The 72,089-nt window shown below is 43.0% G+C and overlaps 1 protein-coding gene across 1 annotated transcript; it reads left to right on the top strand.

Moving 5' to 3' along the window:
- Positions 1-13,058: 13,058 nt before the first annotated feature.
- SDC1 (syndecan 1) lies at positions 13,059-58,982 on the top strand. The gene is made up of 5 exons (XM_056564262.1): positions 13,059-13,249; positions 55,554-55,635; positions 56,204-57,333; positions 58,148-58,268; positions 58,485-58,982. The coding sequence occupies exons 1-5, from the start codon at positions 13,193-13,195 to the stop codon at positions 58,649-58,651; spliced, it is 1,557 nt and encodes a 518-aa protein (XP_056420237.1). The 5' UTR covers positions 13,059-13,192; the 3' UTR covers positions 58,652-58,982.
- Positions 58,983-72,089: the final 13,107 nt, after the last annotated feature.

Raw genomic sequence — 72,089 nt, 5'->3', positions numbered from 1 at the left:
GCTCCATTAAAACCACTGTGACACTGTTGGCAGCATAGAAAGAACTTTATTTCCCCATCAGGAGAAGGGGCACATTTTATACCTGGTTAAAGGGCTGAGTTTCTCAAAAACTGGGGTGAGAGAAGATGCTGATGACTGTAGGTTATACGTGAACATGACTTTATTCTAAAGCAAAATAAAAAATAAGTAGGCCATGGAGGAAAGTCTTCAGAGGTCCATGAGAACATGGCCATTTGAGTGGAGATCTAAAATTTGTAATTTACCAAGATGGGTTCACACATACCACCTTACCATTTTATGTTGATACATAGTCTGGAAATACATGCCAATCTGTTCTATAGAAAAACGGGGAAGCCACATGACCCGTTGTGTAGCTATTTTTAATACATAAGTAAGAAAGTTGTAGGGCTGAAAGATCAGATCCATCCATATTACGCTGCAGCGTTGATCAAGAAGAAGGCAAGAAAAAATTAAAGTTGGTAGAAACCAATTTTACTAATTTTAGGTTAAAGAAAATAATCCCTTCCAACTCTAAATAATGGCCCTTTCCAAAAGTCCATCATGTCCATTTTCAGTGATATGTAATGGAAGAATATTGTAGCAGTACTGACATACATTTCTGTACCCCTGCTGATTCTCTGGTCCGTAGCATGTTTCTCATGTGTCATCATCCGGGCATCAGTGTGCGGATCTTGACAGCATTGTAATTGTTTTAGTAGAAGTGCATGTGGCTTATTCAGTATTCAAGTGCACACAGGAACTTTAAATGGGTTATCCAGGAATAGAAAAACAGAGCTAATTTCTTAAATAAAATGTTCCCTGTCTGTCTCATGTTGGGTGTGGTTCTGTACCTGAGTTCCATTGAATGGAGCAAAATTGTAATACCACAGACAACCTGAGGACAGACATGGAGCTGTTTTTGAAAGAAATTAGCTCTGTTTTGCTATTCCTGGATAACCCCTTTAAAAGTAAACAAGTTCACTATACAATTAATCTCAGGTATGTGGGAATTTAATAAAAAACAGAGGAAAATCTACTTTTCCCTCATGACAATCCACTTGTCCTGGTACACAAAATTATTTTAACCAAAATAGTCTGTAAAAAAGTATTAGTTTTTAGTTTTTTCCTCCTCGCCCTATAATAGCCATAACTCCTATTTTGCCATCTACATACCCATATGAAGGCTTGTTTTTTGCGGGACCAATTGTACAGGACACCTTTTATTTTTCTAAAATATACGCTACAAAAAGGAAAAAATGAACTGATATGAAATCCAAGTGGACAACATGCGATGGATACATGAAAAAACGAAAAAGCAAAAATATTAAATACCTTGAATTATACATAAAAAATTATGTGTATAAAGAATTAAAGAAAAGATGAAAAATGGTAAGGTAAAATAAAAATAGATATGAACACCGCACTAGTTCCATAATCATATGTACATATACGCACATATTATATATACCGGTAAGTGTACAGAAAAGATGTAATTATGGTACACATAGCTCAGGAAATATAGTAAAGGCGAGAAGAAATGTAAAAAGTATAAAAGACTAAGAAATTAAGTAAAAAATGAAGAAAAAATTAGGAAAACAAAGAATAATAAAAAAATAATAATAATAATATAAATATATATATAGATAGATAGATGTATATAAATGTTGGTGGAAACACAGAATGAAACTGAAAATGAAAAATGTAGAATAAATATCCAACCATGATTAATATATAATCATGAAATATAAACAAAATAAAATAAGAATGGAAATTTGAAGAAAGGCGAAAGCCCATCAACATAAAAAAACCGATGTATGCTTGAAAAATAAATATAAAAATAGAGAATATATCATTTAGATCCCCAATTGTGGGTTTGGCACATGTTCCAGGTATTTTTTGGCCAGTGTTATTTGTCACATTTTTGGGATTTCACTCCTCTTCACTCCCGCCCCTGTTTAATGCAGCAGTGTTTTGTTCTGTCTATATAGACCGAATACGTCCTATATATTCTCCTTGGCATTTTTTGGACTCCCCTCCTGTCTCCTATAGACTTAGTTTATAGATAATTTTATATTCATACACATATATTTTTTTTATAACAGTTTTTAACCATATTCATATATATTTTATTCTGTACTTGTGTGTATTATATCTTTGTAATGATAAATTGATTCAATAAAAAAGATATTTAATACAAATTTTACTTATTTATTTATAATGACCTCTTTGGCGGTTATATGTGTGCACATCTAGTGCGTCCATAGGTGTATATTGTTAGTTTTTTAGTTTAACTTAAAATTCAAAACTTAATATAAAATGTTTTTTTTTTTTACTTAAATTGCCATTTTCTGACCCCTATACCATTTTTATGTTTCCGAAAACTAGGTTGTATGAGGACAAAATTTTTGCGTCGTAATCTGCTGTTTTTATTAGTACAATTTGGGTATTTATCTGACTTTTTGATCGCTATTTACTTTTTTTTTCTTAATATGATGTTATAAAAAATGCAATTCTGTGTTTTGATATTTTTTTCAACCTAACTGGACCAGCAGGGACTGGATACAGGTCCCTTTAGACGCTGCCATCAACTTTGACAGTGGCGATCTAAAGGGTTTATGGCTACTAAAAAACAGCTGGGGTTACCGAGATGGCGCGGGCTCGAGTCAGGAGCTGGCTCCATATGCCCTAAGCGCCTGGCCGGCTCTACTAGCCCAAAGCAACATGTCTGCAATATTGTCAAAATGTCTGCAAAATTCACCTGCCCTGCGCCCAGAACTGCATATCCCGGGCATCGAGCGATAGGAATTCCACATCCCTGAATCTAAATATAATTACAAACTACACGAAAAAGAATACATAGTAAAAAAAAAAAAATGAAAGAAAGTTAAACAGATTTGTAAATTACTTCTATTAAAAAATCTCAATCCTTCCAGTACTTATTAGCTGATGAATACTAAAATGGAACTGGTTTTCTTTTTGGAACACAGTGCTCTCTGCCGACATCATGACCACAGTGCTCTCTGCTGCATTTTAGGAACTGTCCAGAGCAGCATATGTTTTCTATGGGGATTTTCTCCTACTCTGGACAGTTCTTAAAATGGACAGAGATGTCAGCAGAGAGCACTGTGGTCATGATGTCAGCAGAGAGCTCTGTGTTCCAAAAAGAAAAGAATTTCCTCTGTAGTATTCAGCAGCTAATAAGTAACGGAAGGATTAAGATTTTTTTTTATAGAAGTAATTTACAAATCTGTTTAACTTTCTTGCACCAGTTTATTTAAAAAAATAAAAAAAAAGGTTTCCACGGGAGTACCCCTTTAACTGTAATGCAACCACACCACAATCGCAACACAACTTTATTGTGTGGCTATACCAGAGATTGGGATAGGTAGTGTGCAAAATAAATACATAATTAGTGACAATTATCTGATGAAGCAAAGACGCTGAAGACGAGTTCCACGTCTCAGGATCATGTATAAGGGAAGTGATTGTGCGTAATTGTTTTGCATTTCCTGAAAATATTGAGGATGATGGGGAAGAATCCATATCAGGAAGTTGCAGAATGTGTTATTATATAAGTCAGTGGTTTCCAAACTGTGGTCCTCCAGATGTTGCAAAACTTCAACTCCCAGCATGCCCGGACAGCCGATGGCTGTCCGGGCATGCTGGGAGTTGAAGTTTTGCAACATCTGGAGGGCCACCGTGTGAGACCACTTATATAAAGTGTTATTTACATAAAACTGGAAAACTCCTTTATAACATAGATCAAGAACAGCTACAGTCAGCATTGGTGCCCATTGGCAGTGCCCTGTGCAGTAAAGCAGGAAATGTGAAAAATTCCCTAATAAATACTAACATTGTGAAACTCCATTTATAATGAGTGGATCTCATGAGAACATGCTGAAAGTTTGGATTTGCTTCCTTTAACCTTTCTAATGTGACTCATTTTGCTGACTTGTCTTGTATTGTCATGTATGAGCCTGTTGCCAGCGTGCATCACGTCCTCACTTATCATCCTTATGTTCTGGATCTACTGGTTCTTGTCATACTTTCACTTACTGAGAATGTTTTGTGTATATACTTTAATACCAACATTATATGGGGTAGTTGGCTCTCAGTGAGCTAGAACGGTGGACTTTATCCATACCTGTATTATATGGACGTCCATTTACATGAATGGTACCTGGTTACACTACATGGCTACCTGGCAAAGACTTCCCCTGGCATAAGATGCTTGGCATGCCTACAGCTGGACCCGTAATGATGAGCTGCTCCCCTCAGTCACTACTATCTGACATGGATTGTCTCTCTGGTGATGCTTTAAAGGGTACTCCATTGGAAACATCTTATCCCCTATCCAAAGAACCCGCTGGGGACCCCCGCGATCTCCGGACTGGCAGCAGCTTGCGTCCGGAACACGGAAGATTGCAGCTTCCGTGTTCGTGGCGTCGTGCCATGCCCCCTCCACTCATGTTATGCCATCACGCCTCCCCCCATAGAAGTGAATGGAGAAGGCGTGGTGGCTTGCATAACCAGTCATCGGGCATGGAGCAGAGTTTGCTTCCTGCACTGAATGAGAGGGTGCTGCAGCGGAGATCTAATATTTCATCCACTCCTTTGGATAGGGAATAAGATGTTTCCAACAGAATACCCCATAAACCTTGCTGACCTGTACTATATACATATATATATATATATATATATATATATATATATATATACGGATACTGGAAGCCTGTGCTAGCATTTCTCCTGCAGTGTTGTTATCAGTGTGTGAAGAGTGGGAGAAGAGGGTTGCATTGACAATCCAACACAATGGGCAGCACATTGAACACATTTTATAAGTGGTCAGAAACTTGTAAATAACTCATGAAAGAATAATGTTACGTTAAAACCAAGCACATCATTGTTTTTCTTGTGAAATTCCCAATAAGGTTTATGTGTCACATGACCCTCTTCTTATTGAAAAAACAAAAGTTGGATTCAAAATGGCCGACTTCAAAATGGCCGCCATGGTCACCATCCATCTTGAAAAGTTTCCCCCCTCACATATACTAATGTGCCACAAACAGGAAGTTAATATCACCAACCATTCCCATTGTCACGATGCCGGCTGGCAGGTAGTGGATCCTCTGTGCCAGAGAGGGATGGAGAGGACCGCGCTAGTGGACCGGTTCTAAGCCACTACAGGTTTTCACCAGAGCCCGCCGCAAAGCGGGATGGTCTTGCTGCGGCGGTAGTGACCAGGTCGTATCCACTAGCAACGGCTTACCTCTCTGGCTGCTGAAGATGCTGAATATAGGCGCGGTACAAGGGAGTAGGCAGAAGCAAGGTCGGACGTAGCAGAAGGTCGAGGCAGGCAGCAAGGATCGTAGTCAGGGGCAACGGCAGGAGGTCAGGAACACGGGCTAGGAACAGACAAGGGAACGCTTTCACTAGGCACTAAGGCAACAAGATCCGGCAAGGGAGTGCAGGGGAAGTGACTAGATATAGGGAAGTGCACAGGAGGGAGCCAATTAAGCTAATTGGGAAGATTGGGCCAGGCACCATCATTGGTGCACTGGCCCTTTAAATCGCAGAGACCCGGCGCGCGCGCGCCCTAGGGAGCGGGGCCGCGCGCGCCGGGACAGGACCGAGGGAGAGCGAGTCAGGTACGGGGACCGGGGTGCGCATCGCGAGCGGGCGCTACCCGCATCGCGAATCGCACCCCGGCTGAAGGCGGGACCGCAGCGCACCCGGTCAGTGGATCTGACCGGGGCGCTGCAACAACGAAGATGAGGCGAGCGCTCCGGGGAGGAACGGGGACCCGGAGCGCTCGGCGTAACAGTACCCCCCCCCTTGGGTCTCCCCCTCTTCTTGGGGCCAAAGAACCTGAGAAAGAAAAACTCAATTTTTTCGTGATGAGGTCCGATGCAAATTAGGAGGGGTTCTGTGTGGAAACGTACGAGACAGTCCAATCTTTTATTGTAAAAACAATAGATGTAGAGGGGTCTGACGAGACTGGTCACAGGAACGTAGAACCTGTTGATGAGAGAGGCCAAAAAAAATTTTCCTGCAGATCCGGAATCCAAGAAGAGCATAGTAGAGAAGGAGAAGGTAGAGGCAGATATCCGCACAGGCACAGTAAGGCGTGGAGAAGCAGAGTTGACATCAAGAACTGTGTCACCTTTGTGCGGAGTCAGCGTACGTCTTTCCAGGCGGGGAGGACGGATAGGACAATCCTTCAGGAAGAGTTCGGTACCGGCATAGTACAGGCAAAGATTCTCCATGCGGCGTAGTGTCCTCTCTTGAGGTGTCAAGCAAGACCGGTCAACTTGCATAGCCTCCGCGGCGGGAAGCACAGGAACAGATTGCAGAGGACCAGAGGGGAGAGGAGCCGGAGAGAAAAAACGCTTCGTGCGAACAAAGTCCATATCCAGGCGGAGCTCCAGACGCCATCCGGAAGAACGCATGTCAATGCGAGTGGCAAGGTGAATGAGTTCATGTAGGTCAGCAGGAGTCTCTCGTGCGGCCAGAACATCTTTAATGTTGCTGGATAGGCCTTTTTTAAAGGTCGCGCAGAGAACCTCACTATTCCAAGACAACTCGTAAGCAAGAGTACGGAACTGAATGGCGTACTCGCCAACGGAAGAAACACCCTGGGCCAGGTTCAGCAGGGCAATCTCGGCTGAAGAAGCTCGGGCAGGTTCCTCAAAGACACTTCGAATTTCCGAGAAGAAGGAGTGTACAGAGGCAGTGACGGGGTCATTGCGGTCCCAGAGCGGTGCGGCCCATGACAGGGCTTTTCCAGACAGAAGGCTGACTACGAAAGCCACCTTAGACCTTTCAGTAGGAAACTGGTCCGACATCATCTCCAAGTGCTGGGAACATTGCGAAAGAAAGCCACGGCAATACTTAGAGTCCCCATTAAATTTGTCCGGCAAGGACAGGCAGAGGCTAGGAGTGGCCACTCGCTGCGGAGGAGGTGCAGGAGCTGGCGGAGGAGAAGATTGCTGGAGAAGTTGCGACTGAAGTTGGTGCGAAATGGTGGACATTTCCGACAGCTGACGGGTTAGAAGGGCGATCAGTCGGGCTTGCTGGGCGGCCACCGTGGTGAGGTCAGCGACAACTGACAGAGGAACTTCAGCGGGATCCATGGCCGGATCTACTGTCACGATGCCGGCTGGCAGGTAGTGGATCCTCTGTGCCAGAGAGGGATGGAGAGGACCGCGCTAGTGGACCGGTTCTAAGCCACTACAGGTTTTCACCAGAGCCCGCCGCAAAGCGGGATGGTCTTGCTGCGGCGGTAGTGACCAGGTCGTATCCACTAGCAACGGCTTACCTCTCTGGCTGCTGAAGATGCTGAATATAGGCGCGGTACAAGGGAGTAGGCAGAAGCAAGGTCGGACGTAGCAGAAGGTCGAGGCAGGCAGCAAGGATCGTAGTCAGGGGCAACGGCAGGAGGTCAGGAACACGGGCTAGGAACAGACAAGGGAACGCTTTCACTAGGCACTAAGGCAACAAGATCCGGCAAGGGAGTGCAGGGGAAGTGACTAGATATAGGGAAGTGCACAGGAGGGAGCCAATTAAGCTAATTGGGAAGATTGGGCCAGGCACCATCATTGGTGCACTGGCCCTTTAAATCGCAGAGACCCGGCGCGCGCGCGCCCTAGGGAGCGGGGCCGCGTGCGCCGGGACAGGACCGAGGGAGAGCGAGTCAGGTACGGGGACCGGGGTGCGCATCGCGAGCGGGCGCTACCCGCATCGCGAATCGCACCCCGGCTGAAGGCGGGACCGCAGCGCACCCGGTCAGTGGATCTGACCGGGGCGCTGCAACAACGAAGATGAGGCGAGCGCTCCGGGGAGGAACGGGGACCCGGAGCGCTCGGCGTAACACCCATTTTATTAAGGTGTATCCATATAAATGCAATCCAAGTAGAGGAGGACGGCACCAGGATCAGGTGCGCTGTGCTCGAGGATCAGGTGAATCCAATGATAGAAAGAAAGAATCCCGGCACTGGCGTCTTATATGCAAGTAAAGATTTATTAACACGTATGCACGTTACAAGACGCGTTTCGGCAGTAATAGCCTTTCTCAATCGTATACAAACTGAAGTAAACTGTGTGCTTTTATACGTAATCTCCGGTGGTTATGGGCTGCAGCTGGTTTTATTGGTGATTGACAGGTCCTGCTGACGTCAGGTCAATGTGTCTTTAGTGAGTGGATGAGAGCGCCGCACGTCAACATCATATATTCATAGAACGTGGAGAAGGCAAGTAAACCAAAACATAAACAAATACACGTGGGGCAACATGAGGTAAGGAAGGGAGAGACAAGGGAAAAAGGTAAACAAAATAACGAGCATGATATATAGACTATGTTATGGGATCGCTAGATTCCGAAGACTCCCAAAAATAGGCTAAATTTCCAACAGGGTCACGTACATTTATCTAGGAAGAATAAAGGAGGAATTAGATGATATATACAAAATATGTACAAATATACAAAAAATGGAAATCATTCGAAAAACAGTTGAAGTGATTTCATTAGATTCGTAATCAATTCGGAATTTCTATTTAAACCTTTGGGTTTGATAGTGTTCAATTTATGGATCCAAAATGCTTCTCTCTGCCTAAGTAGCCTTTTGATATCACCCCCCCCCCTGCGGGGTAATGTGACTTCCTCTAAGACCTGAAATTTAAGTTGTGAAATGTTATGACCGTATTTCTTGAAATGGTAAGGGATTGGAAAAATGATATTTTTGCACCTGATGGAAGATTTGTGGCGATTTACGCGATCGCCAACACTTTGAATTGTCTCGCTGATATAAAGCAGACCACGAGGGGTTTTTATGCTATAAATGAAGTTCTTGCTTTTACTAGTAAAGAAACATTTGATTATGATCTGTTTGCCTGTATGAGGGTGATATGGGGTATCTCCCTTGATGATATGACTGCACTGTTCGCATTTTAGACATGGATATGTGCCTTGTTTTTTACTTTTAAGAAATTGCTGTTTCGGGATTTTCTTGATTGTACCTACATCAGCTCTTATCAATTTATCTTTTTAATTCGGGGGTCTCTTATTACAGATCAATGGTGGAGTTTGAAACTCTGAGATTTGTGGAAAGCTTCTATGTAATATCGGCCAGTGTTCTCTTATGATACAATCTATTTTTGACTGTAAAGGATGATATGTTCTAACAAAAGGTATTTTTGATTCGGTAAGTATTTGTGTGGGGTAACCCCTTTTTTTGAATTTGCGGTCAAGTTCATGTAGTCTTTCCTGTCGTACGACGGGGTCACTGACTATACGTTCTGTTCTTTTATTTTGAGAATGAGGAATAACACGTTTAACTGCCAGGGGGTGTGAGCTTGAGAACAGTAATAAGTTATTTCTATCTGTATCCTTTCTGTAGAGATCTGTAATGAGACCACCTATATTGTTTTTGATCACTAGGGTGTTCAAAAAGCTCACCTGTGTCTGGCTTTTCGTTATAGTAAATTTCAGCTCGGGACGAATCTCATTAAGGGCATCAAAAAAGGAATCAAGTGTAGATTCTGGGCCCTCCCATATGCAAAACACATCGTCTATAAATCGTTACCACATTTTAGAATGGTTTATTGACGATGTGTTTTGCATCTACACTTGATTCTTTTTTGATGCCCTTAATGAGATTTGCCCTGTCACGCCCCCTCCCATAGGCTTGCATTGAGGGGGCGGAGCGTGACTTCACACGGGGCAGAGCTTTGAATAAGTTTTGAATAGTGAAACTCTTTATATATTTTCCGTAAGCCCCCCCCCCCCTCTTTGCCATGGAGCATTAACCCCTTAAGGACTGAGCCCTTTTTCACCTTAAGGACCAGAGCATTTTTTGAACATCTGACCACTGTCACTTTAAACATTAATAACTCTGGAATGCTTTTACTTATCATTCTGATTTCGAGATTGTTTTTTCGTGACATATTCTACTTTAACATAGTGATATAATTTTATGGTAACTTGCATCCTTTCTTGGTGAAAAATCCCCAAATTTGATCAAAAAAATGAAAATTGTGCATTTTTCCATCTTCATTTTTTACACTCGCATGTTCTTGTAGACCCAATTTTTGAATTTTTGCAAGGGGTAAAAAGGAGAAAATTTTTACTTGTATTTGAAACCCAATTTCTCTCGAGTAAGCACATACCTTATATGTCTATGTTAATTGTTCGGCGGGCGCAGTAGAGGGCTCAGAAGGGAAGGAGCGACAAATGGTTTTGGGGGGCATGTCACCTTTAGGAAGCCCCTATGGTGCCAGAACAGCAAAAAAAAAAAAAAACACATGGCATACTATTTTGGAAACTAGACCCCTCGGGGAACATAACAAGGGGTAAAGTGAACCTTAATACCCCACAGATGATTCACGACTTTTGTATATGTAAAAAAAAATGTTTTTACCTAAAATGCTTGGTTTCCCAAAAATGTTACATTTTAAAAAATGGTAATAGCAGAAAATACCCCCCAAAATTTGAAGCCCAATTTCTCCCGATTCAGAAAACACTCCATAAGGAGGGGAAAAGTGCTTTGCTGGCGCACTACAGGTCTCAGAAGAGAAGGAGTCACATTTGGCTTTTTGAAAGCAAATTTTGCTCTGGGGGCATGCCGCATTTAGGAAGCCCCTATGGTGCCAGAACAGCAAAAAAAAAAAAAAAAACACATGGCATACCATTTTGGAAACTAGACCCCTCGGGGAACGTAACAAGGGGTAATGTGAACCTTAATACCCTACAGGTGATTCATGACTTTTGCATATGTAAAAATATATATATATGTAAAAATATATATTTTTTTACCTAAAATGCTTGGTTTCCCAAAAAATTTACATTTTTAAAAAGGGTAATAGCAGAAAATACCCCCCAAAATTTGTAACACAATTTCTCCCGAGTACGGCGATACCCCATATGTGACCCTAAACTGTTGCCTTGAAATACGACAGGGTTCCAAAGTGAGAGCGCCATGCGCATTTGAGGCCTAAATTAGGGATTTGCATAGGGGTGGACATAGGGGTATTCTCTGCTGACATCTCTGCTTGTCTCGGGAACTGCACAGAGTAGAAGAGGTTTGCTATGGGAATTTGCTTCTAAACTGGGCGGTTCCCGAGACAGGTGTCATCAGAGAGCACTTAAACAGAAAAGAACAACTCAACTTCAGCAGCTCATAAGCACTGAAAGGATTTAAAAAAATGTAATAGAAGTAATTTACGAATCTGTTTAACTTTCTGGAGCCAGTTGATATGTAAAAAAAAGTTTTTCCCTGGAATACCCCTTTAAGTACGGTAACTTTTTTTTTCTTTTAAAGTGTTAATTTCTATACTTTTAGGGTCTATTCACATGTACAGTGTTCTGCACAGATTTGATGCTCAGGATTAGAAGCTGCGCTCAGTCATTCAGTTTACATTGAAATCTGCAGCAGAAAATCCTGCGCATCAAATCTGCGCAGAATACTGTACGTGTGAATAGACCAGGAACAAAAACAGGAACAATACCATTCAGAATGCAAATTTCAGACTGGGAGACGCTAAGGTGCGAGACTGTCTGCAAGACAAAAAGAGTCATCATAGCAATAGGGAAAGATAATACATTGCAGAGTACCGAAAACAAAGTGGAAAGTCTACCGACCCAGACACAAACACAGACGTGGAGATGTTGTTGTAAGAAATTAGCTGTGTTTTTCTATTCCTGGATAATCCCTTTTAAGGGGGACTCCGGCGCTTAGACATCTTATCCCCTATCCCTATGGGAGGGGACATGACACCATTGACCCCATAGCCCTTGATAAAGCCACAGGATGTGGTGAAACGTCGGGGGGGGGGGGGGGGGGGGGGTAGTGTGTGACAGTTTTTAATATAGAGTGGAGTCCCAGCAATTTTGCTTGTGGACTGCAGCCACAGCAATGCAGACATACATACAATAGCATGTAGTATCATGCATTGATTATAATCTCTACCGGAGACAAATCCACTTTAAATTTTAATGTTTATGGCAAGGAATAAAAGTTATATTTTAGATATCATTTGATGGGTGGTAAATTTAGGGTCTTAGTGATCACTTAGTGATCAAATGTAAATAAATTGGGGCATGACAGCTGTCACGCTCCGCCCCCTCAATGCAAGACTATGGGAGGGGGCGTGACAGCTGTATGTACGCTATGGTGCTTTAAGTACCACAGCACCATGACGTACACTTACATCCATTGTTGTTAATGGGTTAAGCGGAGCTGTGCTCGCTTCATTGCAGTGTATGTCAGCTACTATCGGTAGCCAGACATTCACCACTAATAACTGGCAGTCATTGCCTGTCATTAACCCTTTAGACGTCGTGATCAACGCCGATCACGGTGCTGTGAAAGTAATAGATCTGCGGAAGCTCAGAGGAGCTTATGAGACCTTCGCTATGTGATGGCAGAAGTCTCATAAGCTAAGATGGCGGCGGAGGGGACTCACTGATGTAGCTTGGCTCAGCCATTTATACAGAAATCTAATGATTGCATAGAAAAGTCCCCTATGGGAGTTGTAAAATAAAAAAAATGTCTCTAAAATTGCATAAAACCCCCTCCCCTAATAAAAACAAAGAGTTTGTGGTAAAATGATTGGTGTCATTACAAAGTTAAATTGGTGGCGCAAAAAACAAGCCCTCATATGGGTCTGTAGGTGGAAAATTTAATGTTATGATTTTTAGAAGGGGAGGAGGAAAAAGGAAAGTGCAAAAATGGCCTGGTCCTCAGGGGGTTAAATATAAATGAAACATACAGCCCAAAATTTACAACCAAATAAAGTACAGTCAGTCAGATTCAATTGGATAAATAGGAGCAGCCACATAAGTCTCGTGAAATACCGGCCTGCGTCATTAAGGAGTTAAAACATTTTTAAAGTTTAACGCAAAAAAATAAAAAGTTTATTTTCCCTCAATGAAGCGCCAAAAAGTGTAACCGGAAAACGTAGATATTTGGTGATCACCTCAGAGGGGACTGTGTGACCGCCCGGGGACCCCCGCAGGTGAGATGTCACACTGTGAACCGTCTGTACTGGTGCAGGTGCGGCGCGGTCCGGCAGGGGGCGCTCCGGTCACGCGGTGTGTGGCGGGGGGAGGTGACTGGATGCTGTTCCCTCCTCCCGGTGAGTATAGGCAGGTCCCGGCGGCGGGAGGAGAAACAGTGTGGAGTGCGCACGGATAAGGATGGACGCGGTACCTGTGCTCTGCCTGCTCGGGATCCTCTGCTCTCTGGCGTTATCGGTAAGGAGCGCCCGGTGTGACCGGTATCTTATGGGGAGGAGGGGGAGCTGGTCCGGGGCAATGGAGGGAAACGGGACAATAGTTGAGGGGCCCTACAGGTGAGGGCGGCGTGTACACGAGCACATGGCTCCCCGTGTATAGGTGTGTACAGTACAGGTGGGACTACTACCCCCAATATACCTGTGCTACCTATACAGGTGGGACTACTATCCCCACTATACCTGTGCTAACTCAACATGTGGGACTACTATCCCCACTATACCTGTGCTAACTCTACAGGTGGGACTACTACCCCCAATATACCTGTGCTACCTATACAGGTGGGACTACTACACCCAATCAATCTACAGGTAGGACTATGACTCCACTATACCTGTTCTAACTCTACAGGTGGGACTACTACACCCACTATACCTGTGCTAACTCTACAGGTGGGACTACTACACCCACTCAATCTACAGGTGGGACTATGACTCCACTATACCTGTGCTTACTTTTGTGACTACCACTGAACCTCTGCTTACTCAACAATTGGGACTACTACCCCCATTATAGGTCTGCTTACTCTTGAGCTGTGACTACAACCCCCACTGTATTTCTGCTTATTCTATAGGTCTCACTGTTACCCCCCCCCCCTGCTATACCTGTGCTTAAACCTTCTGTACCTGTGATTGCATTATGGATGTGACTACTACCACCTACAGGTGTGACTACTGCCCCCTACTATACCTGTGCCTCACCTACAGATGTGACTACTGCCCCCCCACTATACCTGTGCCTCACCTACAGATGTGACTACTGCTCCTACTATACCTGTGCCTCACCTACAGATGTGACTACTGCTCCTACTATACCTGTGCCTCACCTACAGATGTGACTACTGCCCCCTACTATACCTGTGCCTCACCTACAGATGTGACTACTGCCCCCCACTATACCTGTGCCTCACTACAGATGTGACTACTGCCCCCCACTATACCCGTGCCTCACTACAGATGTGACTACTGCCCCCCACTATACCTGTGCCTCACTACAGATGTGACTACTGCCCCCCACTATACCTGTGCCTCACTACAGATGTGACTACTGCCCCCCACTATACCTGTGCCTCACCTACAGATGTGACTACTGCCCCCCACTATACCTGTGCCTCACCTACAGATGTGACTACTGCCCCCCCACTATACCTGTGCCTCACCTACAGATGTGACTACTGCCCCCCCACTATACCTGTGCCTCACCTACAGATGTGACTACTGCCCCCTACTATACCTGTGCCTCACCTACAGATGTGACTACTGCCCCCTACTATACCTGTGCCTCACCTACAGATGTGACTACTGCCCCCCACTATACCTGTGCCTCACTACAGATGTGACTACTGCTCCTACTATACCTGTGCCTCACCTACAGATGTGACTACTGCCCCCTACTATACCTGTGCCTCACCTACAGATGTGACTACTGCCCCCACTATACATGTGCCTCACAGATGTGACTACTGCCCCCCTCTATACCTGTGCCTCACTACAGATGTGACTACTGCCCCCCTCTATACCTGTGCCTCACTACAGATGTGACTACTGCCCCCTACTATACCTGTGCCTCACTACAGATGTGACTACTGCCCCCTACTATACCTGTGCCTCACTACAGATGTGACTACTGCCCCCTACTATACCTGTGCCTCACTACAGATGTGACTACTGCCCCCTACTATACCTGTGCCTCACTACAGATGTGAATACTGCCCCCTACTATACCTGTGCCTCACTACAGATGTGACTACTGCCCCCTACTATACCTGTGCCTCACCTACAGATGTGACTACTGCCCCCCCACTATATCTGTGCCTCACCTACAGATGTGACTACTGCCCCCCCACTATACCTGTGCCTCACTACAGATGTGACTACTGCTCCTACTATACCTGTGCCTCACCTACAGATGACTACTGCCCCCCCACTATACATGTGCCTCACAGATGTGACTACTGCCCCCCTCTATACCTGTGCCTCACTACAGATGTGACTACTGCCCCCCTCTATACCTGTGCCTCACTACAGATGTGACTACTGCCCCCCACTATACCTGTGCCTCACCTACAGATGTGACTACTGCCCCCCACTATACTTGTGCCTCACCTACAGATGTGACTACTGCCCCCTACTATACCTGTGCCTCACCTACAGATGTGACTACTGCCCCCTACTATACCTGTGCCTCACCTACAGATGTGACTACTGCCCCCCCCACTATACCTGTGCCTCACCTACAGATGTGACTACTGCTCCTACTATACCTGTGCCTCACCTACAGATGTGACTACTGCCCCCCCCACTATACCTGTGCCTCACCTACAGATGTGACTACTGCCCCCCCACTATACCTGTGCCTCACCTACAGATGTGACTACTGCCCCCCCACTATACCTGTGCCTCACCTACAGATGTGACTACTGCCCCCCCACTATACCTGTGCCTCACCTACAGATGTGACTACTGCCCCCCCACTATACCTGTGCCTCACCTACAGATGTGACTACTGCCCCCCCACTATACCTGTGCCTCACCTACAGATGTGACTACTGCCCCCCCACTATACCTGTGCCTCACTACAGATGTGACTACTGCCCCCCACTATACCTGTGCCTCACTACAGATGTGACTACTGCTCCTACTATACCTGTGCCTCACAGATGTGACTACTGCCCCCCACTATACCTGTGCCTCACTACAGATGTGACTACTGCCCCCCTCTATACCTGTGCCTCACTACAGATGTGACTACTGCCCCCCACTATACCTGTGCCTCACCTACAGATGTGACTACTGCCCCCCACTATACTTGTGCCTCACCTACAGATGTGACTACTGCCCCCTACTATACCTGTGCCTCACCTACAGATGTGACTACTGCCCCCTACTATACCTGTGCCTCACCTACAGATGTGACTACTGCCCCCTACTATACCTGTGCCTCACTACAGATGTGACTACTGCCCCCTACTATACCTGTGCCTCACTACAGATGTGAATACTGCCCCCTACTATACCTGTGCCTCACCTACAGATGTGACTACTGCCCCCCCACTATATCTGTGCCTCACCTACAGATGTGACTACTGCCCCCCCACTATATCTGTGCCTCACCTACAGATGTGACTACTGCCCCCCCACTATACCTGTGCCTCACCTACAGATGTGACTACTGCCCCCCCACTATACCTGTGCCTCACTACAGATGTGACTACTGCTCCTACTATACCTGTGCCTCACCTACAGATGACTACTGCCCCCCCACTATACATGTGCCTCACAGATGTGACTACTGCCCCCCTCTATACCTGTGCCTCACTACAGATGTGACTACTGCCCCCCTCTATACCTGTGCCTCACTACAGATGTGACTACTGCCCCCCACTATACCTGTGCCTCACCTACAGATGTGACTACTGCCCCCCACTATACTTGTGCCTCACCTACAGATGTGACTACTGCCCCCTACTATACCTGTGCCTCACCTACAGATGTGACTACTGCCCCCTACTATACCTGTGCCTCACCTACAGATGTGACTACTGCTCCTACTATACCTGTGCCTCACCTACAGATGTGACTACTGCTCCTACTATACCTGTGCCTCACCTACAGATGTGACTACTGCCCCCCCACTATACCTGTGCCTCACCTACAGATGTGACTACTGCCCCCCCACTATACCTGTGCCTCACCTACAGATGTGACTACTGCCCCCCCACTATACCTGTGCCTCACCTACAGATGTGACTACTGCCCCCCCACTATACCTGTGCCTCACCTACAGATGTGACTACTGCCCCCCCACTATACCTGTGCCTCACCTACAGATGTGACTACTGCCCCCCCACTATACCTGTGCCTCACCTACAGATGTGACTACTGCCCCCCCACTATACCTGTGCCTCACTACAGATGTGACTACTGCTCCTACTATACCTGTGCCTCACCTACAGATGACTACTGCCCCCCCACTATACATGTGCCTCACAGATGTGACTACTGCCCCCCTCTATACCTGTGCCTCACTACAGATGTGACTACTGCCCCCCTCTATACCTGTGCCTCACCTACAGATGTGACTACTGCCCCCCACTATACCTGTGCCTCACTACAGATGTGACTACTGCCCCCCTACTATACCTGTGCCTCACCTACAGATGTGACTACTGCCCCCCTACTATACCTGTGCCTCACTACAGATGTGACTACTGCCCCCCACTATACCTGTGCCTCACCTACAGATGTGACTACTGCCCCCCACTATACTTGTGCCTCACCTACAGATGTGACTACTGCCCCCTACTATACCTGTGCCTCACCTACAGATGTGACTACTGCCCCCTACTATACCTGTGCCTCACCTACAGATGTGACTACTGCTCCTACTATACCTGTGCCTCACCTACAGATGTGACTACTGCCCCCCCACTATACCTGTGCCTCACCTACAGATGTGACTACTGCCCCCCCACTATACCTGTGCCTCACCTACAGATGTGACTACTGCCCCCCCACTATACCTGTGCCTCACCTACAGATGTGACTACTGCCCCCCCACTATACCTGTGCCTCACTACAGATGTGACTACTGCCCCCCCACTATACCTGTGCCTCACTACAGATGTGACTACTGCCCCCCCACTATACCTGTGCCTCACCTACAGATGTGACTACTGCCCCCCCACTATACCTGTGCCTCACCTACAGATGTGACTACTGCCCCCCCACTATACCTGTGCCTCACCTACAGATGTGACTACTGCCCCCCCACTATACCTGTGCCTCACCTACAGATGTGACTACTGCCCCCCCACTATACCTGTGCCTCACCTACAGATGTGACTACTGCCCCCCCACTATACCTGTGCCTCACCTACAGATGTGACTACTGCCCCCCCCACTATACCTGTGCCTCACCTACAGATGTGACTACTGCCCCCCTACTATACCTGTGCCTCACCTACAGATGTGACTACTGCCCCCCACTATACCTGTGCCTCACCTACAGATGTGACTACTGCCCCCCCCACTATACCTGTGCCTCACCTACAGATGTGAATACTTTTGTTGGCATAGATTTGCTTGTACTATGTGCATATAGGACTATAGACTGGCTTGCACTATGGGGGTGCATATTATAGGACTGTAGACTTGCTTGCACTATGGGGGTGCATATTATAGGACTGTAGACTGGCTTGCACTATGGGGGTGCATATTATAGGACTGTAGACTGGCTTGCACTATGGGGGTGCATATTATAGGACTGTAGACTGGCTTGCACTATGGGGGTGCATATTATAGGACTGTAGACTGGCTTGCACTATAGATGGGCTCCGCATTACTTTCGGGTGAGCCTGATAACATGTTGAGCTATAGTGAAAATACTGTTATTACATCCTACACCTTTATATCAGATAAAATGTACAAAAACCAGTGGTGAGTGCAGTGTCCTGTCTAGTTTAACAAACACAACAATTTTGGAAAAATATGCATCCAGGGATTACACTATACCACTGTTTCCCAAGCAGGGTGCCTCCAGCTGTTGCAAAACTGCAACTCCCAGCATGACCGGACAGCCGAAGGCTGTCCGGGCATGCTGGGACTTGTAGTTTTGCAACAGCTGGAGGCATCCTGCTTGGGAAACACTGCGCTCTACCAGTTGACCCCACATGTAGGGATGAGAAGGGATCTGGATGTAGTTACTGAGGGTCTCCGGCCTTAGGTAGGGGGTCGGACCTCCCATCTTTTAACTTGTTCTCTGCCAGTTTGGTGTTTATGGACAGGTGCTTATTGTTACTGTCCCAACCCCCCGCCCTTCAGAGACGTGGGGGGCGGGCGGCAGCACACGATACCAGTACAATGGGGGCACATGAAACATTTTGTAAATCCTGGCCGGGACACTTTACTTTTTTTTTTTTTTTAATGGTAATGAAGTCGCCTGTGACTGTTTTCCCCCTTAGGGCAGCATTTCCCATCCAGAGTGCCTCCAGCTGTTGCAAAACTAAAACTCCCAGCATGCCTTTGGCTGTCCGGGCATGCTGGGAGTTGTAGTTTTGCGACAGCTGGAGGCACCCTGGCTGGGAAACACTGCCTTAGGGAAACTATTGAAGTTATGACTGGGATTTTACCCCAAGTCGCTCTGTAGCCTACAGCAAAAAAAGCTACTGACAAGAAGGCGTTGTCTCATTTTGGAAAGTTTTTTTTCCCCCCCACTACCTTCTGCTGATGTTAAGTCCTGAGGGGGCAAGAATAGTTGAAATGGGGTTGTATTAGAATGTCCTGTACTGATCCGATCCTGGGGGGGAGTTTATCACCATATTGTGCTCTCCATGTTGGTCACCACCCAGCTTTCTCTGGGTTCTGAATGCAGTATATAGAGATTGGCATGTCACTACAATAGTCTCCATCCAGGAGTTTAGAAAAGCTGGATGACAAGTCATTAGGAGTTTATTTGTGTGTGTGTGTATGTGTGTGTGTGTGTGTGTGTGTGTGTGTATATATATATATATATATATATAATTCCTTTAGGCTTCTCTATAGGACCTGGTTATTTAAATAAAATATATAATAGTCCTTTTATTTGTACAGCGAATGCAGATCTCACATATCAGAGCGTCTTTTTTAGGTGGCTTGTCTATACGTCATACATAGATCAAGCTGCTGCACTACTTGTGTGTGTGTGGGTGATGACCTAGCGCTATGGTTTCTGCCCAGTAACATCCCGTTATTGGGTTAATGTTGACCTTTGTCGCCAACCTTGTCATTACGTTGTCTCTTTGCGCTTGCCTGTTTGCACACCTCCAGCGCGTGACTGTATAGGAACGGCTGTGTTTCCTGTAATCTGATCATTTTAATGGCAGAAAGGCTGCAATACCAGTTGCTGCCCATGGATCATAGTGGCACTGTTTTCTTTTGAGGAAAGCAAAGCTTCTATCATGTTCTATAACCAATATGATCAGAGTGCCTTCACTCGGATAACCTGTGTTAGTGGCTGGCTGGGGTGTATTTCGACTACCATAGAAGCTTGCTCTGGAAGTGCAGTGATTTCCTCCCCCCCCCCCCCCCCCCCCCAAACCTATGGCAAAACTACAACTCCCAGCATGCTGAGGGTTGTAGTTTTGCAACAGCTTAAAGGGGTACTCTGGTGGAAATTTTTTATATTTTTTTTTTTTTTACTTTAAATTAACTGGTACCAGAGTTAAACAGATTTGTAAATTACTTCTATTAAAAAAAATTAAAGTCTTAATCCTTCCAGTACTTATTAGCTGCTGAATACTACAGAGGAAATTATTTTCTCTTTGGAACACAGAGCTCTCTGCTGACATCACAAGCATAGTGCGCTCTGCTGACATCTCTGTCCATTTTAAGAACTGTCCAGAGTAGGAGAAAATCCCCATAGCAAACATATGCTGCTCTGGACAGAGATGTCACCAGAGAGCACTGTGCTCGTGATGTCAGCAGAAAGCTCTGTGTCCCAAAAAGAAAATAAATTCCTCTGTAGTATTCAGCAGCTAATAAGTACTGGAAGGATTGAGACTTTTTAATATAAGTAATTTACAAATCTGTTTAACTTTCTGGCACCAGTTGATTGTGGGGGGGGGGGGGGGGGCGAGTTTTCCACCGGAGTACCCCTTTAACAAGGTCGCAGCTCCCTATGGCTATGAGACAGCACTTGGCATGTAGCAAGTTGTGCCATACATCTCTACCTGGATGGAGCGTGGAAGTTTTTTCCAACCAGTGTGTCTCCAGCTGTTGCAAAACTACAACTCCCAGCATGCCCGGACAGCCAAAGGCTGTCCGGGCATGCTGGGACTTGTAGTTTTGCAACAGCTGGAGGCGCACGTGTTGGAAAACACTACTCCTACATCAGTCTGCGCTCACCTCTCGCCCACTCCGCAGCAGGATGTTTGCTCTCTATTTCCTAACAAATCTGCAGTCTGTTTGCTTTTACATGAATCGGAGAAGGTCGATAAATACAGGAAAATTTCCTGTCTATCCAATGCTGGATTACTAGGCAGTGAAGAAAAATATTGGGTATATTGTGCTAAAAAAAAAGTGTCCGTACGTGTCCTGAAGTACTCTGTGCTGCTGCTGTGAGTGCAGACGAGCTTGACTCGCAGCGGAGTTGGTGCCGAAAGAAAAAATACGGGGGGCAAGGAGGCCTGGTAGTGTTTAGCCCATGCCTTTCTGTATCTCCAAATTCGGTGGTGGAAAATTAAAAACGAAAATTCTAAAAATGCTGGAATGGTCAATGGAGTTCTAGTAATCGGAGTAATAAAACTGGTCAAGCCTCCATGGATTATGTATAGCAGGGTTTCCCAACCAGGGTACTTCCAGCTGTTACAAAACAACTCCCAGCATGCCCAGACAGCTGTCCAGGCATGTTGGGAGTTGTAGTTTTGCAACAGCTGGAGGCACCCTGATTGGGAAACGCTGTTTTTATAGTGACCAGATTGTCTCAAAAAAGAGTCAAACCCTGCAATTTTGCATCTTATCTTGTATTATTAAACAGATTTAGACCTCATGCACACAGCAATGCCACACGCACTATGTGGGCTGCCATGTTATGCCATCGGTTTAGCAATATTTTTAATATATATATATATATATATATATATATATATATATATATATATATTACATTTACAAGATATAATATATTTTTTTTTTACATCAAATGGTGCCAGAAAGTTAAACCGATTTGTAAATTACTTTTAAACATATTTAAACATCTTAATCCTTCCATTACTTATGAGCTGCTGAATACCGCAGAGAAAGTTATTTTCATTTTGAATTTCCTTTCTTTCTGACCACAGTGCTCTCTGCTGACGCCTCTGTCCAGAGTTGGAGAAAATCCCCATAGTAAACCTCTCCGCCTGCTCTGGACAGTTCCTGACATGGACAGAGGTGTCGGCAGAGAGCACTGTTGTCAGGCAGAAAGGAAATTTAAAAAAAGAAAAACTTCCTGTGGAGTATACAGGAGCTGATAAGTACTGGAAGGATTAAGATTTTTAAATAGTAGTATTTTACAAATCTGTTTTAACTTTCTGGCACCAGTTGATTATTATTATTTTTTTTTTTTTTAATCATCCAGTGGAGTACCCCTTAAATGTTCTGAAAAGGCCTCTGATCTGAAAAATGAAAGAAGCTATGGACAACTTGGTAACGTTTCCTCTGGACAGGTTTTGATAAATCTTCCCCTATATTCTCTACTAGAAGCAATATTTAAAAGCCATATTTTGATCTGTGGCTCCTATATGCAGGATACCTATACACTCTCTTACATGGGCCCCAAACATAGCCAGCTAGTGACTACGGAGGAGATTTATCAAAACCGGTGCAGGTGTCCATAGCAACCAATCAGATTGCTTTCATTTTTCAGAGGCCTCTTTAAAAATGAAAGCGATCTGGTTCTGGGTAACTTTCTCACCTCTTCCCCTACACAGCTTGTGATAAATCTCTCCCCTCCGTTTTTCGATCATGTCTCATTTCAGCACCTTTTGAGTCGGTCAATGCACGTATATGTCTTGGAAATCACTTTAACGTACTCTCTTGCATTTTGAAAGGTTGCTGACCTCTATTTGCTGCAGAGGGCACGGTCGTAATATGAAATCATTAAACCCATAGAATTATGTTTGATGGAACAAGCTAGATTATGTATAGAATACTCGAGAAACGCTGGTGTATGGGCCCCATAGACTCTTAGCTGCGTTCCACACCTGTAAAACAGCATCAAAGTGCACATGCCCTTGAAGGGGGGGGAAAAAGTTATACAGGTCTGTAAATTACTTCTATTTAAAAATCTTAATCCTTCCCGTACTGACCAGCTACTGTATGCTCCACAGGAAGTTGTGAAGTTCTTTCCAATGTGACCACAGTGCTCTCTGCTGCCACCTCAGTCCATGTCAGGGACTGTCCAGAGGTTCGTTATGGGGATTTGCTCCTGCTTTGGACAGTTCCTATCATTTTCAGAGATGGCAGCAGTGAGCACCCTGGTAAGACTGGTAAGAACTACACAACTTCCTCTGACACCAGCAGCTTTTTTTTCTTTTTCCTTCGAAGTACCCCTTTAAGAAGCCTATACATATAAAGGCAAAATTCAGATAAAGCCAGTGCCTGTATAGAGGGTCGGTGAGGTGGAGGAGTTGATTTGCCATGAGGGTTGGGTGATGGCCTTAGTTGCCCAATAGGCAGTGTAAGTGGATTTTTTTTTTTTTTTTGCCATCGTTCTCCCAATGACCTTTCTTCTCCTTTCTGACTCTTGTTTTGGCTTTAGACTCCAGCAGGTGACGGATGTTGGGTAGAGACTCTGGCTGAATAATAATCTAGAGATTGGGGGTTGTCCTTCAGTGAAGGGAACATTGACTGCTCTATCTTCTCCCTGTGCCCAGACTACACTGAGCCTGATGAGCCAGAAGCCTTGTAGTTGGAAGTCCTCCAGTGCATGTACACGGCGGAGGCTCTGCAGGTGTGGAGCGCACGATATATGGGCACTGAGGCCTTGTGCGAATGCAAATCAGGGACAGTTCAGACATGTAATCTGCTTGTCCTTGAAAGAGGAAATATAAATACCTGTCGGGTATTATCGCTTGTCTGTTGAGGCCGGCACACAAAGATGTCACTAAATGTGACAGCTGCGTCTTTATCTGTCTGTCAATAGCAGCAGGTGGGTAGATAGATCAGGGACGGACAATAGGGGACATTTAGAAGTTGTTTGCTGATGACATCTGGCCCCATGGTGAACGGTTATGTTGGTTTCTAATTTTACTGAATTTGCTATTATATTCCCGCTCAGTTTCATGTTTAGACTTTGCGCAAATAATATCTGGTCTTGATCATGTACATGGCGTTCACAGGCTGCTCAGGGGCTCAGTTTCCGGCAATGTTGGAAAGCCTTATAGGGAATGAATGATGCATCGACCACACACAGTGCGCTTAATTCTGGGTGCTGTCACCCTTTGTTCTTGTGATCAAACTATGGGGGAGATTCATCAAAACCAATGTAGAGGAAGAGTGGTGCAGTTGCCCATAGCAACCAATCAGATTGCTTCTTTCATTTTTAACAAGGCCTTTGAAAAATGAAAGCAATCTGGTTGCTATGGGCAACCTTTTCTCTGCACAGGTATTGATAAATATCCCATTTTGTGTTCACCATGTGTAACATATACCAGTGGTTCTAAACCTCTTTTGCCTGAGTACCCCTTGACAGTCCATTCCCAAAAAATTGCACCCTCATGTTAGAGACATTTTGTAATGATGATAGTATAATTCATATGCTTTACTTTCCTCTATTACAGGCCCCTGTTCCTTTCCCCAGTCCCCCGATTTACAGGTGACGTCTTCTCTTACCGGAGTCGTTTACTTTTCTTCACTATCTGGCCTAGACCGCCATTAAGATTTCTCCCATACAAGACTTCTCCACAGAACCAGCCAAACAAACATTTTAGGCTTCTTTCTGCAGTACAATACCCTCCTATTTACAAACTCCACATGTTTGTCACACATAGTAATGGTACCCGATTTGCATCCCCATATAAGTTGTTGTTAGGCCCCCAAACTGCCCCCATATATAGTTGTAGGTCATCATACTGTCCCGCTTGGGTGTCTATCTCTTTTTTTTTTTTTTTTTCTTTTTCTTTTTTTCTTCTTTGGCAGCTTAAATAGTTAATTTTTTCTTTGTATGGTTAATTGTAACATTATTTGTTATGCCTCAACACACAATTTGGGCTCAACACCTAGTTCTGCCGTAGTCCAGGTCATGCTACAATTTGTATGGTAAGTGATCCGCTTGACTGCGAGGAATTGCTGAACTCTCCTATTCATCGCCCTCACCTGATCTGTATAAACACATCCCGTGGTGGGATCATTTACAGCATTGCCTGTACATGGGATAAAGTTTCGGCATTTCAGTCTTGGTTGGGGACCCAATACAGGCCTCCAGCATAGAGAAAAGGCAGCACCTGTAGAGACTCAATCACCCGTGAGCTCAATAGGAGGTACAGCCTTCTCCTACAGCTATCTACAGGCTTTCTATCATCTTAATAATGACAGCCCTGCTAGGAACCTTAAAATTAATAAATTATATAAATAGATATAAAATTTTAAAATTTTTTTTTTTGAGATATGGACTAACCTAGTTACCTGTTGCACCTATATTGGTTGGAAGGGCTCAATATCTAACCTGTTGGCGAGTATCATGAATGGGGACAGTGAAGATGTGTCCTGTGGTGGACCAATGGGTGTCTCTCTAGCACTGAAGCCCTATGTCGGGGTTTTCCAAACAGTGTGTCTCCAGCTGTTGCAAAATTACAACTCCCAGCATGCCCAGACAGCCAAAGGTAATTTTGCAACAGCTGGAGACACACTTCTTAGAAAACATATCTACATCTTCTTATACCTTGAAATTTTGCCAAAATTCACACTTGTGTGCCAGTTCAGGCTGTTAATAGGGGGAAAAAAGTGTGTGTGTGTAATATAATTTTTTTTTTTTTTTTAGAAAATATAGCTCTGAAAGATGTTTGTATAATGTTTTTTCATTTATTTTTTCTGAGCTCCCACATGTGGTTTTTGCGTCTCATGTATGTCTTCTCTGCTTTCACGCTCTACTGAAGTTTACATTTTCCAGTTTGCTTAGTGCACAGACCTAATAGAAGGTAAAAAAATAAAGGCCCCAACCATTCCTTTCAGGTTCGCAGATATGCACAATTGCTCAATTGCCTCTGAATAGAACAAGTTCTGCTGTAGTTACTGTGCTTTTCGCACCTTTTGTTAGTACCCTGAACCCCCCCCCCTCCCCACCTGAGTAGAGGTAACTCCTTGTCTATCACCTTTTAATCAGATTTGCATTGATCACTGTTTTTTTTGTAATTGGATCTGAAGGTTATAAACACTGTCCAATTTGGTAGAAGTCTAGACTCTGCCTAAAGCAATTTCACCAAAGATTTGCAAATCTAGACACTGGCAGACTACAGATATATTGTTGAAGGTGCCCATGCAACTTCAATAGCTGTTGGCCAACAGCTATTCTTCTTGCCCCTCCCTATGCACATGCACACTCAATTTGGCTGAGTGAGCTTGTATGCTCAGTGGGGAATGGGCAATAAGTCGCTGACAGACATCCCTGCCTGCTGCTTATTTCCTTTAAATGGGCACTATCATTAAAACTAATTTTTGCTATTGTGCTCCCTATGGTAAATAAAATAAAAAATCTTTTTAATGTACTGTTTAAAAAAAAAAGAGAAATAAGTTTTCTATGTTTTGTGTTTAAAAAAAAAAAAAAGCTGCCACTAGGTCTCCCTACTGGTCAAAGCACATTTACATTTCAGATCATGAGGCACTGAAATGTAAATGTATTAATATGGTCATCAGTCCGACCAATATTGTTGCGCTTTGGACTCAAGTGGAAGAAAGTCAAAAACTGTACTTTAAGCCCCACAAAGCAAAGGTCTCCAACCCAGTCCTGAAGGCCCACCCATTATCCAGGACTTGCGTTTTTCTCTATTCTATTCCAATGGAGTAACTGATAAAACCAACAAAGTTGTTGGGCCTTGAGTACTGGGTTGATGACCACTGCTATAAACCATGAAGGCTTTTATGCTCAGTCATAGGCCTAAACAAAAAGCTATATAGTTCTCCTGTGAAAGTGACATCCAGCGATCACATAATCTGGTGTCTTTAAATTAGCGCCTGTCTCAATTGGCACTTGTTTTGCTTGGATGTCAGAAAGTATGAAAAGGCCTAAAGTAATCGTAACAACAAATGGGAAAGTGGGTAGCCTTGTGTTTATATATAATTGTTTATGGTTCTATGGAACAATTTGGGAGTTCCTTGGTATGATCTTGTCATGTCAACTCTGACATAACTCTTTATATTGCTTCGTTACCTGACCGTTCAGATGTTCATACAGACAAAATGGTTCATGCAGTATATGTAAGTAGTCTTTTAAAAATGTGTTTTTAAGAAAGGCTTAAAGGGGTATTCCCGTGGAAAACTTTTTTTTATTTTTTTTTTAAATCAACTGGTGCCAGAAAGTTTAACTCCCTTCTATTAAAAAATCGTAACCCTTCCAGTACTTTTTAGGGGCTGTATACTAAAGAGAAATCAAAAAAGAAATGCATTTCCTCTGATGTCATGACCACAGTGCTCTCTGCTGACCTCTGCTGTCCATTTTAGGAACTGTCCAGAGCAGCATATGTTTGCAATGGGGATTTTCTCCTGTTATGGACAGCAGAGAGCACGGTGTCATGACATCAGAGGAAATGCAGTTTTTTGGGGGATTTCTCTTTAGTATACAGCCCCTAAAGTTTTTTTTGTTTAATAGAAGTGATTTACAAATCTTTCTGGCACCAGTTGATTTAAAAAAAAAAAAAAAAAAAAATTATATATATATAATTTTTTTTTTCCAATGGGAGTACCTCCTTAAAGGGGTACTCCACTGCCCCACCATTAAGAACATTTTGTTTTGAATGCTTGGTGGGGGTTGTGACATCAGGGGCACACCCCCTCAATGCAAGTCTATGGGAGGGGGTGTGGCAACAGGCACACCCCCCTCCAATAGACTTGCATTGAGGGGGTGTGCCCCTGACGTCACGACCCCCACAGCCTGCACCAGGCGCTTGGAACAAAATGCTCCAAACGCTGGGGTAGTGGAGTACCCCTTTAATACTGGGAGTCTGATTGTCTGATGTATTGCATTCCAGTGAGCTGGTGCAGCAGGAGAGAATTCTGGGTGATGAGACTGTACAGGCAAGAGGTGGTTACATGTCATCAGGAAAGATCAACCTACACGTATAGTTTCTCCAGATATCTGACTTCATAAATGAGGACCAGAGTACCTAAAATTCTGCTACTAGTGCCTGAATTTTGGAGGAAAAAGCATACAGTATACTGTAGACTGGTTAGTGAAGGAACATGCCCTAAAGTAGAGTACATAATGTCCAACAACACACTATGGGTCCTACCTCACTTGAGATGCCATAAATGACATTCGGAAAGGGGCAAAATGGAAATTTATATATATATTATGTGATTTTTTTATTTTTTTTTATTTATTTTTTTCCCCTGATCTGCACCGATTTGGGGGGGGGGGGGGGGATTTATTGTAGAGGAAATGTTGCCCATAATAACCAATCAGATCACTTCTTTCATTTTTTAACAAAGCCTCTGCAAGAGGAAAGAAGCAATCTAAACCGTTGCTATGGGCAACTGGGCATTTTTTTCTTTTGCACAGGTTTTGATAAATCTCCCCCCATTTTCATTTCCCAATATGAAGGTACCTGGAGGGAGCGTAGACATATTGTTGTGACCCTATAAAGAGATCCCCATATGGCATTATTACGTATTCTTTAACACTTACTATTGTTAGTGCAGTTTGGCTAAGCGCAGCAGCAGCTCCCGTATCTTTTATGTGTTTAGATATTTTAGGAATTCGGATTTCGCCAAAGTGAAATAAGCATTTACAGCCCCCGCCGTCTGCATTACGTACTGGGGCAGGAATTTGGATTCAAGCATTTGAATGTTATACTTCACTGTAACTTAGTACGTACCACAATGGTAATGTTCTGTTTGGTGCTGAGGAAGTTTATTGTGCAGACTGGCTGGTCTGGTTTTATTGTACTTATTGTTGCTTATCTTGAGACCATGGAAGCCAATTTCTCTAGGTTTAAGTGAGGGATATTATTATTAATGTAAAATATAATTAATAAAAAAATAATAAATAAAATATAGAAATATAAGTATTATATAGCTATAATAAAATTTAGTCTTTTGAGATACTTTTGAGAGCAGAATTAGAAAAATACTGTAAGTTTGTGTTCAGTGATGCCCAAAGTATTGTACGCTGCGGATATTAGACGGTTCCCTTGAAAACTTCCCTAACTCAACGTGCAGCTGCATAAATCCGCCCAATGTCATACTAAAGCCCCCCCATACACGTTAGAGAAAAGTCAGCTCAAAATACATCATGGTTAGAAATTAATATGGAGCAAGAAATGCTGTGTCCATGTTTGTATTAAATAAGGCTGGATTGATTGATCTTTTATTTCACTGTTTAAGAATCAAAAAGAGCCCCCTAGAGATGAGCGAACTTACAGTAAATTCGATTCGTCACAAACTTCTTGGCTCTGCAGTTTATGACTTATCCTGCGTAAAGTTAGTTCAGCCTTCAGGTGCTCTGGTGGGCTGGAAAAGGTGGATACATTCCTATGAAAGAGTCTCCTAGGACTGTATCCACCTTTTCCAGCCCATCGGAGCACCTGAAAGCTGAACTAATTTATGCAGGATAAGTCATCAACTGCCGAGCCGAGAAGTTCGTGAAGAATCGAATTTACTGTAAGTTGGCTCATCTCTAGGGGGCTCTTTTTGATTCTTAAACAGTGAAATAAAAGATAATCAATCCACCCTTATTTAATACAAACATGGACACAGCATTTCTTGCTCCATATTAATTTCTAACCTTGATGTATTTTGAGCGCATGCAGGCTCGAAATTTAGATTACAAGGTTTGAAATGTAATCTAAATAAAGACATGAAGTGTCCACGTTTGTACGCAATAAAGCTGCATCAACTACCCATGTTGGATCGATCCTCCTTTCTTTTTGCCCTTCAAGTCGCATCGGGCAGAGTGTGAATCCGTTAACAAGGGACACCAGGGGGTGAGCTGGTTTTACTACTGCTTTTTTGACTCTTCTCTGACAGAGGAAATTGGAGAGAAGAATCGGGTATGTTGGGTTTGTTTTAACCACTTATCCTCTTTGATCTCTGGGGATAAACTGTTGCCAGTGATGTCTGATAACTTCCGATTTCCGTAATGAAAACTTGGCTGGGCTGAGAGTTTAGGTGCATGAAATAGAGCATGTTGGCCTACCGAACATTTGACCATATCGAGATTCTGGCTTATTGTATACAGGATGTCCCTAAATGACACATCAGTGGAGTCCCACTTTATTGAAATATATAGAGAATGTGGGGGCCAAGAATTTGAGCCATCAGGCTCTTATGGCAAATTATGAGGCTTAAAATGGCCTTACATCCTTTATTGGTTTTTCAGGGTTTACGTTCTTTATTGGAAATTATGGTTGTAACATATTAAAACTTTTTGGTTCCTTATTACACTAAGCTGTAATTTTTTTAATTATTTTTTTTATAAAAATCTCCATGCAGATGAGATGGCGGAATTTTCCTAATGAGCAACAGCTCCGGCTTTGATGTCGTTCTTGTGGTCTGCGCTACTAATAAACATCCAGGAACCACTTTCCTCCTCTTAACCTATGGACTCCCGGTGGCTTTATTCCTCCCAGACCAGATTTTATGTTTTTCCTTTAATAGATGTAACTTTTGCCCAGGAAGGTGTCTGTGACCTGGCTGCCTTCATGTGCAGCTGACTTTACGGTGTCTTTTTGTCTTAAATTTAATTTTTTTAATGCTGTAAAATAGCTCAAGACGTATGACACCTTATTAAAGAGAATGCAGGGAAGGTGTGAGAAAATAGTTTGTAACCGCGTCCGCCAGCTGTTTACTGTTACGGGTGTTTTGCAGGGGTCATGTTTAGTTCTTAATTTTTATGGTTTGTGTAGTCCATAGGTCTGGTCAGAGCTCTCCTTAAAATTTCCATACGGAGACTTTCATATTCATGAGTGGCCAAGGATGTCACAAGGTGCCTCAACCTAAGGATAGCCAGAGTATCTGACATTGACTAGTATTTACCTTCCGTTACTTGACTAAAGGCCCTATGTACATACTTATGGATCCATGTGGTATGGCTCTGTAATGGTGTCCAAACTGAACCACTGCAAGTTTAAAAAAAAAGTGCTATTCACAAGGAACAAATGTAGCATATTCCAATGTATGTTGTATTAAAGGGGTATTGTGTGACTGCAGGGGGTTTGACCACTGTGAAAAATCACCCCCCCCCCCCACTCCTGATGACTTGCACAGTGTTTCGGCTCCTTGTGCATGGAGCTTGGGTTGACGTGCCTCCTTCATGCATTTCTATGGGCGTGCCGGAGATACACGAGTGCTGAACTTGTGTATCTCCTGCTCTGTGCACAAGGAACACCACGGTGGTCAGATCTTATTCCCCCCCCCCCCCCCCCATGATCACTTAAAGAAAAAAATAACTACCCCTTTAAAGAAGCGACACTGCGCCATCACCATTGATGGCTATGCAGTGTTCGCGGACTTCTGTGCAAAGAATGAACATGTTCGTTCTTTGCGTTGAACAATTTCAGCAGCGGAATTCCGCAGTGTGAACGGGTCTCGGGGAAACCTAGTCGCACGTAATTCCACGCACGTAATTCCACTCACGTAATTCCACTCACGTAATTCCACTCACGTAATTCCACTCACGTAATTCCACTCACGTAATTCCACTCACGTAATTCCACTCACGTAATTCCACTCACGTAATTCCACTCACGTAATTCCACTCACGTAATTCCACTCACGTAATTCCACTCACGTAATTCCACTCACGTAATTCCACTCACGTAATTCCACTCACGTAATTCCACTCACGTAATTCCACTCACGTAATTCCACTCACGTAATTCCACTCACGTAATTCCACTCACGTAATTCCGCAGGAGTGACGTAGTGTGAACATACCCGTATAATGCAACATAGGCTGCGATTGGAGAATAATGTAGCGGTTCTTTTGTACGCTTTGTGCTTAATTTATCTGTAAATTAAAACCTTTTACAGCTGGTCGAGTCATGACAAAAACCATGCAAGAAATGCAATATGTGAGCACAGGCGTAGAACTACTATATAGTCTGACCCCCCCCCCCCCCCCCCCCCCCCATAGAGTGAACTGCAGCAGTATGCAGATTTTGATGGGGAGGGGTCTATGAGCTGCTAGGAGGTATCTGGAAGGTGATGTCATTCTGTAGATCACAGGAAGTCAGCTGACCCAGAACTGACCTCTAACTCTGACATGTTAAAGGTGTACTCTGACAAAAAACAACTTATCCCCTTTCCAAAGGATAGGGGATAAGATGTTTGATCGCGGGGGTCCCGTCGCTGGTGACCACCCTCTATCTCCGGCATGGCACCCTAGTCATCCGTGCTCTGAGTGATCTCCGCTCCGTGCCGGATGACTGGTGACTACAGCCGCCACGTCCCCTCCATTCAGGTCTATGGGAGGGGGCGTGACGGCTACGTAGTAGCCGGCACGCCCCCTCCCATAGACATGAATGCAGTGGGCGTAGCGTGACATCACTAACACAGCAACTGCAAGCTTCTGTGTTTTGGACGCCATTGCTGTAGGCCCGGATATTGCGGGGGTCCCCTGCGGTATGACCCCCACTATCAGACACCTTATTCCCTATCTTTTGTATAGGGGATAAGATGTTTTTTTTGGCAGAGCACCCCTTTTAAACACTGACTTTCTATTGGTCAGACTGGCAATCAAATGGCCAAGTTACAATAATAAGGTTTATGGATCCAGCTGTTCTGATGTTATACAAATGGCTCTGCTTAACTAGTGATAATGAGTGTGTATGATATGGGCAAAAGAAAAACCAGAGTGCTTCTTTAACTGTCTAGTGCATAATACAGAACTGTAATGCCATAGGGTACGTTCACATGTACGCAGATTTGATGCCCACGGATTTTCTCCTGCAGATTTCCATGTAAACTAAATGACTGAGCACCTCTTCTAATCTGCAGTTACAAATCCTGCGCATCAAATCTGCACAGGATCCTGTACGTGTGAACGCACCCTAAAGGTTCTGTCCAGATAGCTTTGGCATGTGCATTGGGCTGTGTGCATGCTAATGTAGTAGACATTTTTTGTCATTATTACTTTTTTCTTTTCCAGACATCAGATCCGTGGTCAGGCCAGGGCTTACAGCTGTAATGCAGATACAAATGTGTCCTTATTGTGCTAGTGGAAGACCATGTACTAAGCTACTGGGAGCAATGGCAGTATGAACAGGCTTCAAAAGCTGTGATCCAGGGGGTAGTAGTAATGACCATTCTGATAGGACGCCTATAACCATCTCGGGTCGTGTTCTGGTGCCTGCTTGAAAGCATGCTTTTGTACAGCAGCAATTCTAGGCCAAAAGTGTCTGTCCTGTTGCAAAACCTCATGCATACTGGAAGTTGTAATTTTGCAACAGCTGTAGGTCGCTGGGTTGGACACCACAGTTCTAAGCTTAGTCCTGGATTTCTCCCCTGGATGTGCAGTCACCAAATGCTAAAAGAACCATAGAAGTGCGGGTAATTCAGAAGATCCAGGTATCATTATTAATAGATGGCTGGTTGGTATATTGGAATGAATTCTGCGGTTAAACATTACGTAGAATCATTCGCCACCACATGTCTTGTTGCTGTACCTGGCACTGAAAAGGAAAAGTGAAGCCTGACCTGTTCCTCGTATGATGCAATCTCGTGAATGGCGTGCGGTCTTATCTGGAGTCGGCTTTGATTTTCACTTAGTCATCTGTATAGGTTCTCTTTCAGAAGCGCTGCCAAGCCCAGCATCCTGCCCAGCGCAGATCTCATCGCACCTGACATGTTTTAACATTAACCTGGGTGTGTGTTCGCAAACACAAAGTCGTGTCTGGGGAGCCAAGTGACCTACAGGTAGTCTTAAAAGCTGCGTGTGTCCAAAAGATTTTTGGCTTACCTGTCATGTGTCATTGCGCTTTACGGCCACTATGTGGAAACACAGCCTTACTCCGATGTTTGTCCAAAATATGGACATGTCTTCACATATACCGGCTGCATCAGAACCACAGTGTGCCTTAGGCTCATAGGTTCATATGACATAAAATATGCGGAATATCTGCACGGAAAACGCGTGCAGACATTCCACACGCTTGAAGATTCCCTTGGGCACTAGGACTGCTCCAAAGTGTGCCCTCTCATAGACGGCAATGCGTTTATGAGCGAAATCCACAAAAGGAATACATGTTTGTTATTTTTGTGGATGTCTGGATTGGAAATACTGTGTGGACCGTGCAGCAGAATCCCATTGAAATCAGTGTGGAACATTCCGGCAGAATTTTTCATGGACTTTCCGGCATGTGAACATATCCATATACTGCAAGTGAGGAGGTGTATACTATGTGGTGCTCCCACTAAAAGTTATGGCTAGGTCTTCAGAATAACATCTGAGATGGAGAGACGCCATCTTTTTCTGTCTGGAAGGGGGGAAAAACCTTTTTTTATGCACTTCTCGGTTTCATAAGCTTTATGGTTTTCATGCCGGATCAGTACAAACAGCCCCTGTAGTCTGGAATATTAAAGCTGCAGACCTTCCAAGGATTTAGTTTCGCTCAAGCTGCATGGATAAGGCTGCATTCACACTACATTTTGGGTATGTGGCGGCTGGCGGGGGAGGAACTACTGCTGCTGTATCCCCAGGAATCGGACAGCCATATGCCCAAAACGTAGTGTGAATGTAGACCAAGATTGGCATTGTATGTTAAGCATTTATTAATGGAGGTTCATGATCCTATATGCTTCTAACTGGATAGGGGTGCGCTTCCACATAGCTACGTGCTGTCACAACCACCCTGTTTCTAGAGATGTGCATGCAAAGCTCTTATACCTGCAGGGAGTCAAGGCTTGGCTTTGTGCATTTCTTTACCATATTATATTACAGCGAATTGCAGAACTAAAATAAAATGACTACAGGGCTTGGGGATTATTGAAATGAAAGGTTTCCCGACAGGTTTCCAGAAACGGCTGCGTTGTGACAAATCTGGTCTATATCACTCCAATGTCTCTAACTTTAAACAAAGTGGCGCTGGTGGAGGTTATAAGGATGGCCACAGGCTGATATTGCTGTCCATGTACATTGGATAAGACTAGCACACTAAGTTTACAATTTGTTTCTCCAGGTCACTTGCTTTTCCACTGATACGTTGTCTGTTAATACAAATAAATGGGTTGCTTGTTAGTTTGTAATGGGAATGGCTGCACCTGACCCTCCCTGTGATATCCATATGCCTTTTATTGTCCTTATAATACTGTAGACATGGGTTTTTACTTGTTGGGATGTGTGATTGACTCTCCCTTGTATACTGTTCACAAGGCGTCATGACGGGATTAGCCCAGACAGAGTACATTGGAGTCAGTGACCTTTTACACCTCCTCCTGCTTTCATTAAGCTTTGGAGACTGGAAGCATGGTTCTCCCAGCTCACCCAAGGTTAAGGGAAATAGGACAACGTTTCTCTGTACAGGAAAGTCAAGCCACCCATATAATGCACTCTCACCATCACTAGTCCTGCAGTGCCATCTGTCTTATTCCTGCACAGCTGCATCCATGGGTCATGTGACCAGCATTCATAACACCAGAAAAGTACATGGCTCTGTCAGTGAAAGTGGTCTGTCCTTGGTCAGCAGACTTCCTGTGAATTGGAGGACGACCTAATAGGCTACCAGATCCCTCTTGATGGTTCCCAGACCCTGCCCATCCCGGCTTTCTATATACTGCGACTATATGTATGCGTTTAAGATATATTAGTACGTATAAATGCACTTCAGGAATGCATAAAAAACGGTACGTAGCATGAACGGACACAAACCCACTTGAGTTTCAGCAGCTGAGGAAGTTGAAGTCTATCTTGTTGGGTTGAAATCATTAGGTAGATAGCAGTGATGAGTCTCCAACCTCTCTCCAAAACCATAGATGGCATAAAGAAATATTCAGTGATGAAACTAAAATCTATTATGGCTGAGAACCTGCATGCCTGCCCCATCAGCTAAAACAGGTATGTACAAAGCATGCACAAGAACCTCTTATTCCTCATGGCACCTAACATATCAATACATTTTCCCTAATATTTGAGAACCTTTAGTTGATGCTTCCTGAATTGGCCACGTTTACAAAATGACTTCTTTCATATTACACATCCATGGAACCTGCAGTTTTGAGAAGTTTCCTATATGCAATCTCTGCAGTCTCTGCTTGTCTTGGTGTAATCGGTGCACTACTCCTCCTGGAAAGTTCTTGCCATATTGACCTGCTGCCAAGATGTTTAGTGGCTTGTTTGATCAAGGTATTGTCACCTAAGCATAGCTTATCAGTACAAGCACGAAACACTTAGCAAAGTAATTCATCATTATTTGTAATGTCGGCCATACTTGTTTAGGCACCTTTTTAAAGTTCAGAATTTTTTTCCCCTTTTTTTAAAGTGGCAACACACCTGGCTATATCGGTCTACCAAAGGGTCTATTCAAACAGAATTTCCGCATGCGGAATTCTGCATTTGGATCTCACCTCAAATTAAAGCCCAATAGACTTCTATGGGATTCCATTCCCATTTGCACTTCTGAATTTCTGCATGTGGATTCCACACGAGCCAGAAACTACCCAAATGAATGTGGAAAGGGAATTTGTGCGGATGGGCAGAAATTCTGCCCTGTGAATAGACCCAAAATCTTAAAAAGCTATTCCTCCCAACCGTTCCCATAGACAGGCATGCAGGGTTCAGCCAAGAATACCCGAGCCAGTTGATTCATACTTTTCTGGATGTGATGGTTCCCTTGGACCCTTTGACTTATCTTCATCTTTCCTACCAGGCGCTGTCTAAGAGACCCTTTAAACTGTTTTTGCATATTTTATTGGCTGCTAACACCCTTATAGTGAAGTGATGGAAGAGGACTCTTTCCTCTGAGGATGACCTAGTCGCACGCATTCATGAGATTCTGTCTTTTGAGTCTTACTGTGCCTCTCAATAATTCTATACCCTTGTGTCTCTCTTTTTGGGAACCGTGGGACTGTTTCTCTCACTGCTAACCTCCCTGACATTTCTGGGACTCCTGCTTTTTCTTTTCTTTTTTTTTTTTTTTTTTCCCCCCCAGAAGGGCCTTTTGAACATTTCTGCTGGTAGTAGCTATAATGTGATGCAGGTCATATATCTGTTTATTCTGAGACTGCATGATTACGCTTTTGTACTGCATAACTTTTATTTGAGCTTGGGCCCTTTTGGACCGTGTTTAACCACTGTGGTGGTGTCCATATTTTGTACTATAAAATGTTTCAATAAAGATTTACAGTTGAAAAAATGGGGTACTTGGTGAAAAACTTTTTTTTTTTTTTTTCATATCAATAGTAGTGGTTCCAAGCTCTCAATCTACTATAATGATGAGACTTGCTGTTGACCGTCCAGCTTTCAGCTATAGTGTCAAGGGTTTTTATTTTATTTATTTTTTTGCAGCCAAAAGGTCCTAAAATGACACCACTGGTGTACTGCCTGGAAGTCCCTGAAATTTCTGCTGAATCTAGATGAGTGATCTCCATAGATCTGCCGGTTTATACGGTACTTTATGGTAGTAAAAGTTGGACGTTGTTACTACATGTATCCAGAGTGGATATATATGGACTTAAGCTATTTTTGAGTGCTGAGCCCAGGGTCTGTGGAGAACTCCAAGATAATGACATGATTTATTAGAACATGGCCGGATTAATATGTAGGTGATCTCTGGATAGAGTGAATTGTCTGTACACAGAAGTACAACTTCCGTATGTCACTGGCCATAATCTAAGAGTCACTGATATCAATTCATTACATGTTTACTCCAGAATTAATTAAAGCTACGTGTGTTTATAGTCTGGTCTAAATGCATTCCCAGTGATGGCTGCTCCTAGAAACTGACTATAGTTGTCTAACACTTGAGTTTGTGTTTCTACTGTGTGAACGTTTTGGTTTAACAGCTCAATCTTCCATTTATTTATTGTTGATGTGCAGGGTGGTCTAGTGGAGTTTCCCTTTAAATATCTGCCCTTCTGTAGTATGGTGGGAAACGGATACCATAACATTGAGGTCCTTTAGATTGGAGGCCGCTGCTTTTCGGGCTGCATTGATCTGAGTTATACAGGGTGTACAGTCTCCATCCCATAGATTTTGTTGGTGCCTCACCTCACAGGCCTGGCATTGTGCCATACACATTGAGTAACATTGTAGATTCTGTCACAGGTATTGTGACACAGTCCAAAAAGGATTCTAAAGCTTGACTGTTGAGCGTCCCAGATTTTCGACCCATGCCTGAGGTTCTTTTTGCTAAGTTGAAAGTGAACACCCCCTCTCCTTTAAAGTCTGGTGGCAACATCAAAGGTTGCAGTGAAGACTTTTTTTTTATTTTTTTTTTATTTACTTATTTTTTAATCAAAGTTCGGGGGTGGAAACTTATTAGTCATAAAATGGTAAATCTGCTCCTTTAATCTGGGTGACACGTTTGCCGCCCATTGAGGGTAGAGTCTGACAGTTTACAGGGATTATTTTAAGGATTTCCTTTTTTATTATAAGACAAATTGGACAAATGATGAAACCATCGGTAGAACCATCTTATAGGGTAATGTTGTTCATGTTGTTCTGGGAGTGGTAGAGTTAAAACATCCTGATGCTATGGACTTCATCTGATGAGACTCCTACCGGAGGGGCAGATGTAAGACAGCAAAGTGATAATGCTTTTATTTGAGGAGACTACGAAGTTGACTTGTGGAGACTTATAGGCCATACAATGCTCCAATGACTACAGAAGATAAAAGAACTCCCCCTACTGGAGGTGGCACCAGACAGCATGCTGTGTTACTTCTCAAGGCAGTCACTCTGCCCATTCTGTAGAGTGTTTGCTTTTTAGTAAATGGTTCTGCCTTGTTCAAAGGATCACAAGAAAACTAGTCATTGACTAAAGTTTTGCATGGTGGCCAAGCCTCTTCTAGATTGATGCCTAGAAACTTAAAATATGTAAATTTCTTTCCTTTGTCCCGTTCAATCTTGGATTTTAGGGAGACCCCAGCTTCCTGGCCTACTTCAGTGTTGGGTGATTCTACTGTGTCGGTCAGGTTCTCCTCAATACTTATGGACCAATCTGAAGCACAGTATGAACCAGCTGGCTGTGTTGGACACTCCTGTCTTGCTAGGTAGTTTTCTTGTAAATTCTGTATTCTCTTCCCCAGACTTTGCTGATGAGGTGCCAATAACATGGAACATGTGAGGCAGAGGCACGAAGGGGTTCACACTTTATTACTGCCTGCAAACATTGGCTTGGCAAAACCTGTATTAGAAGTGAGCTCGCTTGTATTAAAGTGAATCATGTTTCATGTGTTAGTTAATACCCTGCTGATATGGTCTGGTGATGCTAGTAATACTACCGCTGTGCATGACATGTGCTGTTATCTCATATTACTGGAAAATTTACCCAGCTTAATTGTTCATGTTGGCTTAATAAATGGGTATTACCTGTTGTGCCAGGCATTTCTAATGTTAGTGACTTGAGCTGTGAGCTTCAACTCTGTAAGGGTTGATTTTTTTCCTGCAGCGCCTCCACAGGTGGCCTTAAACACAACACATCACCTATTGAAATCGATAGAGTAGCCATGCATGGACATGTTGGGATTCTCAGAAGTGTTCTTTGAGTCAAACTCTATTGTAGCTTGTTCCTGCATTGTCCAAAGGATGAATGCAGCACCAGTAAGGTGAAACGCCAAAGAAAAGGTGCTTTATTCCATAATACAAATATGCAACGTTAGCCTCACACTCTGTTCAAGCATAGCATGAGGCTACTGAAACCTTGTCAGAGTCATTGTCTGCTTCCTCTATGGGGGAAGATAATGATCAGGCCTGTTGGATTTCAAAATCTGATCCGTTGGCTCTCTGAGAGGTAATCTGCCAGCAGAGGTGTCTGACAGCAGCTTACCACTCCTGTTCCTTATGGACACTGGGCTAAGCTCAGCATTCATGTGGAAGGGTGGATCTGGAGAGACAGCAGTAAGACTAACATTGGGTGGAAACTTGCAATGTTTCTAGCATAAAGTGTTTATTTTTATATTCTAATATAATTTTTTTTATTTATATTATATATAAAATAATTTTTAACTTCGAAGTGTCCCCCTTAGTGCAGGTGCTATAATTTATGCTGCTGGCAGTGGACTCTGGATTGGTTCATTCTCCTTTCCCCTCTCACAGCGTAGTCCGTTCTTGCTTGTGGTTCAGAGTCGTTACAGTACTTTGTCTTTCAAAATGGATAAATGGCAACACTACGAGCTATGAACTCTGGCACTTTTTTCTTTTTTGGCAATGTATATTTCTAATAAAATTGTAGTATTGTGCAATATTTGACTTTGAGAAGTAGTCTTCCACAGAAATTGTGACCCTTGGAAACCGACCAACCAGCCCCATCCTTGTTGGAAGATGAAGTTTGCATTTATAAGAGAATTTCCTGTTAAATGGGTACTTCACTGGAAAACCTTTTTTTTTTTTTTTTTATTTTTTTTTATTTTAAATCAACTGGTGCCAGAAAGTTAAACAGATTTGTGAATTACTTCTATTAAAAAAATCTTATCAGCTGCTTTTTAGAATTTCCTTTGTCTGACCATAGTGCTCTCTACTGACACCTCTTTCCATGTCAGGAACTGTCTAGAGCAAGAGAGGTTTGCAATGGGGATTTGCTTCTACTCCGGACAATTTCTAAAATGGACAGAGGTGTCAGCAGAGAGCACTGTGGTCAGGCAGAAATGAAATTCAAAAAAAGAATTTCCTGTGGAGCATATAGCAGCCAAGTACTGGAAGGATGAAGTTTTTTAAATAGAAGTAATTTACAAATCTGTTTAATTTTTTGGCACCTGTTGATTTAAGGAAAAATGTTTTCCAGCAGAGTACCCATTTAACAGGAAACAGGTAAAAATGAAAAAAGGTTTGGGAGGCGAAGCACATAATTTGAACAGAAAAGGACTCGAGCAGGACAGAGAATGTGTTTGTTCTGATAATGGGGACAACGTGTTTTAGCATTCACTTCTGCCTTCTTCAGGTCCACTAACCGTTCCCAGGCTTAGAATGTACAGTGTACTGGGGTACTGTTCTGGAGGGCCTGTTTAGTCTCTGCACAGAAACTAAACGGGACCTCCAGACCAGTACACTGTACATTCTAAACCTGGGAACTGTTAGTTGACCTGAAGAAGGCAGAAGTGAATGCTGAAACCACCCCTTGTAATGGATGTGGTATTAGATACTGTGACAGAATAGCTCCCTGAACAGTTTATTTCATGGAGCTGTCATCTGGATATTTGCAGTGTGTAATACTTGAAGCGCCTCATTGTCTTAGTAGGGTAGAGCTGTTTTATCGGAGGGCGGCGTTCTATCAAGGACTCTTCTTGTCCACTCTTAAATTCCTGAAATGCATGACTAATCCGGTCTGCTGTGCGGCTTTGCTCCAGAGGGTTTTCCTGACTTTAAATGTGAACGGGAAATGATTTATTCTCTAAAAAAAAAGTAGATTGTGTTATGTAAGGCCATATGACTGCAGTCACAGTCTGGTCTTGTGACACTTGTTTCAGGACATAAACAGAAATAGATCCATCGGAAGACATAGGCGTTCTTGTGGGCTTCGCCCGCTCAACGCTTGTGGCTAAACTAGTGATTAGACCCTTGTATATGTATGATTTGTGGTGTTGGAGTGATAACCAGATTTTGACTTAAAGCTGATTCAGTTATTTCAGTCGATTGACTTTCACGGTTACTCTACCTCTGCATCTTTTTGGCAGGTTGCTGGCATATAGCCTAACATGCCACAAAATGATGTGAACGACATACTTCCTTAATATGGCCGATGATTGCAAGTTATTGCTCATCTCTATGCCCCTTATACTGCTGTGGGAAGTCGTGATTTTTTGCTTGCACAAGCCATAGGTGGCCTAAGATGAAACTGGGAAAACCAAGCAAGATCCTTAGAGCTTTTCTCAAGGTCAGGCGGAACAAATCTGCGCAGTCGTAGAACCAATGAACAATGACATTTAAAGCGGATTCCTAACTTTTGAATTATCCATGAGTTCTGATACTCTTGTTACTTAGCTCTGTAGTCTAACTGGGTTTTGATGCTGCAGCGCTTTGTCTGCCCCTCTTATACTGGTAGATGTTGTCCTCTCTCATCATTCTTAGTGTTGAGGCTTTCTGGCTTTTGCCCACCCAGGGTTTTTTTTGTTTTCCTCCCTCCTATGGTAGTCTTATAAAATATGATTTATCTTGTCTGTCTTGCGCGTCTTACATTTCTGCATAACCTTGTTTGCTCAATCTTGCCTGCAGGGCTTCTCTTGTGCTGCACTTATTTGTGGCAAGTCTTCCTTGAGCCACCAGACACTCTGTCTCCAGGCCTTCTGAACACTCCCTAGACTCATCCCGTAACAAGCCTATTCTGTCATAATCTAGGTCATCTGTTAGCACCCTATCCCAGTCATCCCAACAAAAATGCTTATGGGACATACCCAGAACAAGTAAATCCACCATTTTACCAGTATAGCGTGTACTAGATTTAACCTACATTATATTCCATTAAAGGTTTTGTATTAAGCGGTATAAAATATGGGAGACAATTATAGTATTTAGCCAACAATGTGTTCTTTTCCCTGCAACACCTTTTTTATAGACTGTAGATTTGTTTTGTCGAACTTGAACACAATGAATAAGGGACACCAAAATCAGCTTTGTGACCTGTGCAAGTTTTTCTATTCCTAGCTTGAATGGTATTTGTGGTCCGTCTTCCAGATTTTTTTTATTTTATTTTTTTAACCTGTGAGGGTTTTCTGAGGTACATAGCTATTATGTTGGGGTGTACAAAGAAAACTAAGGGGAACCAGTCTGAAGTCCAGACTGCTAGGTTATGGTACGAATACATGTGAGTAACCTTGTCTAAACCTGCCGATTGCAGAGGAACTGTATATGCTGTTTCTATGGGGATGTGCCAATTCATGATCTGTTGGGAAAAGGATCAGGAATGTTTGAATTTTGATGATGGATACCTCTAGTACCTCCCTTGACAACAAAAGAATGTCAGCGACACTTTTTTTTTTTTGCCCCTCCGCAGTCGAAGCCCAAATATGTATGGGAGGATGAATAACTGCCATATGTATACTAAAGCTGTCGGCCAGAGGAACATTTATCAATCTCTCCTGATCCTTTCCTGTGCACATGAACGCTTATCGAAGCATTTGTCTCAAATGGTAAGAAGCCATTCCTTTTTGGTATCAACTTATCTCGAAGAACAAATGGATTGGGCATTTAAAATCTAGCATGGCTGACCCTTCTCATCTGCATTGAAGCTTCATTTGGGGAAAGGAATTAGTAGATTTGGACAACTTTTCTTCTTGTGTATAGTGGGCGCTAAATTATGACTAGTGAAAGTGTAAGGCCACCTTTTTTTTCGATGTTCTTCATAGTTTATAGCTGGTCCTGCTTCTTAGATAGAGCAGGAAAGCAGCACTCCAGGGTAAGAAAAGGTGCTCGGGTGCCTACTGTGTCGGGTCTAGGTTGGGGACCCCTCGAAACACAGAAAAATTAAATGGACAGTGGCACACCAGGTGTCAGCAAAAAAAATGTGATTTATTCCAAAGACGTGTAGGCAACGTTTCAGCTGGCTCACCCAGCCATTCTCAAGCCTGCTTCTTAAAGAGCAACAGTTCTCAGGGTTTCACTAATAGGACCTAATAAGTGATTAAAGGTAATATCAGTCACTTAGCTTTTGTAGAAGTTGTGACTGCCATAGTTTACGTAAGGGTTGTAGTCCTCTAAATGGTCTTTATTATGAATGTGCAAATGAGTCAGTAGGATATATTCCGAATGCATAGGGAAAAAATGCATATATATATATTATAATTTTTTCGCGTAAAGCATTAATCCATTTAACCACATGCCTCAAAGTCTAGTGAATGTTTGACGATTTAAGGTCTATTCATAACATTCTGCCCCGAAGCAAAAACCTTTAAAAGCTCATTACACATCATGATGGACAAGTCGGTGTATACAGACTGCAGTTAGGGAAGTTTTATGGCTGCCTCCCACTTATGGGAAAGTTAAAGCTGCAGTGAGGTGGGGGGTGCTGCTTATCAACACCACGCTCCATCCTTGTCATTGAGGTAAAGTTGTCCTTGGGTAATACAAATGGGCTGTGGTAGAGATCTCAGAAATTTGCCATTTGTGAATAAAAAAATGATTCAGTACTTTTTTTAAAGTGATTTTGTAAATTTATTTATATTTTTTTGGGGGGAAATACATGTGTAGCCAGATGTTGTTTTAATAATTTGCTATATATTTTTAAATTAAAGGGGTACTCCGGTGAAAACCTTTAATTTTTTTTTAATTTTTTATCTCTTTTAAATCAACTGGTGGCAGAAAGTTAAACAATTTACTTCTATTAAAAATCTTAATCCTTCCCGTACTTATTAGCTGCTGAATACTACAGAGGAAATTATTTTCTTTTGGAATGCTCTCTGATGACATCACAAGCACAGTTCTCTCTGCTGACGTTTTTATAATAACGCTTTATTTATTGTTGTCCTTAGTGGGATTTGAACCTAAGTCCCCAGTGCTATCCACTGAGCCACCATGCTGCCCTTAGCATACATCTGCTATGCATGGTTTGCTAAAATGGACAGAGATGTCAGCAGAGATCACTGTGCTCGTGATGTCATCAGTGTTCCAAAAAAAGGAATTTCCTCTGTAGCATTCAGCAGCTAATAAGTACTGGAAGGATTAAGATTTTTTTTTAATAGAAGTAATTTACAAATATGTTTAACTTTCTGCCACCAGTTGATTTAAAAGAAAAAAGGTTTTCACCGGAGTACCTCTTTAACTTACCTCACCTTTCCATACAGAACATGAATACTCATAAGATTTCTGTTCAGTCAACTCTGCTTTGTATATGTGTAACGTTATTTGGCATTGTAGGTAAGTCCAGGCTGCATCTTTTTTGTTAGATTCTGATTTATATTTTAGTGGTCAGTGTCAGTTTTTTCAAAACTGCTGTCCTATAGGGGTGAAAGTTTTTATCCAGTTTGTGGTATTTTTCTCCATAGGGGTTTTCCTGCTTGAGTGTATTGTGGTGTTTTTTTGCTATGTTTTTGAAATGACTTACAATAAAATAACAAGAGGCAGTCATTGGCTCCTGTGATATTGTCCTGACAAGTCATCACTGCCCGTAGTGGTGTCCCCTGATTGAGGTCACCAATGTGGACTCTGGCTCCCACTCTCATATTGTGGCAGCACCTAATCACTGGAGCCAAGTAAGAGGAGAACCCAGGAAGCATGGGCTAAGGAATAGGTTAAGAAAGTATTAACAAAAAAAAATTTTTTTTTAGCAGTTTAGAAAAACTCAGGTTTATACAACCCCTTTTTAAAAAACTTTTTTTTTTTTTTTTTTTAACTTTGCGTTAAGCTCCTTAGCTCCCTCTAGTGGTAGCCGTAGGTAGCCAAAACTCTTAATTTATAAGCTGCTCCCCCTTCTGTCCTTCCAGGAATCCACTGACAGGGGAGCATTGGGCTGGTTCAGGAGCTCACCTGCTTCAGTATGTTAACTAGGAATAGGTAGACTCCTATTGAAAGCAGTAGTGAGGAGTGTCCTACTCCTAACTAACTTTTGCCTCCCTGCAATGCTTTACTATACATGAAAAGGTAAGAGAGCAAAGAGGCTTTCAGTGTCTTGCTTATGTATACTGCTCAAAAAAATAAAGGGAACACGAAGATAACACGTGCTAAATCTGAATGAATAAACTAATCGTATGAAATGCTTTCGTCTTTACATAGTTGACTGTGCTGACAACAATATCACACAAATTATCAATGGAAGTCAAATTTATCAACCCATGGAGGTCTGGATATGGAGTCACACTCAAAATCAAAGTGGAAAACCACACTACAGGCTGAGCCACATCAATGCCTTCCTCTTGCAGGAACTGCTGACACACTCCAGCCACATGAGGTCTAGCATTGTCTTGCATTAGGAGGAACCCAGGGCCAACCGCACAGCATATGGTCTCACAAGGGGTCTGAGGATCTTATCTTGGTACCTAATGGCAGTCAGGCTACCTCTAGCAAGCACATGGAGGGCTGTGCGGCCCCCAAAGAAACGCCAGAACGTTATTGACCCACCGCCAAACCGGTCATGCTGGAGGATGTTGCAGGCAGCACAATGTTCTCCACGATGTCTCCAGACTGTCACATGTGGTCAGTGTGAACCTGCATTCATTTGTGAAGAGCACAAGGCGCCAGCAGTGCATTTGCTAATCTTGGAGTTCTCTGGCAAATGCCAGATGTCCTGCATGGTGTTGGGCTGTAAGCACAACCCTCACCTTTGGCCGTCTGCCTCTCATACCACCCTCATGGAGTCTGTTTCTGATCATTTGAGTGGACACATGCACATTTGTGGCCTGCTGGAGGTAATTTTGCAGGGCTCTAGCAGTGCTCTTCCTGCTCCTCCTTGCACAAAGACTGAGGTAGCGGTCCTGCTGCTGGGTTGTTGCCCTCCTACGGCCTCCTCCACGTCTCATGATGTACTGGCCTGTCTCCTGGTAGCGCCTCCATGCTCTGGACACTACGCTGACAGACACGGCAAACCTTCTTGGCACAGCTCGCATTGATGTGCCATCCTGGATAAGCTGCACTACCTGAGCCACTTGTGTGGGTTGTAGACTCCGTCTCATGCTACCACTAGAGTGAAAGCACCGCCAGCATTCAAAAGTGACCAAAACATCAGCCAGGAAGCATAGGAACTGAGAAGTGTCTGTGGTCACCACCTGCAGAACCACTCCTTTATTGGGGGTGTCTTGCTAATTGCCTATAATTTCCACCTGTTGTCTGACCATCAATTTCACATGCTGTTGTGCAAATGGAACAATCAGTGTTGCTTCCTGAGTGGACAGTGTGATTTCACAGAAGTGTCATTGACTTGTAGTTACATTGTGGTGTTTAAGTGTTCCCTTAAATTTTTTTTGAGCAGTGTATTTTGGCATAGCTGAATGGAAGATTAGTCCTATATATTTCGTTCTGTATGAATGTTTTGCCCCTGAAAATTGTTAGAAAAAATGTCCCCATTCAGCAGTCCTGTTACTTTCTATCTAGAGCTGCACATGAGAACAAGAAACTAGGAACCCTTCACTTTGAGTTCTGGACCCCCAACTTATGACCTATTTGTCTGCCTGGACTTCGTCCATGTGAAATAGATCCAAAAAGGTTACACTTACAAGTAACATGGCCGATTACTACAGATTCCTATAGGAGTAATGGACTGTGTCCGGCAAGGGTTAAAGCTGTAAACTTTTCCACGTGGCTTTGTTTCTGCAGAGAGAATGTGAAAAGTAGCTAATTTTGCAGCAGCCCCATACCTCTGGCCTCGTGACGACCATTTTGCAGGTTGTTTTAACCTTGACTTATTGTCAGGGGCTCATTGTTATGACTGGGTGATCGATGGACGTTATTCATGGCCCTTGTGTTGTCCTCTATGTCCTTGGTGACTTTCTGAATGGAATAGTACAGCAGGCAAGGCCTCTGCCCCTCCCTTTGTAACGTTCCTGGAAGCTGTACATTTACTGGGTGGATTAATGCATGCTGCTAACTATAGTGTCATCCATAGGCTTGTATGCTATCGGCTATATAATGGGTACAGTGCATTTGAGGGTCCCACAATTTCGGTCAACTTCAACCACCACGTGCACTGTAAGAAAATATTTTTCTCACATTAAGTGTGTACCAAAGTGTCTATAATACATGACTCTGCCTCCGATGCTTCTACCACACAAGTTGGGGAACTCAGATGTACAGGCTGTGAGATGTTTTGCAGGTTGGAGATCACTGGTCTAGACCATCGGGAGCATCACACTTTTTGGCAGGCATATGGCATCATGCAGCCAGCATTGAATTGTATGACCTCCTGGCAGATGATCAGCGGCACAGGCAGACACTTGTCCTCCCGGGAGTGTAAATTTGGAAAAACCAGCTTTTATGTTTGAGACTTTTGTTTGAGAAACCCTTATTGTTCACTGTATGAGGAGCTCACGTTGCAGGTTCTAAAGCAGAAATTTGGCACAACCTTGTTGACCAAACAGGGTCATAGGGATTAGTTGTCACAATTCCTCTCCCTTCATACAGTAGACAATTGAAGATGTCTGCATACATACTTAGGCTGGGTTCACACCACGTTTATGCAGTACAGTTCCCATATCAGGTTTTTGATTTAAAAAAAATCCTCAACCTGACTAAACTGTAGCAAAACGTGTACAAATTTTAAGCCGTATACAGTTTGAAAAATTGTCCTGTTGCATCCGTTTTTAAGAAAAAAGTGTAAGTTTAACTTTTCATTCCATTATGAATAAAGTTTCACTTGATAAAAAATCCAAGAAAAACTGTGCAAAGGTGAAAACCGGATGGAACCGTACACACATACGGTTCCCATTGAATCCCATGTAAAACAAAAGTGTGTGTGTATGATATATAAAATATTATAAAATATATATAACTTTTATTTATGTTCCAATACAGTTTTCACCCGGACCAAAAACCGTGGTAGGCTATGGTTTTGGGTAGAGTACAGGAAAAAACCTGACAAAACCGTACAGGATGCAAAACAGACACAACCGGATGCATCTTTTGGGATAAGGTTTTCAATGGAGATTCAATGCATACGGTATTCAAATTGAAAACGTATATGGGAACTGTATTGCTAAAACGTGGTGTGAACCCAGCCTTATGCCCATATATACAAACTACATAGATGCTATGCAGCCATGCCTTCTAAGTTTTTAGTCCCCGTAATGGCTATTATTCCTAATACAGGACTTCGAGTAATGGTTCATGGATCTTTCAGCAGTATGGGTCCCTCATTGACTTCCCATATGATGCCCATTCTTTGTGTGTGTGTGTGTGTGTGTGTGTGTAAAAAAAAAAAAAAAAAAAAAAAAAAAAAAATTTTAATAAATAAAAAATATAACAAAATTAAATAAAATATTAAAATTTACCAGCTCCTGGCATTCCTAAATCCCAGTTGAGTGTTCTGTGAACATCTAATCCATCTTTTCACTATGTAGGAGATGCTCCTCCAGCTCCCAGATTTATACATCATGCAGCCAACCTTTAGTCAGATCTTGGACACCGGTCATCCCAATCCATCCTGGAACCTTTATTGGAAGTACGGCATGTGCAGAAGGTTACTTTCTGTTCCCATGCGCCTCATGACCACGTCATGTTATAAGGCTGAGGGAGAAAAGTCTCCAGTGGATCCTGAGTATATATCCTGAGGGGGGGGGGTCTCCTGTTACAGGCTGTAAATGCATACATGCATTGCGTAGGCACAATGGTATATGTCACCTGTAGCTAGTAGAGATGTAAGAGAAAAATTGATTTGTGCGATTTTATTTGGCGATTCTGAATCGATTCAAAATATTTTTGAATCGATCCTTTTAGGGATGTGGAATTTTTATCTCCTGATGGCCGGGACATGCTGTTGCGGGCGCAGGGCAGGTGAAGTTTTCCGGCTCATGCAAGCAGGGACGGAATCTAACGTGGCGGTGCTCTGGGTGTATGGAGCGTACTCCCGACTCCTGCCCGCTCCGTACTCTGCGGGCCCTGGCTGATTTCAGTAGCCGCCGCTAATAGCCAGCATGAGTCGCTCAGCAGTCTGTATGGAGTGGGCTCCAGACTTCTGCCCACTCCATACTCTGCAGCCCCCGGGGGCTGCGGCTAATAGCCAGCATGCAGCAATCACCACGGCTGGCTATTAACCCTTTAGATCGCCACTGACAGCGGTGTCTAAAGGGATCTGTGAATGCTCTCTGGTGGGCTAGTGGGGTGGATCGCCCCATAACCCAATAACACTACTAACCCCCCCCCCCCCACCCGCAGCGCGATCGTGGGCGGGTGATCCACTGTGGAGGTAGCCGGTATCCACTGTCATTGATAGATCCTGGCTGGACTAGGCTCTATCAATGGATCACAGAGCAATGGAGTTCAATAGAACTATTCATCTGTCTGAGGAATCTAATGATTCCTCCTAAAAGTCTGATAGTGTATAAAAAAATAAAAATAGTTTTAATAAGTGTAAAAGACATTTGTTTTTAAGACAATCGAGATATATCTTCCCGTAAACAGAATCTGGATATATCGTATCATCACAAGTGTATCGCGATACGTATTGTATCGTCATATTCTTGCCGATAACACCCCTAGTAGCTAGGGTTGCCACCCTTCTTGCAAAAAAAATTACCGGCCATGCTAATTTGCATAATTTATGCATAACAGCACAGGATACACATGTGGGGAAAATGTTTGTCCTATTCTGTCCCCTACAGCCTTTTTAAAAAAAAATTTTTCTCCTACAGGCCTGTTTAAGGGCTAATATATTGCGATCTGTAGTTTTCACAGTACCATTTTTGTTTTTGATCGCATTTATTTATTTAAATTCAGGAGCTGCAGTTAGTTACTAACTACAATTCCCAGCATGCCCTGTTACAGCTTGTGGCTCAGCAGCTGCCCCAAACGAAAATACATCTCCCAGCATGTTGAACTATATAGTAGTATATAGTAAAGGTCAGTGTTTCCCAACCAGGGGTGTCTCCAGCTGTTGCAAAACTATAAACACCAGCATGTTGGGAGTTTTAGTTTTGCAACAGCTGGAGGCGCTCTAGTTGGGAAACACTGGTATAGGTTATGGTGCAACATTCCGGGAGTTGAATGATTGGTTGGACAAATACTGGCCATTGCATTGCCACTATTGTTAATATAAATACCAGCAAGGTGGCCAAAATGGCGGCCAGGTGGCAACCCTACCTGCAGCAGCTGATGGAGTCAGAATTGTGACCAGCAGACCACCACGTGGACCACTATCTAACAAGAGTTTACCTTCAGGCCCTACAAAGGAAAACTGCTTTAAAACTCCTCCATATGTATTGCGTTCACAATGCCTAAAACATCATCATTTTATTTTTCTTCCCGTATGTGCACAAATCTCAGAGCTCTGATTAATTTCAGACGAAGCGTTGGTGTAATCCAATCTATTCACGTACAGAAGACAGATATTATCCTAATTCACTAATCTCCTAAAAGGCCATTTATAAACCCCGGATTAAGCCCTAGAGCAATTTTCCATCTTGACGTGTAACCTTCCACATTTCTCGTCTTTTCCACTAATTTAATGAAATCCTGTGTCGTTTCAGGTTCACTAAAACCGGAGGGTTATTTATTTTATTTTTTTTACATTTTCCCAGTCCACTTCTTTTATTTTATTTTTTTACCTACATTAATATGGTCCACTGTACGTTGTTGCTCTGTTACAAAAAATGTTGTTCTGGAGTTAAAATTGTCAAATTGCTGAGATGGTATAGTCGGGATATTAAATCTACTTTGCTGAATGTAGATATTTAAATCCCAACTCCGTAGTGCAGGTCCATTTTGGTCCAGTTCTGCAAAGATCAGTGCAGAGAGATGCGGCAGACTCTGGGCGGTCCATTTACTGCCGCAACGGTACGACTGAGTTGAATGCACAATCCGTTTTCTGATAAACTGATCTCTTAAATGGAAATTGCTGGGTGCCATATGGTTGCCTTTACAAAAAAAAAAAAAAAATTATGTAAATAAATAAAATAAAAATTTAAATTCCACAGCAGTACCCCTTTGAATGGAAATGGTAGCTGATATTCCTAATCGGCTTTGCCCATAGATGGCACTAGAGTTTTCTGCTGGAGAAAAGCTGATTTGCATATAATTTTTCCCAGGGAGCATAGCTTGTAAGACTCCCTACAACAGTTGTATCTCTGCAGCGAAAACCAGTATTCTCCAGAGCTTAGAATTCTATTTTTTGGTGAAGTTCACACTACAAAATAGCGACCCTTCAGGCATATATTCCTATTTCAGAAGCCGCCAACGAAATCTATCAGCACTAGTCGGACCGCAAAGACCTGCACCATCACAATTGACGGCAATGCAGTCCGCACAGATTTCTGCACAAAAATTGGGTACATGTTATCCCTTCAGTAGATTCAGTCTGGAAAATGGTAGTTTTGCAACAGCTGGAGGCACCCTGTCTTAGAAATCCTGATCTAGAGGAAAGAAGGTTTCTACATCAGCACGGATGGGGGTTCTTTACTGTAAGAGCAGAAGTACTGTGTGAACTCGAGTTTCAAAGGAGTCCTGAATACATTTATGGAGAGTAATAACATTACAGGTTATGACAGTGTTTCCCAACCAGGGTGCTTCCAGCTGTTGCCTTTGACTGTCCGGGCATGCTGGGAGTTGTAGTTTTACAACAGCTGGAGGCACCCTGGTTGAGAAACACTGGGTTATGCTCACTAGTCTGGAAAAGGGTCATTGATCCCGAGACTTATTGTTGTCAGATTTGGAGTCTGCAAGGAGATTTTTGCTTCTACCTCCATGGTTTTTGGTTTTTCCTTTCCTTCCTCTGGATCAGCACTATGATAATACTGTGTTAACAAACCATTGTGCGTCAATGTGTTACAAAATTACATCTCCCAGCACTCTGCTGTGTGGTGGGCATTATGGGGTTGTAGTTTTGCAACAGCTGGAGGCACCCTTGTTGATTAACACTAGGGAAATGGGATTAACTGGGTGGACGTTCTAAAAACAACCTAACTGGTTACAAACTCTCCACGTTTTTCATTTAAGTCTCATAATTGTCTTAGGCCTTGTACCTCATACAGATCCCAGGGCTTTCCATGTACCACCACAAAGCCCCCTACACAACGCTCTGCTTTTCACTTTTTAGTATTTTGCTGCCTGAGTTGTGTGTAGTGTGTTTTATTTTTTATTTTTTTAATTCTATAATTTTAGTTTGTTTTTTGCAAATTTACCAAAGAAATGAGAAGTACAAAATACAGCAATACAGGTGGCCAAGCTGCACAGCCGGGTAATAGTACATCATTGCTGTGACCCCTGCTGGTAGCATACATGTCCACGATCAACTTCTCTAAGTTTCGCACAGTTCTGACCTGTAATTTTAGAGAGAACTTTTAGCAGAATATTGTGCAATCCAATATGGCCGACAAGTATGGTGAGCAGTAGTGGTACAGAAAGTGATCACTAACGTGTGTTAATTTTCGCTCTGCTCTGACCATTAATTTTAAAGAAAACTGTTTGCAGAATATTGCGCTATCCAATATGGCTGCCAAATCTGATCAGTTGTGGTACAGAAAGTGATCACTAACGTGTGTTAATTTTTCAGTTCTGACCTGTAATTTTAGAGAAAACTGTTTGCAGAATATTGCGCAATCCAATATGGCAGCCAAGCCATGTGATCAAACATGGTACAGAAAGGCATGACAAAAATGTGGGCTCATTTTCGCATGGTTATGACCAGTAATTTTTGTGAGAACTTTGTTTGCAGAATATTGCGCAATCCAATATGGCTGCCAAATCTGAATAGTAGTTTTCTTGGAAAATGCAGGTCAGAACAATATGAAAATTAGCGCACGTGTAATCACATTCTGTACCACGGTTTGCTGAATATTGCGCAATCCAATATCACCACCAAATCTGGTGATTAACTGTGGTACAGAAAATGAGTAATCTAATATTGTGCAAAGAAACATAACTTTCAGATTGTCTACATATTACACACTTAACAAATTGCACATAATTATTGCTATTGAACTGTTATTGGCGAGCAGTGGCCCTACTGATTATGCAAATGAACCAGCTTTAACAACCTTGGTACAGGAGGTAACCATGAACATGTCTGCCAAATTATACGTTATTCTAACTAACCGTTTCAGAGAAGAGGTTTGTAGAATATTGTGCAATTCAATATGGCGGCCACACCATGTGACCAAAAATCCTACAATGAACAAATCTGACTCTGCAAAACGGTGCAACCACATAGTGATTTATATATTGGTAGATTTTGCGGTTCCAGAGAAGACTATTGAATATTTGTGAACAATTGGCACAAGAACCAAGATGGCGGCCTTACCATGTGACCTATAACTTTTATATTGCATACGATTATGCACAGCTCATGGGTCTACCACTATGCAAAGTCACTTGTGTTGGAGTTACAGTACAGCAGATATAAGCATTTGAAATTTGCAGCATAAAAATAATAAAAAATTCTAATAAAAATAATAATCTGAGTAAAAACAATAGGTGTCCAGTGCAACTTCATTGCTTTGGCCCCTTAATGACAATGAACAGGAGACAGACGCAGCTGTCATTAGGGTAAAAGTAAACCCCTCGATGAGCATGTATCTCATTTACCAAATAAAACCTAAACAAGAAAACATCCTTGTAAAGGGAGTTTATTTTTTTATTTTTTGCTAATTTTTTAAAACCTATAGATTTTTGGAATATTGGATACTTATAAGTACATTATGTTAAGGAGGTAGTAGATGGTTCGGAATTCTCCAGGTGTTAGTATGCTGCGGAGGGGTATGTGTTAGTGCCGTGTGTTATTTCTGAGGTGTCATTAATCTGACTGATATCCCATAAGTGATGCACATAGGTCAGAGGTGAGGGGAATAGCAGAATAGTGGCTTCTGGGCAGGAGAGGTCCCATAGGGCAGTGTCTGTGTTGACATTTTTATTTGATGAATGGGATTTACTCGCAACAGTCACCCAAGGCAAGAGTTGCATATAGATGTCAGGGTGCAAGTTGTAATTCCACCTGAAGAACTATTCTAGGCCGTGTTACACAGTACAGTCTGCTTCTGTAATAAACAGATGCAAGATTTTGTTCTCAACGCGGTACTTTGCTGCTCAGCGTTTGGAACAAAATGTTCCGAATGCTTAGAGCCGCCGTTGGCAGCTCGTGATGTCATAGCCCCACCCCTCATGTCACTCCCTGCCCCCTCAATGCAAGTCTATGGAAGGGGTGTGGCAGCTGTCACGCCCCCTCCCATAGATTTGCATTGAGGGGGTGGGGGTGACATCATTAGGGGGAGGGGCTACGACGTCACTCGCTCCTGGCGCCAGCGTTCGGAACGTTTGTTCCAAACACTGAGCAGTGGAATGCCCCTTTAACACTTAAACTTTTGAAACTCCATTTTGGGTTCCTAAGGAAGGGGATTTCCTTTCGTAATAGAAAGCAGTAGTATTGTCCATATCTTGAAGACCTTTTTATTACGGTCTACCCACTTTACCTAGCACGAGTATACTTTACAGTGAAGTCTCTGACTTTGTATCTACGTCACTGGACTAGGGCTGCAACTAACGATTAATTTTATCTATTAGTAATCGATTAGTTGGTTCACCCCCTGATACCTTCCTATGAAGCATGGTCCGGTACACTGGTTACTTCCTCCGTTGGGGTGCCGGGCAGAGCTTCATGATGTCGCCACTGGTGTTTCCCCAGCCCTGCTTGCGGTGACATCAGCAATCTCTGTCCGGCGCCCGAACAGAGGAAGTAACAGATGAAACGGACTATAAATGTTGCAGCCCTACACTTGACTAATACAGCTACTTCAAACTACTGCCTCCTGAAATACAAAGTTGCGGTTGTACTGATTGGTTCATACTAATTCCCATCCTTTGCTCTGTTTTTTTTTAGATTGATACAACACTTCCTCCCGAAGATATTGACGGTTCTGGAGATGATGAGGAGTACTCTGGATCTGGATCCAGGTCCATTGGTGAGTACATATTTACAATGGTCTTTCATGCTAGTGGCCTGAAAGTTGAGTGTTAACTCATTTTTTTTTTTTAAAGAGAACCTGTCAACACTTTCATGCTGCCTGAACCAATCGTCATCAGGGTTGTTGTCCCTGGAGATTTCTATTGGTGGTGGTAGTTAAAATGGAGCCAAAAAAAAATTAAAAAAAATTAATCCTAAGCGACATCAAACAACCGATTCCCCATGGGATCCTTCTAGCAACTTGCAGCTCAGTATGGCTAATACAGGAGTGGCACTTGCTGTTGTGATGCCAGGCTTTGGAGCAGTTGAGGGTAAATCCACTGGTGACTTCATGGTTCCCATTGGAACAGGGATAACCAAAGTAGTGTTCCGGTATGCCCAGGCATGCTGGGAGTTGTAGTTTGGCCACAGCTGGAGGCGCCCGGGTTGGGAAACACTGGACTATGGCAACACTGCATTTAGCAAACATCGGTGGATTGAATTTTACATTATTTAACACTGCTTGACCTAATATGTATTCTTAAGTAATAAAGCTTTATCATGTGATGTTTGATTTTGTTTTTAAGATGTCTTGGTTGATTTGGACTCTAAGGATGTGACTGTCTTCTCTACGTCTGTTTCAACTCTGGTACCAACCGTGGAAGGATCTACAGCAGCAGTTCAGGATTCAGAGATTGTCGATGAAGAACCTAAAGTAGAAGTCACCACAGGGTCTACTGAAACCACTAAAACTCACGAGGACATAATTGAAGACCTGTTTGCTGTTGATACAGTTGCTAAAGAAGTAACTACACATGAGGCCACGACGCCTCCATTACAGCAGACCTTTACAGCTAACTTGGTGGAAGAAATTGACACAAAGAAACATCACCATCATCACCACCACAATCATCATCATAATACAACCACATCTTCTCCATCTCCTACTTCTGAGTCAGGTGGAGAGGATGATGGTACAAAAGATACCACTATTGAAGTTGGTGAGCCCGTTGATTTTCCTGAGGAAACGACCACCAGTACACCAGAATTAGAGTCTGAATCAGATCATGTTCCCCTGGGACTGACAACACCTGGTGTTCTGCTTGAAGAAACCACTTCTGGTTCTACCAGTACTTACCCAGATAATGATGAAGCTACTGTAGAACCATTAGATGCTGATAATCTTCCAGAGTTGGATAGTTCAGAAACTACGACTGTGGTTTCAGACTCTCATACCTCTTCTCATCCCCACCACCATCATCATCACCACCACCACCATCCTCATCACCACCATCATACTACTACAAGTTCAGAGGGTGAAACAGAGGATCAGCAAGAAGTGACTACAAGTCCCTCTGACCTGATTGAACCTGAGGATAATGTTCAAGAAGCAGAACATACAACACCTGTAGCCGAGGATGAATTTCCCCATCATGAACATCCTCCCCACGAAACTACACCTAGTCCCACCATGCCGACAGAACCTGAAAAGCCTCATGAAGTCCACACACATGAGCCAAAGGGTAGGAGAATTCATGCTCCTGATGTTAGAAGCACAACTGCTATTCCAGTAATAAATGAAGAGGAACGCCTTCCTGAAGATTCTGAAACCGATGACTCTCCTAGCTCGACCGTGCTCTATAATGTCTCTAGGAATCCCATTGATGAAAATGAGATTTCAGACTCTAAGGAGGAAGGACCATCAGGAGTAGATGAGGTAAGTCTTGCTTATATGTACCTTCCTGTCATAGTAGACTAGTAAAACTTGATTCAACCATATTTTGCATATATTTTCTATATTTTTTTTATTTATTTATTTTGCTGGGGGTTTTTGAGCCAAAGTCAGAAGTGCATCCTTTGCATCTAACTGCATCCAAACATTACAGTGGTGTAAGAAATAGCAGTTATTAAAACTACCCTTAAGAGCAGGTTTCTAGGCTACATATTTTCTTTGGGTCCAGCTTTTCTGATCTCTTGTGACTGGTTGCAAAGGGATGAAGTAATGTTGCCCAGCAGGTCCTGTAGAGGGGGCAGTGTAGTAATACACAGAAGCGGTTCTGGTTCGTAAAGTGAAAACCCAAGCAGGGGACTCCTGTCTGAAATTGGCCTAAAAGCCAAGAGAGAAGGATTATGAATTATGAATGCATTTTTGTGTCCACATCACAGACCTAAGTCCCGGCCTAACTAATGGTCTGATGACCCGAACTCGCGTGTCATGAGACCCACGGTCAGTTCGGTGCATGCGCCTGTATTATGGATGCATTTTTGTGTGAAACTAATTGGGCAGTTGACAATTATGTCCCCTCCCCAACAGAGCTATTTTGTTCCTTGGGGGTGTAACAAATCCACTTGTCCTGAGCCGAGCTCCCCACATTAGTTTCTGGAGGTCGCAGTTTTGCACAGTGAAGGAAGGTTGCCTTTTAGCTGTATAATGCTATGCAAAGTCCTCTAAGATGATGATCTTTACTGACTATTAATGTGTGTATTATACTTCATGGTTAAACTTTTTTTTTTTTTTTTTTATCTTTTAGGATATATTTTTTGAAGCAACTGTTCCATCCATCAATAGAATGAACAATGAAGACTCAATAACTGATGATGGGACCTCTAACGCCTCCCATGGAATCATGGAGAGAAAAGAACTTCTTGCAGGTAATTTTTTATTTTTTGGCCATCTGTATGGGCTATAATGTATAAAAGGCATGGTCCTAAGAACATTACTACTAAAGAATGCTAATGTCGGAGTTCTTGAAAGTATTGCCCTAAGTAGTGGAAGAGTAGTTATCCTTTTCCTTTATCTAAATTGTCATACTGATTGTCCAGAACACACAGCCTAAAACAACACTAAGTTATAACTTTGCCTTTCAGGAATCATCGCAGGTGGAGTGGCTGGGTTGGTTTTTGCGGCTTTCCTGGTTGCGTTTGTGCTATACAGGATGAAAAAGAAAGATGAAGGAAGCTACTCTCTGGAGGAACCGAAACAGTCCAATGGTGGATATCAGAAACCAAGGGAACAGAGGGAGTTCTATGCATAGTCCAGCAAATCTTCAAATTCTCAATGGGATATTGGCCTTTACCTCCTTGTTGTCAACCCACAGCTTTTGCTCTGTGGCTTTTTTGGTTTCAAAGAACTACTATTGGACATTATGGAGAAAGTCCTCAGTGTGCCTTCCCACAGTGCCGTGCCCAAATATCGAAGGCCTTTATGTTGTCCACACCCAAGTTAAAGACTCCTTTATCACTGTCAAAGAGCACATCTTGACTTCTTTTCGGATGACAGTACCTTCAATGCCTTGCTTCAATTGTAAATAGACTATTTGTTTTGTTTTTTATTTTCTGTCCCCAAGTCAATTCAACGGTACATAATTTCAGTTCATTCATAACTCCAGAATAGCACTTAAAATGCAAGAGTTAAATGTAGATTTCTAAGAAAACAGTTACATTCACAACACTAAACCATACCATAAACGCGCCCAGAGATTCTACAAATGTGCATCTGATCCATCTCAGTGGCTTTCGATGTGCTCTTTTTTTTTTTTTTTTGTCTTCCTTTATTTAGTTTTTTATTTTTGTTTTACTTTAAGCTTTAAACTGCCGCACCTATTTATTCACTTGTTTGTAAATCTACAATGTCCATGAACAAAGGATCCAATGTCAGTGGTTAAATGTGCACCTTTCTCAATTCCCAGTTTATCTTCTTGCACTAGCCTCTTTGTGTGTTTATTTTTTTATTTTTAACAATTCTTGGTCCGTTTGTTCCATTTTTTTTTTTTTTTGTTCTAGTATTTCCGAAATGTTAAATTTTATTTAAATTTTCTTCCGTCCTTCCTATCAGGGTAATGCAGTGCCAACCTTAAAGCATGTGATGCTAGGGCTTTTTGTTCGTTTTTTTTTTCTTCCTTTTTTTAGTAGGTTACAAGAATTGTTTAAATCTCTGTAAAACCTAGAGAAACTTGTGGCTAAAACTTGCAAGATATGTTGTACAATACAATTGTTGCCCTCCCTACACACAAGGATCTTAAGTTAAGTTTTTAAAAAGTGTAAAAGAAAAAAGTGGTTGGATACCTTTTTTGTACTTCCAAGATTGTATAAAGCGGACTTTAATGTTAGTCCGTAAAAGTCTTAAAATGTGTAATTTCTAAAGTGATCTCAGAAGGGGTGGGACGCTAGTTATTCAGTAGCAGATCTGTTTATATTGATGTGTCAGAGTGGCAGTCTGGGTGCTGAGGCACTGCTGATCCCCAAAACGTATGGGCAGAAGCGCTCAGCTGAGGAGGCCTGTGCCCCATTTTCCAAAAAAGAGCAAAGTGGTGTAAATTCTATGAGCTGATCAGGAAAACCAGCAGTCTGGGGATCCATGCCCTGCGTATTGGTGACCCCCCTCGATCAAAGCCTCTGACATGTCACTGACCTATCAAGTATTCTCAAATGTTGTACAATTGATAGTACCAACTTTTACATTAAACTGTTCTTTTTAGTTTCCTATGATGCAATATGACTTAAAGGGGTACTCTGCCGGAAAACTTCTTATGCCTTATCCACGGATAGGGGATAAGATGTCTGATCACAGGAGTCCTGCCGCATGAATGGAAGGGGTGTACCGGCTGTAGTCACCAGTCATCTGACCTGCTTTGGATGACTGGGGTGCCACAGTGGAGATCGTGGGGGTCCCCAGTGACGGAACACCCGCGATTAGACATCTTATCCCCTATAGTTTTGATAGGGGATAAGATGTGTTCCGGCAGAGTACCCCTTTTAACAGCTTTGTTGCATCTTAACCTAACAATTCCTAAGAATTTTTTTTCCTAGTGCTCGGAATAGCACCTTTCACCTGTATGCATGACCCTGATCAATGCATAACTAGGTAGGTTTGCCATTCAGGATTCTAGGAATTTAACGGTGACATGTAATAGCTTTCATGCTGGCTGAACCATAAGTTATCAGGGTGGTGCCGAGTGATTTTTCTCTGCACCATCCATCTTGATCTCTCTCCTTGTTTGGGTACAGGATGTAATCGATCACTTAAGGTTGGTGGGGTTGGGGAAGCCACCAGGGACCTTCCAATGACTCCTAATTCAGAGAGCATTAAAGTTATTCCAAGTTTTCTGCAATGCCATCCAGCTGCCATATTGACAGAGCTGCCCAAAAAAGAGAGACGGCTGAGTGTGACTCTAAAATGTTATGTTTGGTGGTGATTTATTTTTTTTTTTTTTTTTTTTAACAATGGGATGTTTATATCTGTAAATAAGTTTAAAGAAATTCTTAGTATTTTTCTAATTGTTATGATTTTTTTTTCTTATTCTTTCTGACCTGATTTCGAAATATATAAATGTCTTCAATGTACTGTTTTGTGGTTAAATGGAACCTGTCGTCATTTTCATGCTGCCTGAACCACGAGTCATTGAGACAGTCCCCATTGGTTTTTCCCCGCTCAGGTGGAGCAGGGAGAAGCCAGTGGGGCCTGCCTCCATGACTCGTTGTTCAGGCAGCATGAAAATGAGGACTGGTTCCCTTTAAAGTGTTACTATAATAGTGTCAACCTGCCAAAACTTTACATCTGGATTAAAGACGTAGGTTGGGAGCTGTATACTGTGGCTATGGGCTATGGGACATCATTTGCCTTAGACACTGTACCTTTAATGCTTTACCTGTGTCTCCTCTGTGGGATTATGCACTCATAGTGACACTTTAGGCTGGCTGAACACAAGTTATTAGACATCCATCTCTATCCTGCAATAGCCGAGGATGAGGATGGGGCATGCTAAAAATCAATATGGCCATCTCTTCTCCCCTTTACTCTTCATTAAGAGACAGGCTGTGGGCTCAACCCAGTGGGATGGGCCGGTGATGTGTGGCCAACATTAAAGTTGCAACCAAGAATGATTTTAGTAATGCAGTCATGAGTGCTCACAACTCAGGGATAATGTACGAGAAAGGAGCGATAAGCAAAGTAAAAAAAAATCCCCCCCCCCCCCTTAAATCTGCCAAATGTAGACTTTGCCTCTTATTCCAAAAACACTGCATTACAAGTCTGAATGTGCCTTTTACAAATGTCACAAGCCACAGGTTCTGATTTTACTTACCACCTATTCCTGTTTATACTTTAAGACACTCTTATAATGTTGAAATGTTTAAGGAACCTTTTTGACTTTGTACGATGTGACGCCTGTTAAACCGTGTTCTGTAATATATTGTATGGGTAAAATGCAATAAAATTTTACTTTAAAAAAAAAAAAAAATCGATTTTGTGGTCATTGTTGGCTCTTCGAAAATATCCTTAGTGTCCCTGTAACTAAAAAAAAAATTAAAAAATTTGGTCACGGTCTCGGTGCTGAGACCCCCTACGATCCTTAGGGGGAAGATGTTTTGCTCTACCCTACACTAATTTCCACTTGTTCTAATGGTGGTTGGATTCTCTGTGCAGAGATCCCAACCGATCAAAACTCATGACATGTTTAACCCCTTAAGGACCAATACAAATAAACCTGTACGCCCCTGAAAGACCAGGCCTGTTTTTTCAAATCTGGGATGTCTGTCTTTATTAGAGAATAACTCTGGTAACGTTTTGCCAATCACGATAATTCTGACATTCTTTTTTTTTGTCACAAGTCATCCTTCATGTACATAGTAAAAGTAAGCCGATATCATTTGTAGTTTTTTTTTACAATGTAAAAAATCATGAAATTTTTACAAAAGATTTTTTGCTATTTTAACACTAATAGGTTGCATATATTTATACATACTGACCAAATAGTTTATGAAACTTATACTTTCAGATGTCTACTTTATTTTGACGTCATTTTTTTGTTTTTCATTAACATTTTAAATTAGTTAGAAGCCTAACAATTTAACTTGAAATTTTGAAAAGTACATCTTTTTTTGTGTGCTATGCAAGGTTTGCAGAAATTAAAAGGTAGTAGAACATAGGAACACCCCCCCCCCCCCAATGACCCCATTTAAAAAACTAGACCCCTCAAGGTATTCGCTAGGGGGTACAGCGAGTATTTTAACACCATAGTTTTTTGGTAGGAATTATTACAAAGTCAGTGTTAATTCGAAATTTGCAATTTTTCACAAATGCATCATTTGGGGGTCATATTTTTTGTACATCACTTCTGATATTGGAAGAAATGCACCCTATATTTTATTTAGCTGCTTGTCCCATGTTCGGAAATACCCCCACTTTGGCCATATATGGTTCCTTGGCCGCATGGTAGGACTCAGAAGGAGAGGAGCGCCATTTGGCTTTCAGGGCAGAACAGTACCCCCACCCCCACAAGTGACCCCATTTATATACCGCAACCCTACAAGTTATTGGCTGGACCAGGGACCGCTCTGGTCCTTGGTCGGCTGGCAGTATAACGCATCCGTCTGTGACAGTTAAGGCTCCTGATGGATATATCCGCCATGTTGTGGGAATAAGCACCCGCTCATGGCGAATATATCCATCACTGCTGCGGCTGGGTAGCTCAGTGTGTCCGCTCATGACTGCCGGCTGGAAATCCGCCGCTATAAGTGGACACACAAAGCTACCCAGCCGCAGCAGGGAGCTCATTACCGTGACTGCTGCATAATGTGTAGGATCACATGGTGGACATCCGCAGCATATAACATGCTGCGGATGTCCGCCAATGCGATCCTACACATTATGCATTTTTTTTCTTATTAGATTCATTTAATGTATTTAATATATATATAATATTATTATTTTATTATAATATTTTATTTTATTTTTACTCTTTTTTTTTTTAATGCTTTGGAATACTTAGTATTCCAAAGCATTGCTGTTATATGCTGCCTGCCAGTTTTCACTAGCAGGCAGCATATTAGGACGTGCCTCTGGCACGTCCTACAGGCAATACCCAGGGCAGACCTGGGGGTCTTTGTAGGACCCCCAGCTGCCCAGGTATGCAGCACCACCCCGTGATGCTCCGTGGGTGCTGCAGGAGAGACAGGGAGCCCCCTCCCTCTGTCAGAACTAACAGCGCGCGGTCACTTCTGACTGCGGCTGTAAGGGTTAAACTGTCGGGAGTGAAGTGAACTTCACTCCCGGCAGTGCGGCAGGACCTGGCCAGCCGCGTATTACACACAGCACCCCGCGATCGCGATGCGGGGTGCTGCAGAGGAGACAGAGGGAGCCCCCTCCCTCTGTCATAACACTTACAGCCTGCGGTCACTTCCGACCGCGGCTGTAAGGGTTAAAACTGCCGGGACCGAAGTTTACTTCGGTCCTGGCAGTGCAGCAGGGTCCCAGCTGTGTGATACAGCAGAGTCCCTGCCGCGATCTCGTGGGTGCACTGGGCAGCACCCACTAGAATAATAGACGAGTATAGACGTCCAGGTGCGGGAACGCCCGCCAACCTGGACGTCTATACTCGTCCATGGTAGTTATCGGGTTAAACTTTTTTGTAATTTTTTTATTTTAATTTTTTTTGGGGGATGTGGACACTTTCAAGGAAATGTGTAATCAGAAAATGCTTTAAGATTTTTTTGTGATTTTATAATTCTGAAATATTTGCTTTGGCCACTAAACATAATAATCTGACACTTCCTGTTTAGAGAACTTTTCACTAGTCACTTTTTACTGCAATCCTTTCTATGAAAAAGAGGAATGTGGGGGTGTGGATCTATCTTGGGCTCACAGCTCCCTCCCTCCCTGAGCACTGACTTTTTACACAGAGGACTCTCTTAGAGGTCAGTGAGTTCCCTACAGTCTGGTTTCCTATATCAAAGAAACTGCTGTAAAGCATATGTCTAAATGCTGTTAATAGAGCAAAAGTGCAGATAATATGGCTGCCCCTATTTGCAGTAAAAGTGAAACTTGGTGTGTGAACACCGTCCATTATAGCAGAGCAGGCGGTCACTCTGACTCTCTTCTTGGATGGTGGCGGCCTGGAGCATTCCAGGGACTGGTAAGTTGCTGGGCCCTGCACAGAGGTCCCAGCTGTCGGACTGCATGGCAATCACACTTATTACCTATCCTGTGGATAGAAGTTGACTTTCTCGGAGTACCCCCTTTTAAGCTTCATACATTTCCGCACAAGGCCATACTACAGCTCCATACCACGGATCAATTTTTTATTTTTAAAAGAATCATGCAGGAAAAAACATGGTAATATCTAGGTAAAATAGGCCCCAGAGCCTGTCCTTTTTAAGCCCCTCCCCCGAGTAAGATGCCAGATACACTTCTGCTCAGAGGTCTGGGAAAAAGGGGTAAGCGAAGGAATGCCTCCTGTGCCACACATTACAGCATACATATGTAACATTCAATGCTCCGGACACATCCATTAACCAGAGTAAAACTAACATTCATTTATACACACAATATATAATCTTAAGTACAGAAAATAAGCTAAAAACAATAAAAAGGTACAGACAAACAATGGGACATTGAAACAACCTGATTCCTCTAATTGGTTAGGCCTAAGGGTTTGTGCAATGTTATAGTAATGTATGCACATATGGCAGCACACTGTGCATTCATCTTCAGCATGATACATACTGCAGGACTTTATACTTGCAGATTTTGATTAAAAAAAAAATTCCCACTTCGTCCACTCACGACAGCACCACATGAGATTGCCCCCTATCTGCATAGGAACAGGAAGCACGAGAGAGGTTAAAAGGCCCCTCCCTCCATAATACCTCAGGTATGGTATGTTCCTATGGAGCAGTGGTGCAGAGAGGTCTGTACCTTTTTTTTCCTGCGGGCTGTGTATGGTGCAGTCCAGGCAGGGGGGGGGGGGAGTCTGTCGCCTTGGGCCGCCCCCCCCCCCCGCACCAGGTCGTGGCCTGCTGGCGAGGTGCCTCTCCGGTCCCGCTTTCGGTCCCCTGCGGCGCTCCGGGAGTTTATGCAGGGGACCTGGTTCTTTGGCTGGCCTCGGGTGCTTTGGCTCCCCTGGCTGCTTCCGGCGGGGTCGCGCGCACGTATGACGCGATGTGCACATGCGGGCGCCAAATTTAAAAAAACCCTGGGCATAGAAGGAAGCCCCAGGTCTATCCCCATCCTCTGACGCCATGGATAGTTCGGTCGCTGCCCGCTCTGCATCTCTGGAGCGCACAGGACCCAGCAACCCAGTGAGTAGCTGACCCAATTGTGGGTACACTTCTTTTTTTTTTGGGGGGGGGGGGGGAGATTATGGTTTATAGTCTCTGTTCTTATGGGTATCCTCTCCTTTTAGGGAGACAAGGAGGCCCCGAAGGATAAAGAATCCAAAGTTAAAGCTAGAAAATGTGGGGTTTGTGCTACTATATTGCATGAAGGATATATTAAGCCCCTATGTAAAGCCTGTATGGATAACTTAATTCAGAAGGAATCCCCGTATTTTTTTTTTTGGAGGAACTACGCTCGATTATTAAATCTGAAGTTCAAACTTCTGTTGCTGCGGCTCTGCCAAAAGCTCAGTTAGTTAATCCATCTCCACCGGTTGATCCTTTCCATATGTCGGATCTTCCTTCTTTTTCGGATCCTCCTCCGTTAAAAAGATAAAAATCCACTGTCTTAGTAAACTCTGATTCTGAGGTTCACATCGTTTCCTTGGGTTCTAATTCTCAAAAGGGTGAAGTCACTGAACCCTGTACACAGAGAGGAGTGATGAGAGGTATTATTTCTCCTCTGAGGACACAGAAATTTTAGTTAATGCTGTCAGAAATGCGATGAACATTCCTGAAACTGCTGAACCTACCTCTATCCAAGACAGCATGTTTGCGGGTTTGAAACCTAAAAGGCAACAGGTGTTCACTGTTCATGACAACATTCAAGATCTGATTCTTGAAGAATGGAAAGAACCTGAGAAAAGGCTGTTACTTTCCAAGGAATTTCATTCTAGATTCCCTTATAATGAAGAAGATACTAAGTTATGGAACAAAATTCCAAAAATTAATGTACAAGTATCTAAAGTGGTAAAAAAGACATCCCTACCCTTCGAGGATAGCTCTCAACTTAAAGGGGTACTCCGGTGCTTACACATTTTATCCCCTATCCAAAGGATAGGGGATAAGATGCCTGATCGCGGGAGTCCCGCAGCTGGGGACGCCCGTGATCATGCACGCGGCACCCCGTTTGTAATCGCGCCCCCTCCCGTAGGCTTGCATTGAGGGGCGGAGCGTGATGTCACACGGGGCGGGGGCGTGACTTCACACGCTGCTGGCCCTGAGGTCGACCGTAATCAGTCCCGGAGCGAAGACACTCCGGGGACTGATTACAAACGGGTGCCGCGTGCATGATCCCGGGGGTCCCCAGCTGCGGGACTCCCGCGATCAGGCATCTTATCCCCTATCCTTTGGATAGGGGATAAGATGTGTAAGCACCGGAGTACCCCTTTAAAGACCCTTTAGACCGTAAGATGGAAAAAAATTATGGGACTCTTCCTCTGCTCAGACTAATCCCAATATTGCGGCTACTACTGTAGCAAGATCTTTGTTCCTTTGGCTCGAACAACTGGAGAGTCACCTTTCCAGCAAAACTTCTAGAGAAGAGATATTAGCATCAGTTCCCATGTTAAAACTAGATGCAGCATTTTTAGTTGACGCCTCGCCTGAGTCGGTCAGAATGTCCTCCAAGTCGGCTGTTCTGTCCAATTCAGTCAGATGAGCCTTATGGCTTAAAAACTGGCAAGGGGACTCTACCTCAAAGAGTAAGCTTTGTGGTATTCCTTTCCAGGTTAACTCCGTATTTGGCCCAGTTTTAGATAAAATTCTAGAACAAGCTGCGGATAAGAAAAAGGTTCTTCCTGAAGAAAAGTCTACCAAACAAAAAAGTAATTTTTGTTCCTTTCCCAAAAACAAACTACAAAGGAAAAGGAAAAACAGGTAGATGGAGTTACCCAAAGGGAGGAGGTAAGAGTAGAGAATTTTTGCTCAACCCTCCCTCAAACACTGCTTCCAAAAAATAATTATGGTCTTCGGGGGGGAGACTCACTTGAAGTTCACCCGTTAATAAACGTACGTTAAACAACCCCATTCAAGTCAATGTTTTTTTTTCGTTTACCCGTTATCACCTGTTATAGCCCGTCATGACTAACGGATGTTAGTTGTGACAGGAGAAATAACAGGACATGTACAAATTTTTCGCCCGTCACAAGAAACGCGTAAATTATGGGACGTTATTTTTAACATTGAAGTCTATGGCAAACGGATGAGCCTTTGTCATCCGTTTGCACCCTGTTTTCACTGCAAATTCTCATCACCTGCTGTCTCTGCATGTCCAGTGGACCGTGTCGTGCCTGCAAGACCTAGGCTGGATAGTAAACTTTCAGAACCAAGAGATTTCTAGGCAGGATCCTGAATTCAAAGGTACAAAAAAACCTTTCTTCCAGGAGAAAAAGTATCATCCATTCAGGAAAAGATAAAAAAGGTGTTGAGAACCATATCTGTCACCCTAAGGGAAGCCATGTCCCTACTGGGGTCCATGACTTCCTGCATTCCAGCTGTACCCTGGTGCCAGAGTCATTCCTGGTCTCTTCAGTCACAAATACTGAAGACCTGGGATCGTTCTGTAATCTCTAGAAAAAAAGATGAGGATTCCTCTTTTTGTAAAGAAATCCCTAAACTGATGGATCCCCTCTTCCATCTATTTCTATAACAACAGATGCCAGTCTATGGGGCTGGGGAGCTATAGTGGAAGATCTTTGTTGGAGCCAACATTGGCCACACTGAATCTTCATCTGCAGGGTTCATGGTCCCAAGAAACTCAAACCTGTTCCTCGAATTATCGAGAACTAAAAGCGATATTCAAAGCTTTAAAAGCTTCAAAAGATCTAGTGGGGGCCTCCATGTAAAAGTCTACTCAGACAACACTACAGCAATGGCCTTCATCAATCACAAGCGGAGAACAAGACACACACCCCTGAAGATTCTAGTAGAGAAGATTTTTCTGTGGGCAGAACAAAATGTGTTATCCCTTTCTGCAGTACACCTAAAAGGAGTGGACAATCCATCTGCCAATTTTTGTCGCCATCTTCTGGATCCACGGGAATTGTCCCTGAATGCTTAGGTCTTTCTCTCTCTAACTCAATCTTGGGGTCTTCCAGAAATAGACCTCTTTGCATCCCTGAAGAATTGCAAGGTTCACCATTTCTTCTCTCTCAATCCCAGAGAGAACCCAGAAGCGGTGGATGCTCTTCAACAGATATGGTCGTTCAATCTAGTTTATGCTTTTCCATCAGTTTCTCTAATCATGAGAACTATCCAGAAGGTGAGACTAGGAAGAGGAAAATTCATCTTCATAGCTCCAATGTGGCTGAAGAGAAGCTGGTTCAGCCTTCTAAAAGAAATTGCTATAGCAGAACCCAACCTTCTTCCTCAGAGGGATGATTTGTTGTCCCAGGGCCCTCTATTCCACAAAAATCTAACTAATCTCCAGCTGGCAGCCTGGCTATTGAGAGGGTTGTGTTAGAGTAAAATGGTCTCTCAAAAAAGGTGATTGATACTCTCCTAAAAAGTAAGAAAGATTCTTCTTGCTCCATTTATCTTAAACAATGGTGTCCTGGTGTGGCTCCTCTCTGCCAGATCTGTTCAACCCTGAAATTCCCAGAATATTAGACTTCCTGCAGGATGGTTTTGACCTAGGTTTATCTCTGAGTACACTAAAGGTCCAGGCGGCAGCCCTTGGCAGTTTTTTTTGATGTTAGCATTGCAGAACACAAATGGGTCAAAAGGTTTTTTTAAGCAATTTCCAGAATAAGACCAAAAATGTCTAATCTTTCTTCCCCTTGGGACATAAGTATTGTATTATCATCCTTAACTAAAGAACCTTTTGAGCCTTTGTCAGAATCAACTATCAGGTTCCTTACCTGGAAAACAGTTTTCTTGTGGCAATAACATCTGCCAGAAGAGTAAGTGAAATCCAAGCCTTGTCTATAGATTATCCTTACCTTATTGTACTCGAAGATAAGATTATTTTAAAACATAATCCTGCTTTCCTCCCAAAAGTTGTATCCAATTTTCATAGGTCCCAAGACATAATTCTTCCCTCTTTCTGCGCCAGTCCCAAAAACAGTAAGGAGGAAGAATTCCATAAGCTGGATGTCAGGAGAGTGGGCTTACACAATGTAGAGACCACTAGAACCTGGAGGAAAGACTCTAACCTCTTTATTAAGTATCAAGGGCCAAACAGAGGGAAAAAAGCATCGAAAAACTAAATTTTCAGATGGATTAAGTCATCAGTCATTCCTATACTTCTGCCGGTCAAGAAGTTCCGGTAGGCATTAAAGCTCATTCCACTAGGGCTGTTTCAGTCTCCTGGGCTGAGAGAGCTTTGGCCTCTATAGAACAGATATGCAGAGCGGCAACTTGGTCTTCTCCGCACACTTTCTTCAAGCATTATAAGCTGGATGTGGCCTCTTCTCAGGACCTTGGTTTCAGCCTGAAGGTGCTGCAGGCTTTGGTCCCTCCCTAAATCTACACTTATCTGGTATGTCTCATGTGGTGCTGTCGTGAGTGGATGAAGTGAAAAGTGGGAATTATGACTTACCGATAATTCAGTTTTTATGAGTCCATCACGACAGCACCTATCTATTCCCACCCTTATTTTTTATTTGTATCCGTACATGTATATCTCTTAACAGCTCTCTTAGTAATTTATAAACACTGAGGTATTATGGAGGGAGGGGCCTTTTAACCTCTATTGTTCTTCCTGTTCCTATGCAGATAGGGGGCAATCTCATGTGGTGCTGTCGTGAGCGACTCATGAAAACTGAATTATCGGTAAGTCATAATTCCCACTTTTTTGCTTATGTCTTCTGTATGAATGCTACACTAGTTATTGTATTTTATACTACAGTACATTAGCATGCTCTATGGGGTCTCACTTCTATGCCCCATTTGTTTTTGTTTTTTTTGTATTGCTATTAGCTTTTTTTTTATTGCTATTAGCTTTTTTTTGCAGTTGATAATGATTATATATTTTTTCTTTAGTTTTTGTATTGTATTTATTTTATACTAAATTTGCAGGCTCTATGGGGTCTCACTTCTATGCCCCAATTATTTTTAATGCTATTGGCTTTTTTTCTGCACTTAGTAAAGATTGTATATTTTGTCTTTGGGGAAATACATCTATAACAGAGGCATCAAGACAGAACAAAGGAAGTGGGTACAGGGCTAAGCTTCTGCTATGTGTAGAAGTGTAGCACCACTGTGCTGTAACCTGCAAGCTGTGAGCGGGTTACCTAATCTCAGCAGCAGTTTAGTGCTTTTTTTAACCTCTTCCTTGCTGTGGTGGTTTTTTTCCCCCTCATGCTTACATATCACCTTTTCAAATCCAGTGCATCAGTAACCCCCTTCTCCCTCCACATGCCATCTATAGTAATGTACTGTATGTCATCTCCCTGCACAGCGTCAGCCTGTTCCGTTGTGTACTTTCATTAACACTGTACAATTTCCTAACATGTCATGAAATAGCTATCCTGTGACTGGCTAGAGAAGTAAGGGAAAGGAAGTCCATGTATGTATTACTGGCAAACGGCTAAACTCAGGTCCTACCCCTTGAAATGGAGAGAATGTGAAAGCACCATGGAGGGGGCCTCAATAACAGCAATGAGAGCAATAAAATCACCTTGTCACCACTCTGAAGGGTAATATAAAAAAAACAAAAAAACAAACAAACAAATGTTTAAAAATTTTTTTTTCAAGTTTCACTTTTAGTTGGTCTTGTCTTCCAATGTAGATGAGGCAGTGGGGAATGTCGTCCCTATATAGGAAGTTGTATCTGAGCCTTAGATAAAGCAATGAATGCTTCCAAATTTAACGCTTCAGTGCTGTAGTACTGGAGCGTGGGGGGGGGGGAGACAACATGAATATACAGTAACATAAAATGGGATTAGGTAAAGGTAGGTTGCTTATAGTGGATATTTTTTCCTGATACGTTTTGGGCCATGTACATGAGACAGGTAATGTTTTGAGCCCCAGCCATACCTGCATGTTACATTACTCAGGTTACATTACTGCATTATCAGAAGGCGCAGCATATAGTGTCGTTTCTGTAGAGAGGATCTGCCGGGGTTTACAGCTGTCTGATTATTTTATTACCTGGTAAGGTGACACAATGACCAGTCGCTGAGACAACGGGTTCTTATTTATCTGTCACAGAACTGCCAAGAGTTTGGTTTATACATTGCAAAGTTTCATACAACTGAAGATCACCATGAACACTGAGGTTGATGAAAGTCAAGACGCAAATGATCTTTCCATGAAGGACGGTTCCCAGAAAAAGCAAAAAACAGATCCCTCCAGGACAGCACAGGATAGAGCTGGCGCACAAGACTTGAGAGGTAAAAACTGATTTATTTTACCCGGCATGCTATGCGTTTCGCTGGATAACCAGCTTCATCAGGTTCCCAGAAAAGTCTCTTGTTCTTCGCCCAGTATCATTGATCTGTATGGCCAGTCTGAATGACTTTAACCCCTTAAGGACCTAGCGGTTTTCTGTTTTTGCACTTTCATTTTTTCCTCCTTACCTTTTAAAAGTAACCCTTT

The sequence above is a fragment of the Hyla sarda genome, chromosome 3, assembly GCF_029499605.1.
Source record: "Hyla sarda isolate aHylSar1 chromosome 3, aHylSar1.hap1, whole genome shotgun sequence".
NCBI classification, from domain to species: domain Eukaryota; kingdom Metazoa; phylum Chordata; class Amphibia; order Anura; family Hylidae; genus Hyla; species Hyla sarda.
The sequence above is the reverse complement of the archived record's forward strand: the minus strand, read 5'-3'. Positions and strand labels throughout refer to the sequence as shown.

Bases quoted from the DNA above. Each gene is read 5' to 3' on its own strand.
- SDC1 (XM_056564262.1), top strand. From the start codon at position 13,193: ATGGACGCGGTACCTGTGCTCTGCCTGCTCGGGATCCTCTGCTCTCTG. The intron at 55,636-56,203 runs GTGAGTACATAT...TTTGTTTTTAAG, and splicing joins ATCTGGATCCAGGTCCATTG to ATGTCTTGGTTGATTTGGAC. The intron at 57,334-58,147 runs GTAAGTCTTGCT...TTTATCTTTTAG, and splicing joins GACCATCAGGAGTAGATGAG to GATATATTTTTTGAAGCAAC.